The sequence below is a fragment of the Microcaecilia unicolor genome, chromosome 8, assembly GCF_901765095.1.
Source record: "Microcaecilia unicolor chromosome 8, aMicUni1.1, whole genome shotgun sequence".
In the NCBI taxonomy this organism is placed as follows: domain Eukaryota; kingdom Metazoa; phylum Chordata; class Amphibia; order Gymnophiona; family Siphonopidae; genus Microcaecilia; species Microcaecilia unicolor.
The window spans coordinates 241,978,545-242,050,633 of NC_044038.1; positions in this window are offsets into that span (position 1 = coordinate 241,978,545).

Below are 72,089 nucleotides of genomic sequence, written 5' to 3' on the forward strand. Positions count from 1 at the left end.
AGTCAGCCAAGTGCTCGTCAGGGACGCCCTTCTTTTTTCCATTATTGGCCGAGGACGCCCATGTGTTAAGCACGCCCCCGTCCCGCCTTCGCTATGCTTCCGACACGCCCCTGTGAACTTTGGTTGTCCCCGCAATGGAAAGCAATTGAGGATGCCCAAAATCAGCTTTTGATTATGCCGATTTGGGCGACCCTGGGAGAAGGATGCCCATCTCCCGATTTGTGTCGAAAGATGGGTGCCCTTCTCTTTAAAAAATAAGCCTGCTAGTGTTCCAAGTCAAAATCCAAGTGTATTCTATAGCAGCGTGCATAGCTTAATTGGCTTAACAAGTTAATCAGTGTTGATATAACAGGTCTTATGTCCACTAATTGGCGGTAATTAGAATATACATGCATTAGTCGCTAAGTGTATTCTGTAATGTAGAGCGCCTAAATTCTAATGCATACAGCCAAAAAAGGGGTGTGGTTATGGGTGAGGAAATGGGCGTTTCGTGGGCATTCCAAAATTTACACGCACTGTTATAGAATATGACCCTGTGCGTCTAAATCTACTTGCTGGAATTGACACCACATTTACCTTGGTGTAATTGGAAGCGTGTAGTTTTAAATACTGTCATATCAACTAAGCATATTCTATATACCAGGCCTAAATATAGGCCCTGCTTACAGCATTCGCTTAGGCAGGAATTGATTCTGTGCGGAGTTTTCAGGTGCTATATATAGAATCCTTAGGAGGCAGTAAGGGCTCCCAAGCTAATTTTTTTTAATGTACATGTGCTAATGCCGCCACCCAATCTCCGCTAAGCTTCTGAGGATCCATTCCTTCTACATTCCTCCCCGGGAACTCCGTTCACTGGGTAAATCTCTCTTCTCTGCATCCTTCTCCTCCACCACTAACTCCAGACTCTGTTCCTTTTATCTTGCTACACCTTATGCCTGGAATAGACTTCCTGAGCCGGTACGTCAAGCTCCATCTCTGGCCGTCTTCAAATCTAAGCTAAAAGCCCACCTTTTTGATGCTGCTTTTAACTCCTAACCCTTGTTCACTTGTTCAGAACCCTTATTTTATCACTTTAATATTCCCTTATCTCTTGTTTGTTCTGTTTGTCTGTCCTAATCAGATTGTAAGCTCTGTCGAGCAGGGACTGTCTCTTCATGTTCAAGTGTACAGCAGGGGCGTATCTGGACTCCGGCGGTAGGGGGGGCCAGAGCCAGAGGGAGGGGGCACATTTTAGCCCCCCCCCCGCCGCCGAGCCCCCACCGCCGAGCCCCCACCGCCACCAATGACTCTCTCTACCCCCCTCCCGCAGCCAACCCTCCCCCGCTGCCGTTCTTACTTTTGCTGGCGGGGGACCCCAACCCCCCGCCAGCCGAGGTCTGCTTCCACCTGCCGCTGCCGTAAAACTTCTTCTTCAGCCGGCGGGGGACCCCAAACCCCCGCCAGCCGCCCCGCGGTGTTTAAAATTCATCTTCGGCCTCCGTGGCCGTGCTGCTGTGATAGGCGCTGTTGAAATCCACTTCGGAGTCTGACGTCGCAGCACGTACAACGTACAACGACGTCAGACTCCGAAGTGGATTCAACAACGCTTATCAACAGCAGCACGGCCACGGAGGCCGAAGATGAATTTCAAACACCGCGGGGCGGCTGGCGGGGGTTTGGGGTCCCCCGCCAGCAAAAGTAAGAACGGCAGCGGGGGAGGGTTGATGGCGGTAGGGGGGTCCAGGGCAAAATCTGCGGGGGCCCAGGCCCCTGAGGCCCCACGCAGATACGCCCCTGGTGTACAGCACTGCGTACGTCTAGTAGTGCTAAAGAAATGATAAGTAGTAGTAGTAGTAAACAGAATCCCTTTATGTTTATCCCACGCATCACATATGTTCAAAACCACGTACACCCCATTTTCAAAAGGACTGCTGCCTTCTACTCTGACTCTGGCAACTGACTGGAAGTGCCAGCACATATCATCAATAATCAACAGTTGTCAAGCATAAAATCTGCCATACAATATGAAAATAAGATATACAAGGTATCCAGAAAAAATGGGACTCCAACATTTTTCCAAATAACTGAAAAGCAAATGTACTATTATTTAAAAATTATTACCATTACTAACAAGTGTTACTGCAAGATGCTGTGAAAAACGGGATGATCCCTGTTTTCAAGATGACGTCATTCAAGAAATGACCACTAAGATCCACTTTAGCAAAATGGTGTTTAGTGAAGTCAATAAAGTTGCAACAAAATAAGGCCGAGGGCGCAAAGCATTTGCTAAGGCACGTTTCTAATAAAAGTTAGACTATATGTATTTTCAGTGGTCATAAAAATATTTAAACAATTGTAAAAGAATTTTGAAACTATGTAAGGGGTCCCGTTTTTTCCACGTAGAAAGGAGTGACAGTCTGCAGATCATACGAAGTTTGAAAATACAACTTCTAAACATCCTACATATCTGTGGACTGATGGTGAACTTTGAATCCAGCATGTTACCCAAATATCAGATCTCATTATGAATAGGGATCATGTAAGCAATTAACACACACGCAGTCTGGAATCTGCAAAGCTGTGGAGCGATTTCACTACCAACACTTCTGATTCATGTAAATTAAGTGATAAATGCTTTGCTGAAATCCAATTTGAAACATTGTTTATGCAAATGACAAGAATTTCCATTTGCTTAGTCAAACATTCGCTTAAATAAATTCAGGATGTTGTCTGATTAATCCTATAGGACACTGCATGTTTCTTTAACAGGGTGGAAAGTGAAAGCGAGTAAATGATAAACAGAGGCTTTGATGCAATAATATTTTCATTAGCCTTCAGTTATCGAAATCTGTCCTCTAGAAATGATTGAAACCAGGCAAGGAATGACTGATCAGTCAACCAACAAATTAATATTTTATGAACAAGGATGTCAAAGGTTGATGACGTCCAAAGTTACCATCAAGGAAGCTCCCATTTTTGGTCCAAACTGTCCCTGGGATTCTATATATCGCGCTGAGATTTCTGTGTGGAAATCAAAGCGTATTCTATAACTATGCACATAACTTAATTAGTTAACAAGCTAATCAGCGCTGATAATTGGATGACAACCAATTATCAGTACTAATTGGCAAGACTGGTGGTTGGGAGGTGGGGATAGTGCTGGGCAGACTTATATGGTCTGTGCCCTGAAGAGCACAGGTACAAATCAAAGTAGGGTACACACAAAAAGTAGCACATATGAGTTGTCTTGTTGGGCAGACTGGATGGACCCTGCAGGTTTTTTTCTGCCGTCATCTACTATGTTACTATGTTACTTGATAATCATGTTCTGTAATGTGGTGTGTGCAAATATAAGTCGCATAGTTCAAAAGTAGGCATGGTTATGGGGGTGTGGAATGGGTGGGTCATGGGGTTTTCTAAAATCTAGAATACACTCAGTCCGTGCCTCATTTAGGAGTTGGGATTTACACCAGGTTTTATTTGGTGTAATTGACCATGACTAAATTTAGTCAAGTGGACTGACGCTCAGTGTATTCTATAAAGTACGCCTAAATTAAAGTGTACTTTATACAATATACTTTGATTTCTGCACGGAAATGTTGACGCGATATATAGAATCTAGTCCTGTGTGTCTAACATAGACTGAACAACGTTTCAGTTCTTCATAAGTACATAAGTACATAAGTAGTGCCATACTGGGAAAGACCAAAGGTCCATCTAGCCCAGCATCCTGTCACCGACAGTGGCCAATCCAGGTCAAGGGCACCTGGCACGCTCCCCAAACGTAAAAACATTCCAGACAAGTTATACCTAAAAATGCGGAATTTTTCCAAGTCCATTTAATAGCGGTCTATGGACTTGTCCTTTAGGAATCTATCTAACCCCTTTTTAAACTCCGTCAAGCTAACCGCCCGTACCACGTTCTCCGGCAATGAATTCCAGAGTCTAATTACACGTTGGGTGAAGAAAAATTTTCTCCGATTCGTTTTAAATTTACCACACTGTAGCTTCAACTCATGCCCTCTAGTCCTAGTATTTTTGGATAGCGTGAACAGTCGCTTCACATCCACCCGATCCATTCCACTCATTATTTTATACACTTCTATCATATCTCCCCTCAGCCGTCTCTTCTCCAAGCTGAAAAGCCCTAGCCTTCTCAGCCTCTCTTCATAGGAAAGTCGTCCCATCCCCACTATCATTTTCGTCGCCCTTCGCTGTACCTTTTCCAATTCTACTATATCTTTTTTGAGATACGGAGACCAGTACTGAACACAATACTCCAGGTGCGGTCGCACCATGGAGCGATACAACGGCATTATAACATCCGCACACCTGGACTCCATACCCTTCCTAATAACACCCAACATTCTATTCGCTTTCCTAGCCGCAGCAGCACACTGAGCAGAAGGTTTCAGCGTATCATCGACGACGACACCCAGATCCCTTTCTTGATCCGTAACTCCTAACGCGGAACCTTGCAAGACGTAGCTATAATTCGGGTTCCTCTTACCCACATGCATCACTTTGCACTTGTCAACATTCGTACAGTTCTAAACCCAAACTTATGTGAATCTAATACAGTGGGAGGAGCTTTTTCTTGAGGCGTTTTTCCTCCTTTTTTTGAATGATTTCTGCTTACACATTCCGATCTGACGAAGAAGGGCAACCTTCGAAAGCTAATCAAGAAATGTATTAAGTTATGTCCAATAAAAAAGGTATCACCTTATTTTCTTTTCCATGTTTTATTTTGTTTGATTTCTATTGATAACCTTTAAGAGTGGACTAACACGGCTACCACACCTCTCTGCTAACACATTTATAACTGAGTTCTGTAATTATATATGAGAATCTAATACAACTACCATCATTCAGATAGTTCTGCAACTGAATCAAGACAACCTGCTCCAGCACTTTGATAGACAATGGTAAAGTTAAAATAGGTTAGTAACCATCTTGGCCGCATTTATTAACCACCGGACATAAACTAGCTTATAGCAGGGATCAGACTCTGAAGCAGCAACACCTCTACAGCTCTTGAAAATAAGGTCCTAAAGATTCTCAAGTTGCCTTGTGACATTTATATCCCACATTATCCCAAACAAGCTTGAGTTCAATGTAGCTTACAATAAACAGTATAGGATACATTATAACAAAGAATAATGCAACAACTTTATTCTTCTGTCTTTAATGAATTTCCGTATTACTGAATCATATTGTCGTGGACTAACCTGCAATCCAAATACCATGAGTTCAGTCTTTGCAAGATTCAAAACCAACTTATTTGCTGACATCCAACTCTGTATAGTCTCCATAGATCCTAAGCTCGACATTCAAATCACTTAACATCCTGCATCAATTGAACAACATTGCCGATATGGCTGAACCTGAGCTTTCCCCTCCCAAACTTCAAGTCATGATAGGCCCCCCCTGGGAGTACCTAAACTCCCTGGTGGCCCAGCAGGGCACTGGGGGGCAGAAGGAAATCTCATTTACTCCTGCCCCTATCAGGTGGCTCAACAAGATGGCTTCCATGACCTCTCACAACAGCCTTGCAATACTATTGAAATACTGCGAGGCTGTTACATGAGGTCATGGGCAGCCATTTTGTAGAGGTAGCCACTAGGCCTGACTGGGGGAGAGAGCTGGGAGGAGGTCTGGACCCGTGTGTGTGTGTGGGGGGGGGGGGGGGGGGGGAAGTGCTGTAAAGGGGGTCTTGCTTTGTGAAGGGGGTGAGAAGGGGTCTGGTCTTTGCTGATGACGGAAGTCTGGGCCTTGCTGTGGGTGGGGAAATGGAGGGGCTGAGGCACCTCTGTTATGCGGGTTCCAGCAGATATTCAGCCGGGGCCTGTAAAACTATCTTATGCAGGACCTGCATAAGTTTTAATGGCCACTGAAGTCTCAATTAACCTCAGACATTCAGCATCGGGTTTCTGGACATGGCCTGGCACTGAGTATCCAGGGCTAATTACTACTACTACTACTATTTAGCATTTCTATAGCGCTGCAAGGCGTACGCAGCGCTGCACAAACATAGAAGAAAGACAGTCCCTGCTCAAAGAGCTTACAATCTAATAGACAAAAAAAAGTAAGCAAATCAAATCAATTAATGTGTATAGGAAGGAGGAGAGGAGGGTAGGTGGAGGCGAGTGGTTACGAGTCAAAAGCAATGTTAAAGAGGTGGGCTTTCAGTCTAGATTTAAAGGTGGCCAAGGATGGGGCAAGACGTAGGGGCTCAGGAAGTTTATTCCAGGAGTAGGGTGCAGCGAGACAGAAGGCGCGAAGTATGGAGTTGGCAGTAGTGGAGAAGGAAACAGATAAGAAGGATTTATCCATGGAGCGGAGTGCACGGGAAGGGGTGTAGGGAAGGACGAGTGTGGAGAGATACTGGGGAGCAGCAGAGTGAGTACATTCTGCCTGTGGTGTTAGGATGATACTCCTCTACTAAAGGTTGGAATTTTTTATTCAGTGCTACTATTGTGTGTTATTTTCTTTTAATAAAGACCCAAATCAGCTCAATTTAAACTCAGTTATATATGAGGAACCTGCACTTTACCTTTCCCAGGGCAGGATTCATGTATACTGTGGACCCTAAGCTGTAATATTTAAGAGGTTGTAAAGACAGAAACAATGAGGGAATTCAGGAACGCATGGGACACAGAGGATCCCTATGTAGAAACGGGATGGAATCCAATTAAAACTTAAATGATCTCATAACTGGAGTGAGCTTTCATCCAGCTTCAGAGGTTGGGAAGTAAGACCAATGTTGGGCAGACTTCTACAGTCTGTGCCCCAAAATCGGCAGGGAAAGAGGTTAATTATGACCGCGTTTAATCATGAGAAAGTGGAACCTTTGCAGAGTGCCAGATTCAAATCTGGCCACTTGTTGGGCAGACTGGATGGACCTGTTACTAAGGGGTCCTTGATATTTCAAGCGGACGAGCCAGAGAAACTTATTGACTTCACGGTAAACCTGGAGGACGTAATGGGGCAGTTCAGCAAACTGAAGAGTAGCAAATCTCCTGGACCGGATGGTATTCATCCTAGAGTACTGATAGAACTGAAAAATGAGCTTGCGGAACTACTGCTAGTGATATGCAATTTATCCTTAAAATTGAGCGTGGTACCGGAAGATTGGAGAGTGGCCAATGTAATGCTGATGTTTAAAAAGAAGGTTCCAGGGGAGATCCGGGAAATTATAGACCGGTGAATCAGACGTTGGTGCCGGGGAAAATGGTAGAGGCTATTATCAGAAACAGACTTACAGAGCACATCCAAGGGCATGGATTACTGAGACCAAGTCAGCACGGCTTTTGTGTGGGGAAATCTTGCCTGACCAATTTACTTCAATTCTTTGAAGGAGTAAACAAACATGTGGACAAAGGGGAGCCGGTTGATATTGTGTATCTGGATTTTCAAAAGGCGTTTGACAAGGTACCTCATGAAAGACTACAGAGGAAATTGGAGGGTCATGGGATAGGAGGAAATGTCCTATTGTGGATTAAAAACTGGTTGAAGGATAGGAAACAGAGAGTGGGGTTAAATGGGCAGTATTCACAATGGAGAAGGGTAGTTAGTGGGGTTCCTCAGGGGTCTGTGCTAGGACCTCTGCTTTTTAATATATTTATAAATGATTTAGAGATGGGAGTAACTAGCGAGGTAATTACATTTGCTTATGACACAAAGTTATTCAAAGTTGTTAACTCGTGACAGGATTGTGAAAAATTACAGAAGGACCTTACGAGATTAGGAGACTGAGCGGCTAGATGGCGGATGACGTTTAATGTGAGCAAGTGCAAGGTGATGCATGTGGGAAAAAAGAACCCGAATTATAGCTACGTCATGCAAGGTTCTACGTTAGGAGTTACGGACCAAGAAAGGGATCTGGGTGTCGTCGTCGGTAATACACTGAAACCTTCTGCTCAGTGTGCTGCTGCGGCTCGGAAAGCGAATAGAATGTTGGGTATTATTAGGAAAGGTATGGAAAACAGGTGTCAGGATGTTATAATGCCGTTATATCGCTCCATGGTGGGACCGCACCTTGAGTATTGTGTTCAATTCTGGTCGCCGCATATCAAGAAAGATATAGTGGAATTGGAAAAGGTGCAGCGAAGGGCGACTAAAATGATATCGGGGATGGGACGGCTTCCCTATGAAGAAAGACTAAGGAGGCTAGGGCTTTTCAGCTTGGAGAAGAGACGGCTGAGGGGAGACATGATAGAGGTATATAAAATAATGAGTGGGGTGGAACAGGTGGATGTGAAGCGTCTGTTCACGCTTTCCAAAAATACTAGGACTAGGGGGCATGCGATGAAACTACAGTGTAGTAAATTTAAAACAAATCGGTGAAAATGTTTCTTCACCCAACATGTATTTAAACTCTGGAATACGTTGCTGGAGAACGTGATGAAGGCGGTTAGTTTGGCAGAGTTTAAAAAGGGGTTAGATGGTTTCCTAAAGGACAAGTCCATAAACCGCTACTAAATGGACTTGGGAAAAATGCACAATTCCAGGAATAACATATAAAGAATGTTTGTACGTTTGGGAAGCTTGCCAGGTGCCCTTGGCCTGGATTGGCCGCTGTCGTGAACAGGATGCTGGGCTCGTTGGACCCTTGGTCTTTTCCCAGTGTGGCATTACTTATGTACTTATGTACTTATTTTCATTTTGCCGCACATCCATTTTCGGCAAAAAAAGGCCTTTTTCACAGGCGCGCTGAAAGATGGATCAGTGCATGCCGAAAACCCGCACCTACACTACCGCAAGCCATTTTTCAGCGTTGTAAAAGGACCCCTAAGTTAAGAGACTGTCCGTGATTAAGTAGGAAGTACATTTTAGGCTTAATAAATGCTAGTGAAGTGTGAGACCCCTTGTGGGGCATTTTCGAACGGTGCTGGTCATCTCTGGAGCCAGCTCCGCAAGTGGGCAGGGCCAACTGTATTTTCGAAAAAGATGGCCGGCCATCTTTTTTTTTTCAATAATACTGTTGGGGCCGCCCAAATGTCAGAGATGGCCGGGTTTGAGATGGCCGGCCTCTGTTTTTGCCCATAATGGAAACCGAATCCGGCCATCTCAAACCCGGCCAAATCCAAGGCATTTGGTCATGGGAGGGGCCAGGATTTGTAGTGCACTGATCCCCCTCACATGCCAGGACACTATCCGGGCACCCTAGGGGGCACTTCTAAAAAGTTTAAAAAAAAAATTTAAATAGCTCCGAGGTGCATAGCTCTCTTACCTTGGGTGCTGAGCCCCCCAAAACCCACTACCCACAATTATACACCACTACCATAGCCCTAAGGGGTGAAGGGGAGCACCTACATGTGGGTACAGTGGGTTTTGGGGTTTTTTGGAGGGCTTAACATTTACCACACAAGTGTAACAGGTAGCGGGGGATGGGCATGGGTCCGCCTGCCTGAAGTGCATTGCACCCACTAAAACTGCTCCAGGGACCTGTATACTGCTGCGATGGACCTGAGTATGACATTTGAGGTTGGCATAGAGGCTGGCACAAAAAGTTTTTAAAGTTGTTTTTTTTGAGGGTGGGAGGGGGTTAGTGACCACTGGGGGAGTCAGGGGAGGTGATCCTTGATTCGCTCCGGTGGTCATCTGGTGAGTTCGGGCACTTTTTTGGGACTTGGACCTGAAAAAAAAGGGACCAAATAAAGCGGACCAAACTCTCGCCAGGGACGCCCTTCTTTTTTCCATTATCGGGCGAAGCCGGCCATCTCAAAGCACGCCCTCGTTCCGCCCCGTCCCGCCTTCGCTATGCTACTGATACGCCCCTTTGATGTTTGGCCGCCTCCGCGATGGAAAGCAGTTGAAGCCGTCCAAAATCGGCTTTCGATTATACCAATTTGGCCGACTTCAGGAGATCGCCGGCCATCCCCCGATTTATGTCGGAAGATGGCCGGCGATCTCCTTTGAAAATGAGCTGGAGAGTAACCTGAGGCTCTAAGTGGTAACTTGACTAGTTTATACGTAAATCCGGTCCTGAGAAAAGAGGAAGGACAGTGCTCAAGTGGCTGGACGAAACTGCTTTCAGATCAGTAATTGTTTAGCTGAGTTCTGTAAAACGGGGCCTCCGTGATTTGCATTATTTTATTAAACAAAGAAATCCATTCACAATAAGCTCCTGTAAAAAAACATTCTTTCCATCTTCATGGGATCTTTATGTACTAAGGCAGACAGCAATAGCTCCATATGCATCATTTATTCAGGATCTCTGTAACAATAAATGAATAGAAAAGCAATTATAATAATTTACTATTCATTGAGAAGAATAAACGAATAGGAACTTTTTAGTGAAGCATCTAATTACAGAGCTTGTGCGTTACAGTGTAATACTTCTTGCTTTTAACAATTTGGTTGTACAATGACTTAATTTCACTTTCCATTATTACTTGGGCCGTCAGCAGAGATGTAAATTCTTTTTAACATAATGGAAGTGCAGTGGCCAGGTAGCCTGCTACAAATCACCACCAAGGCTTCCTTCCAGTTTCCCCGCAATTCCACAGCTGCTACAATTGCCACGTAATACACTTTGCTATGAACTTCTAAGAAACAACCTGGTTTTCTCTTTCTTGGTTCTGCTGTTTCAGAACCCTTGTTGCCTCTTGTGTCGTATGACTAAGTGTGCTGTGAGGCGTGCAACACTAGGGATAACTCATGTATTCACAGCATTGCCACAGGCACAGCACACTTCACAGCAAACAGGAGAATCTGAATATATATTGACAGAGAGGAGGCAGAAAACAGGAGAATCTGAACATACATCGACATGGAATTCGTTGCCAAAGAATGTGGTAAAAGCAGTTAGCATAGCGGGGTTTAAAAAAGGTCTGGATGGCTTCCTAAAGGAAAAGTCCATAGACCATTATTAAATTGACTTGGGGAAAATCCACTGCTTATTTCTGGGATAAACAGCATAAAATGTATTGAACTTTTTAGGGATCTTGCTAGGTATTTGTGACCTAGATTGGCCACTGGAAAGAGGATGCTGGGCTTGATGGACCTTTGGTCCATAAGTACTTATGAGAGGAAACAGAAAACAGACAGGATGCTCTGAGCAGACATCAACAGAGAGGAAACAGGAAAGAGGAGAATCTGAGCATACAACAACAGAAAGGAAACAGTAAACAGACCGGACAGTCTTCAAGAGTTGGTGATTTTATGGCCCAAGATAAAAGTCACTTGCAACTTGTACAAATCTCGACTGTGTGGTTCCTGATGAACTCTCGCAGGCATGACCATGTCACACCCCTTCTCTATAATGAACACAGGCTGCCTTCTATTTATTTTACAACCACCAACTCCAAGATTTTTGATGTAATTGGCCCCCAGCTCTGGAATTCCCTTCCACTCCCACTGTGTTTAGAAACTGACCTTGATAAATTCAAGGTTGGACTTAAGACATTCCTATTTATTTATTTATTATCTCATTTACAACCCACATTTTCCCAACAGCGTCAGGCTCAATGTGGCTTACAGCGCACCGCAGAGGCAGACTCCAGTGCAGTAAAATCTAGCTAATACAACAGAAAACCTACATAAGAAATAATGGGGAGGATGGGGAAGGGATGGAAGGAGCAGGGAAACCAGGGGAGAGGAGGGAAGGGTGGATGTGTCCAAAATTGTCACTAGATTGATGTGTATCAAGCAGAGGACACACATGCTGAGTCCTTGGGATATGCTTGTCCAAATAGCATGGTCTTAAGTGATTTCCTGAACTTTAGATGGTTGTGGATGGCTTTTATAGTTTTTGGCAAACAATTCTATTTAAGGCTGCTCTTGGGTCTGGGCCCTCTTGAGTCCCAACGAATGCTATCGAGTTCTTGCACTCTCTTGACCTTTGCCTTTGCGTTGGCTTGGCTTGGGAGATTGTGTGTTTGTGACTGCCCTTGTTGATACTGCAATGCAACACTTTCTCATACAAGTTCTCCTCCTTCTCAGGCAGGCCTATTATTATCATTGTAGTTTCTTTCTATCTTTATTGATTGTAAACCTTCACACGGTACATTCTTATGATGCGGTATATCAAGAATAAACAACTTGAAGTTGAACTTACTCTATTTTCCTTCATTTTCAGGTGTACGCTATAAAAAGCTATTAGAGAACCCATTTGTCCTGTCTGGATGTTTCAACGCCACCTGAAATTAAATATGACCAAAACCGAGCTTCTCATTTTCCCCCCCCAAACCCACCTCCCCGCTCCCCCCGTTTTCTATTTCTGTTGATGGCTCTCTCATTCTCCCTGTCTCCTCAGCTCGAAACCTTGGGGTCATCTTTGACTCTTCTCTCTTCTTTTCTGCTCATATCCAGCAGATTGCCAAGACCTGTTGTTTCTTTCTTTACAACATCCGTAAAATCCGCCCCTTTCTTTCCGAGCACTCTACCAAAACCCTCATCCACACCCTTGTCACCTCTCGTTTAGACTACTGCAATCTGCTTTTTGCTGGCCTCCCACTTAGTCACCTCTCCCCTCTCCAGTCGGTTCAAAACTCTGCTGCCCGTCTCATCTTCCGCCAGGGTCGCTTTACTCATACTACCCCTCTCCTCAAGACCCTTCACTGGCTCCCTATCCGTTTTCGCATCCTGTTCAAACTTCTTCTACTAACCTATAAATGTACTCACTCTGCTGCTCCCCAGTATCTCTCCACACTCGTCCTTCCCTACACCCCTTCCCGTGCACTCCGCTCCATGGATAAATCCTTCTTATCTGTTCCCTTCTCCGCTACTGCCAACTCCAGACTTCGCACCTTCTGTCTCGCTGCACCCTACGCCTGGAATAAACTTCCTGAGCTCCTACGTGTTGCCCCATCCTTGGCCACCTTTAAATCTAGACTGAAAGCCCACCTCTTTAACATTGCTTTTGACTCGTAACCACTTGTAACCACTCGCCTCCACCTACCCTCCTCTCTTCCTTCCCGTTCACATTAATTGATTTGATTTGCTTACTTTATTTATTCTTTGTCTATTAGATTGTAAGCTCTTTGAGCAGGGACTGTCTTTCTTCTATGTTTGAGCAGCGCTGCGTACGCCTTGTAGCGCTATAGAAATGCTAAATAGTAGTAGTAGTAGTCTCTTGTAATCAGAGGTGATATTGTGATGTCATAATGCCTCAGTCCACCAATAAGAGCCAACCTCATCAGTGATGTCACAATGGCTTGATTGTCCTATACTTGGCTCACTTTTATTACATAGCTCTTTGAGCAGGGACTGTCTTTCTTCTATGTTTGTGCAGCGCTGCGTACGCCTTGTAGCGCTATAGAAATGCTAAATAGTAGTAGTAGTAGTCTCTTGTAACCAGAGCTAATATTGTGATGTCATAATGCCTCAGGCCACCAATAAGAGCCAACCTCATCAGTGATGTCACAATGGCTTGATTGTGCTATACTTGGCTCACTTTTATTACATAGCTCTTTGAGCAGGGACTGTCTTTCTTCTATGTTTGTGCAGCGCTGCGTACGCCTTGTAGCGCTATAGAAATGCTAAATAGTAGTAGTAGTAGTAGTCTCTTGTAACCAGAGCTAATATTGTGATGTCATAATGCCTCAGGCCACCAATAAGAGCCAACCTCATCAGTGATGTCACAATGGCTTGATTGTGCTATACTTGGCTCACTTTTATTACATAGCTCTTTGAGCAGGGACTGTCTTTCTTCTATGTTTGTGCAGCGCTGCGTACGCCTTGTAGCGCTATAGAAATGCTAAATAGTAGTAGTAGTAGTAGTCTCTTGTAACCAGAGCTAATATTGTGATGTCATAATGCCTCAGGCCACCAATAAGAGCCAACCTCATCAGTGATGTCACAATGGCTTGATTGTCCTATACTTGGCTCACTTTTATTACATAGCTCTTTGAGCAGGGACTGTCTTTCTTCTATGTTTGTGCAGCGCTGAGTATGCCTTGTAGCGCTATAGAAATGCTAAATAGTAGTAGTAGTAGTAGTCCTATCAGGCTGTTCAAACTTAGATTTCCTTACCGAAAGATTTGAGAACTGTGAATTCCTATTATTCTTTTCAAAAATACTTGAAAAATATTTGTTGTAATTTTTGTTCTGAATATATTTTCTGTACTTGGTATGTAGCTTCGTTATCCACCTTCAACCTTATTAGGAGTTGGTGGAATACAGGTGCCATGCTATACTACATTAGATTATTTATATTATTTTTTTTGTAGAACCTTGTCGCTCTTTGGGGCCAATGCAATGGAGTGCGCTAGGCTTTATTATTATTATAAACATTTATTGCCCGGCATTGAATATCCAGGAATAATGGCAGAGGTGGTTGGCAAAATGCTCACTGCTGCCAGCTGAATATTTACACCCTACATTTTTGCTCTACTTTCAGCCAGATTTAGGAGCATAACTTCTCAGCTGAAAATTCATCTTAATTTAGAAGGTTAAAAATTGTGCTCATAAATTCACACCTGCCATTCATTTGCCTAGATTTATGAGCCCTAGTGCTGAAAATCAGTGCTCAAACTTGTTTTCCCTGCCCTAAATCTGCCCCTGTTACCCACCTACTTTTATGCTCCTAAATTTAAGAGTTTAGTGAAATTTTGAGTAAACATTTATGAACTCAGCCCTAGTAAATTTCCAAAGAGGCCAATTTATGAGCATAATTATCAAAGTTAGGAGCATAAATCCTTTGAATATGGGGCCCAAAACTTTTAACTTCTTCTGAAATGTTTCATGATCCTTTTCCAAATGCAATTGAACCATAATCTATTCCAATGAACAGGACCTACAATGAAAAATACCCTTGACCTAGTATAGGTAAATTGTGCTATCCTACAGGTAGCTTATCAACATTTAATTCCTTATCTTCCGAATGCAGCATCTGAACCCAATGTAAAAAGGAGTTTTGCACATGAGCTAATTGCACACAAAGTCTTAGGCAGACATCCGTACACAGCGCAGTTAAATGCCACGCTAATGAAGATGTAGAGAAGTGCACCGAAGTCCAGAAGGTTGAGCGCAATGCAAGAGTAGAGTTGACTTGTTGTTCTGGGGCCATTGCTGATGTTGGGGGAGGGCAGGCCGCTGAGAGGGGAGAGGGCAAGATTCCCTGGGCCTGGCCTCCAAGGAAGGTCCGGTGCTGGGATCTCTTTCCTGCTCCTGTCTGTTAGGACCCAGGCGATTGTGTTAACGCGATAACTCGGATCCCGGCATACAGGAGAAGAAGGGTGACAGACCATGGGAAGAGCAGATGCAGGAAGGTAAGGGGGGTGGTGGTGGCAGCCTGAGTTGGGGGGGAGGCGGATTCGGCGGCCCTGCCACAGGCCTGGCTCTGTCTCTTAGCGGCCCTGGGAGAGGGGGCAGAATTTGTGCTGGTTTCTTCTCTTTGCTGCAAGTACACAGGACCCCTAACTTTTGCTGGCTTTGTTGGAGAGGAGGGGGAGGTGTGCTGGAACAAAGAAATGATGGACCCTTGATAAAATTGATCAGGTCAATATCCAAAGTGATGTAGCCAGGCAGGAATGACTCCTCGTTCGGGGCTAACTGGTCATTTTCAGCTTGACCTGGTGCTTAACTTGTAGTTCTGTTTTAATGAGTATTTTAAAGTATGCTTTCGAGGTCAGAATTCTAGTTCTTTTTTTTCTTCTGTTCTGTTTTTTGTTAGAATTTTGTAAACCGCTTTGATTTTACTGTGAAAGGTGATATATCAACAGAAACATATCTGAAAACCAGCTAGTTTGTGTGTGTGTTCCAGGGATGGAGCCAGTGGTGTTCCTAGGGTGGCTGACACTCGGGACGGATCGCCGATGTGCCCCACCCGGGTGCAGCGCCCCCCACCCCTGGCAAAAGGCCACATGCCCCCCGCGAAAGGACACACCTCCCCCCAACGACGAAAGGACACCCCCCCGGGTGCATTTTTACCTGCTGGGGGGGGGGGGGGGGTGCCGCCGCGTGCCTGTATGCTTCGCTCGTTCCATGCGCCCTCTGCCTCGGAACAGGAAGTAACCTGTTCCGGGGCAGAGGGAGCACGTAACGAGTGGAGCAGACAGGCGCGGCACCCCCCCAGCGGCGTGCACCCGGGGCGGACCGCACCCACCGCCCTCCCCCTAGGAACGCCACTGGATGGAGCCAGTACTTCACTGGTGAAGTGTCGACATTCAGACCCAGATGCACTAAACCTAACAAGTTAGCAACGTGGTTTTAAACTAGTTCTAGCAGGTTTAGTGAGCAAGTAGTAAAATGAGATATGCACAAAAGGGTTCTCCGAGTCATTTTCCTGTCACGGTAGCAGATAACGAAAACGGAATGCAAAGCTATTATAATGAGCTAATTACTATTATAATGTGCATGCAAGGCGATGCACAGCCGTTTTCCCAGCCGATGCACAGAAGCAGTCCCTAGCTTTACCGTGGATAACTTAACGACATTTGCACTTTATATTGAGAGTGAGTTGAGCAGTGACATAAATAGTTAAATAAAGGAAAGAATAATTAACTAAATATTTTATTTATTTATTTTTTGTTACATTTGTACCCTGTGCTTTCCCACTCATGGCAGGCTCAATGTGGCTTATGTATTGTATACAGGTACTTATTTGTACCTGGGGCAATGGAGGGTTAAGTGACTTGCCCAGAGTCACAAGGAGCTGCCTGTGCCTGAAGTGGGAATTGAACTCAGTTCCCCAGGACCAAAGTCCACCACCCTAACCACTAGGCCACTCCTCTCCTCCACTGTTGCTACTATTTGAGATTCCACTAGCAACATTCCATGTAGAAGTCAGCCCTTGCAGATCACCAATGTGGCCGCGCAGGCTTCTGCTTCTGTGAGTCTGACGTCCTGCACGTATGTGCAGGACGTCAGACTCACAGAAACAGAAGCCAGCGTAGCCTTCTACATGGAATGTTGCTAGTGGAATAGCAACATTCCATGTAGAATCTCCAATAGTAGCAACATTCCGTATAGAATCTCCAATAGTATCTATTTTATTTTTGTTACATTTGTACCCCACGCTTTCCCACTCATGGCAGGCTCAATGCAACTTACATGGGGCAATGGAGGGTTAAGTGACTTGCCCAGAGTCACAAGGAGCTGCCTGTGCCTGAAGTGGGAATTGAACTCAGTTCCCCAGGACCAAAGTCCACCACCCTAACCACTAGGCCACTCCTCCTCTGTGAATTCTGCACTGCTAAGTTTCTAATGTTATCTATGATCTGATTTTTCCATTTGAAGAGTGAGTTATCAGATGTGTCAAGCAGAAGAAAACTTCACTATGTCAGGAATTTGATAAAGATGTGACACAAAAAGAGAACATTTTATACACTGTGTCACTTTAAGAAACAAACTTGTTCATCAGAAGGACATTTTCGAGACTTACGTCTTGCTAGAATTGAATACATAATGTTCTCATCTTTGCAGTGGTTCCTACCAGCTTCCCTGCATTTTCTATATTCTCTTGTGCCTAATACTTAAGGTGAACAACTTTCCAGGTCTGGAGGGTTCAGCGGTGAAGGTGGAGTTGTAAGGGCTGGATGAGTCTCTCAGCACGTAAGTCAGGGGCCATAATGGCAAATAAACTTCAGAGAGAAAGCCAAGATCATAGCTGGACAAAATGGATGGTACATGGGTAGTGATGGCAGCCGTCCTAAGGGGTTGCTCTTCCGATATAGTGGGCCTGGCTGCTCAGGCAAATTCTGAGTAATTTCTGTATCTAAATTAAATTCTAACCCCCTACAAATGTTCTTTTTTCGCTTGCAAATTCTTTATCCCTGTTCCCCACCAGTCAGCCTTCATCATCCAATCTCCACTTGCAACTCCTTCAAGCTGACTCTACCACCCCACTCCCACCTCCCAGTTTTTAAATCCTCAGTGTCACCTCTGGAACAGCTGTTCTCTTCGGGCATCATGTTTGAGATGCTCAATCTCCCACACTGCTGTCTCAGTATTATCAGAACGGTGAAGGAGTTTAGGGAATGACAGGGGCGTAGCCAGACAGCCAATTTTGGGTGGGCCTGAGTGCAAGGTGGGTGGGCATGCATGAAAACTAAGCATGTGAAGAGGGGCTGGTGTTGGTTTGAAAGAGCGCTGGCTGCCTGAGAAGGAGGAAATCTTCAGCTGACGGGGTTTGAGGACCTCTGCAAGCCGTAGCAACAGTGCACAATTTTGGGTGGGCCAGAGTCCAAATAGGGTGGGCCCTGGCCCACCCATGGCTACGCCACTGGGGAACGCATGGCTCAACTTACAGAGAGCTGAACAGAACAACTGATACGGATGTAGTGCTGGTAGCGAGACTGTAGTGGCTCCCAAATAGAAAGGAGCAATCTACGCTTTACAAGGGAGGTCTTACAAACATCAAGAAAAGTGGAAACTTTACAACCCCCCTCCAAATTAGTATCCCTGCACTTAAAAGGAACATCATTGTCCGGTACTTATCTGGTTCAAGAGCAGGCTCCACATTTCTAGTTTTTTATCAAGAACTTGCACACACAGAACCCTGGTGAATGGTCACGTAACTAACTTTAAAACTAGTATTCTTGATTCATTTATATATTATTATTTTATGGAGGCCAGTTCGATACATTTTACATAGAAGATTGAGACATCAATTGGGATGTTCAGTTTGCCCAGGATTTTACAAAAGGCTGTGTGAAGTCTTTTGCAAATTCTGTTGACACCAGCAAATACACGCGTTTGCCGGCATATACAGTGGGAACATCAGGGTAGACAGTCAAAGCAATTTTAAAAGGCTAGAAACTGCGTCTGGCCAGAGCTAACTGGGCATATTCAGTGGCAATTAGCCAGACACCGCTCTGACTTTTTCGAAGAAAGGGCGGTATTATCAAGTCTTGATTAAAGATTAAATTGTAATTGGTGTAAAATGCTGATTTCTTTTGTCTCTGAAATATGATTAAACCGCTGTAAAATATTTCTCGCCTTTGCTTTCTCTAAATCTCAGGATCTCATTGAAATTAATCATCACAGTTCCCCTGCATGAATGAAATGGCAGGCATGATCAGCTGTTCTGGAAAGTACTGTGCTTTTTATCTAAATCAGATCCAATCTACCTTGGATGTAATTAAGCTCTGGAGCTCCTTCTGCCATATGGATTCCTGGGGTTTTACCATCTGCTCCCTTCTTCTCACAAAGCTATTAGAGCCTCAGCTTCTATTTTCAGGACAGACTTGCATGCTGACAGACCTGATGCTGCTTTCAGTACCATGAATTAGAAAGATCTTCTGCTCAGCTATGCTCTAATGAATTCCTATGCGCTTCCTTCTTTCCTCAGTTCCCAGTTTTCATGCAATGTATTTCTTTATAGAAGAGTAAACCCTATTGTGTCCTTTCTTCTGCGTACTCCCTACAGAATATGAGATCACTTAGTTTCAGATCCCATAAATTTTCATGCCGACTAATACCTGCTCCCCTCCTGTCTTTTTCTAGACCTCTCAGCCTGTTCCCACTATTTCCCCACTATATTAGTCCAAAGAAAATTTAAATTGCATTGCAATTCTGGTGTCTACCATCTCTACCATTACTCTAGGCCTTGCTGTCACGTTTGTGGCCGTGACCCCTCTCAGACTCACCTTATTTCCGGCGGTCAGCTTCTGAGCTGGCTCCTGTCTGTTCTTCCTGAGTTAGTTTTGTCTCTGTCTCTGTGTGCTGGCTGCATTGGATTGTCTGTGTGCTGTTTCCCGTTCCAGACTTAAGCCCAGTCCAGACCGGATCTTCCGGCCTGCCAGACTTGCTTGGCTTGTTTGAGCCTGCACAGCACCCGTAGTTGCCTTGTGATTGCTGCAGCTGAATGTCAGCTGCTGCTGGGCTTATTAGCCATTTGGAAACTCTCTGCTTTGCCTTTGCATCGCTTAAGGCCCTGGTATGTTGGGGTGCTGCTGCACTTCTGCCTAGTCCAGATTATAGTCTGTAATTCTTGCCTGATTCTAGTTTAGTTTTTGTGTAGCTTCTTGTACTGTATTGCTTGTTTCCCAGTCTTGTTTCTTGTTTGTATGTCTTTGTCTATGTCGCGTCTCTCGCGCTTGCTGCGCTCTCGGGGACCTTGGCATCCTTTCAGGCTTCTTCCCCGGGAGCACGGGGTTTGTGAGTCCATAGGCCACTACCGTGGAGCGGCAGTGGCAGGCAAGATCACCTTCCAGGTGGAGATGAGACAACCCTGGACCGGAACCCCGGACTGGAGTTCTACACAGGAATACTCGGAACTGGAACGCACCGGACGGGTGCGCACTGGAGTGGGGCCCACTAGCCTGGACACACTGGAGTGGCCCCACTGGACTGGAACATACAGGAGTGAAACCCGCTGGACTGGAACACACTGGACCTAGGCTTCACCCACACTTGACCGCCTTTCCCAGAGGGTTGAGCCCTCAGGTTCTGGCAGCCGGTAGGACTTACAGGAAAACCCGGAACTGGAACTTGCAAGCAGGAACAGCAGGAATGAAGATCCAGGAGTGCCCCCTGGCACCTAGGCGGAGGCAAGGCAGACAGGCAGGGACTGTCCGGGTTCTGGCAGTCGGCAGGTTTCACACAATGACTAGTAAACTGTACCCAGGCTGATAGGAACGCTATACCCAGGCAAACCAGTCATACACAAGAAACATACACAGAGCAAACTCAGGAGACTTAGGAAGCTATACACCAGCTAACCACAAAGCTGTGCCCAAGCTAACAAGTCATGCACTGGAAACATACACAGAACACTAGCAAAGCTATACACAGGCTACAAGCCACACGGTGCCTAAGCTGGCTAGTCAAGTATTAGGAACAAACACAGGAAACTAGCAAAGCTAAGCACAGGCTAAAAGCCAGACGGTGCCTAAGGTGGCTAGTCTACACTAGGAACAATCACAGTCTTGGGATAGTGGCTAGCAAGGGAGGCTAGTCTAACACTAGGAACAAACACAGAGAACTAGCAGAGCTATGCACAGGCTACAAGCCAGACGGTGCCTAAGCTAACTAGTCATGCACTGGAAGCAAACACAGAGAACTAGCAGAGCTATGCACAGGCTACAAGCCAGACGGTGCCTAAGCTAACTAGTCTAAACAAACATAGAACACTAGCAAAGCTATACACAGGCTACAAGCCACACAGTGCCTAAGCTAGCTAGTCTAACAAACATAGAAACTCACACAGAGCAAACACTGAAACTGTGTACAGAGCACTCTATACACCAGGACCTTTAGATGAGATGCAAAGGCCAGGACTGTAGTCTCCAAGTGACTAATAAAGCCCTTCAACACCAGAGCCACAGCTGCAGCAATCACCTTGCAACCAAACAGAGGCTTGACACACAGAGCAGTCAGCCCATAGGAAGGAACAGCGGGAGCCATCTTGGATACTGGCAAAGAGGAGGAGGCGGCAGCCATCTTGGAAGAGGCATAGCCCACACAGGTGAGGTTCAGTAGGGCAATCAGCACACAGAGCCAGAGAGAACCTAAGACAGACACAGAGACAAGCAGAAGCCAGCACAGACACTGACTCCCAGAAACAGGGTAAGTCTGAGGGTTGTCACGGCCACAGACGGGACAGTCTAGTTCTAGGTTGTCTGTGTTTCTGGTTCAGTGGCTGCTTGGCAGCTTTCAGTTCTGTCTCTTAGTTATCAGTGTTTTTTTCCCTGTTTCAGTGGCTGCTTGCAGCTTTCAGTGCTGTCTCTTGTCTACCAGTGTTTGTTCCCTGTTTCAGTGGCTGCTTGCGGCTTTCAGTTCTGTTCCTTGTCTGTCTGAGAGTCCTAGTCTAGTATTCTGCCTAGCCTCCCTGAGTGTTCTAGTCCCTGTGTGTATCCTGCTGGTATCCAGATCCGGCCCTGTCCGGTAAGTCCTGCTGGCCACCTGCATTCAGGGGCTCAACTCCTGAGGAACGGTGGTCAAGCGCAGGTGAAGTCTAGCTGGCCCTGTCAGAGTTCTGCCTTATCCCTGTGTGGGGTGGGGTTGCCTGCCACTGCCGCTCCTCGGCAGTGGTCCAAGGGCTCACAATCCTAGTTCCTGCTTTTGGAAAGTGTGACACTTGCCTTTTTCCTTCTTGGCCCTTACATGGCCTGGATGGAAAACAACAGAGCAGATCAGTGGAAAATCAACATGAATTTATTAATAAAACATTGAAAAGCCAGACACAGGCCGTGTTTCGCCCAATAGGGCTGCGTCAGGGGCTACTCACAGATCCTTATTGCCAATATTGGAAACTGTATAACCCAGTTGTCATAAATGTATGGGAGACAACGATTATATCCTTTTAAGCGCTAGGCAAAAAAACAGCTGATGCTGGGCTCTTTAATGTTTTATTAATAAATTCATGTTGATTTTCCACTGATCTGCTCTGTTGTTTTCCATCTTGGAGTTGGCGGATCGTCTGCCTTGCTGTTTTCTTGGACCTTACATGGCCTGTACTTAATCCAACTCTCAGGGCTACTCCCAAACCTTACCATCAAGTTTTGCAATAGCCCAGACAAAGCCACCACATGCCTCATGCTTGTTGATGTTAGGTTTATAGCAAACCCCTCTGTGCAAGTTACCCCAACATTCTTGGTAACCCGATGCAGCCAGAACTGTGGTGTTAAAATTGTGACCATGACCCCTTTGAGGAGTTGACCCCAGCCTTTTTGTAAGTCTAGCATGATGGATGTTATTGTTGTAGCCATGGCTGCTTCTTGTGGGCTACCCCAGAATTCTTGATGTAGCCATGCGACCACTTTCTGTCTATGGGCTTGTATTCTCCCATCTTTGGCCCTCTTAAGTTTCATATGATTGAATTTAATTTAACCTGGCATCTGTAGCCTGTTTCTATCCAAAGAATGGTTCAAGGTGGATTATAAACATGAAATATCTTTTGCAGGATTCTACACTCCATCCTCGATCTATGAGAGATGTCAGTACCCTGTTTCACTTCACAACATCAGCCAAACATTTTGAGAACCATCTGAGTATATTTCTTCAAATCCTCAGTCCAACATGTCTCAATAGGAGAAGCTTGTGATCAATCAGGTCAAAGGCAGAAGAAAAGTTGATTATGAATCAACAGGTTGACGAAAACCTTATCCCTCTGAAATCCTCCGATAGTGCCACTGCTACTGTTCCTGTGCGATGTTGAGATTGGAATCCAGTGAGTCATCTAATAAGGCAAAACTATCCAAAAACAAGTGCAGTTGGCCAGCCACCACTCAAAAAAGGTAAATCCACTACTCGGAAATAGTCTTATCGGAGGGCATATTAAAACCTGGCATAAACTTACAAGATAGCCCATCCAACACAACAAAATTCTCCATCTACCCAATCATTGAGTAAACAAGGAAGGACAAGGATCAAGTTCAAATGCCTCCATATTAAAATTTCTCAGTCTGACTAATTAGTCTGGACACTGACTTAAATTTTGTTTACTGACAATCTCCTCTAACCTCCTTTATAAGGCATGGCTAGAAAGCGTAGTTTCTTAAGCCCCATTCATCACCTTATTCATACGTGATTACTCATACTTTCTGCTTTCTGAGATGCTTTAATTGTAACCTTCTCACAGAAGTTATTTATTTTTGTTTCAAAAAAATCAAGCCAACTGATCCATGATATGCCCAATACTGTCTTCACTGGACAAACTTTCAAGCTTGATCCCTCGTTTCTTCTACCTATTACCATCTGGGGTGATCCTCTTCTTCAACCACAGTAAGACCATCATTTCCTAATTTATTTGTTTTAATGTGTAGCTTGCAGGATCTAAAAATGTAAGGATAAATATTGAGCTGGTGGCAGTCAGCATGTTTTTGATCACCTTTGGGGTTATACCCATTTATTCAATGCTGGGTCATATCCGAACTCCAGCATTAAATATTCGAGTTTGTGCGGTTGGCTGTCCATTATCTGGTTAAGTCTGATATTCAGCACTTAGGGGTCCCTTTTACTAAGCCATAGTGTGGGTGCTTGTTTTTGGCGCTCGCTGGGCCATTTTTTTACCGAGCTTGGGAAAAAGGACATTTTTTTAATGGGCCAGGAAATGGGTGTGTGTGCTACAATTAAAACTAGTGTCTGCCTATTTACAGCCTGAGCCCTTACTGCCTAGCAGTAAAAGCTGACGTGCCGGAACACGTGTGCACCAAATCCAAAATTAGCACCAGGGGGGAGGGTGCACTAGCCTGGTGGTAGTCTAATTTTGGCAACACTACATGTGTATACTGCCTATCCCACCTTTGTAAAAGGGTCCTACTACTACTACTACTATTTAGCATTTCTATAGCGCTACAAGGCATACGCAGCGCTGCACAAACATAGAAGAAAGACAGTCCCTGCTCAAACAGCTTACAATCTAATAGACAAAAAATAAATAAAGTAAGCAAATCAAATCGATTAATGTGAACGGGAAGGAAGAGAGGAGGGTAGGTGGAGGCGAGAGGTTTCAAGTGCTTACGAGTCAAAAGCAATGTTAAAGAGGTGGGCTTTCAGTCTAGATTTAAAGGTGGCCAAGGATGGGGCAAGACGTAGGGGCTCAGGAAGTTTATTCCAGGCGTAGGGTGCAGCGAGACAGAAGGCGCGAAGTCTGGAGTTGGCAGTACTGGAGAAGGGAACAGATAAGAAGGATTTATCCATGGAGCGGAGTGCACGGGAAGGGGTGTAGGGAAGGACGAGTGTGGAGAGATACTGGGGAGCAGCAGAGTGAGTACATTTATAGGTTAGTAGAAGAAGTTTGAACAGGATGCGAAAACGGATAGGGAGCCAGTGAAGGGTCTTGAAACCAGACAAAGATAGGACTGAGTTTGATGTGGTTCAGTTAATTTAGCTGGTTATGTGCACAACCGTTTAAGTGCTGAATCCACCCAAAACGTCATTGGCTAGGACTTAGTGATTAGTATTGTTATTTAGCAGAACTAATTGGTTGGCCCCACATGAGTCTTTCCTGCCCAGTTAAATCGCTTTGAATATTGATCCCTACGGTGGTTGCAACTAACATACAAAAAACAAATTTAGATGTGAGAAACACATAAAACAATCATAACCACAAAATATAAAACAAGATATAATGTTTCTTCTGTACTATTATCTTTCTCAACACTTCTATGCAAGACAAATAATGCCAGATAAAAGTGCCACTTAAATTGTCTCATGATCTGTTCTCAAGAATACGATGGAAAGCCTGTCTTCATACCAGAAGAGACATCATCCATTGCAACTATGTTATTAACGTTCAATAGGGCAATGTTGTAATTCTTTGTAGGGTCAAGGGGTTATAGTTGATCAATATGTACAGTATATGACCAAGATGTTGGGAGAAGGGAGACAAGTCACCTTGGTCAATAAGTTAAAATGCTTTGACTATATATACGGATACCAGGTGGTAGGGAGGTGCATTTTTGTTTTGTTCAGTATCATTTCATTTTAGAATACAATAAAGAAAATAAAAAAGAAACAACCAAAACATAATAAAATAACAAAAAAACGTCTCCTCCAGATACTCAGTTGAGCGTGGAGATTCATAACTGCCTAGTTGTCTCTTCCTTTATTTCTATGAATAATAAATACAACAATATGCTTGAAAATAAAACTTGCAGTCACTCATTAGCAATGATGAACCTCCAGCCTCTCTTGCAAGAAAACCCACAGGAAGGAGCAAGAGCTGGTTTTCTGCTTCAACAAGACTCTTTGCCTTCTGTCCCCAGTCAGACATTAGCTCTTTTCCTTATTTTGGGTGATGTACGACGTTGGAGGATGCTCATATATCCAGTGGGCAGGTTCATTTATACAGTGCTTGAAAAATAGATGGTATATGAAGTATAATTTTGTGTTTTAGCTGAGTTCTGTCCTCCTTGGGGTGTCAGGGCATTTGATTAAAGCCCCTTTATGAGAAAATCAATACCATGCTCATTACAACTTTCATTCTCCAACCTTAAAACACCGATGAGCTTGCAAGAGAGTCGCACCACAGAAGTCCATCCATTAAGAGAATTAATCACACTATTATTTTTAATTCTAATTCATAATTAGAGAAAAAACTGAGTAAACAGTGCAAGAATCATACCACTAATGGAAAGGTAATAGGATATAATGCATACACATTAAAGATCACTTATTATTAGATTAAATTCATTCTACAGCCCACATAAACTAGTTCATAATTAATCCCTCTCTAGATTAAAAGATAGCTTGATTTTTACAAACACTGGTAAAACAGGGTAAAGCTTGGGCAACACATAACTCTCCTGCAGAGATCTGTAAAATTTGCTTTCAACTTCTTCACTTTGATATGCAGATTTCCTAGATCTACTGGTCATGCATCTCTAAGGGTAAGAGAATCACACGTTACGTAGCACATCATGGATTTACACAGTGGTAAATCCATGATCTGACGAAGAAGGGCAACCTTCGAAAGCTAATCAAGAAATGTATTAAGTTATGTCCAATAAAAAAGGTATCATCTTATTTTCTTTTCCATGTTTTATTTTGTTTGATTTCTATAGATTCTACATGGAATGTTGCTATTCCACTAGCAACATTCCATGTAGAAGTCGGCCCTTGTAGATCACCAATGTGGCCGCGCAGGCTTCTGTTTCTGTGAGTCTGACGTCCTGCACATACGTGCAGGACGTCAGACTCACAGAAACAGAAGCCTGCGCAGGAATGTTGCTAGTGGAATAGCAACATTCAATGTAGAATCTCCAATAGTAGCAACATTCCATGTAGAATCTCCAATAGTATCTATTTTACTGTCATAGTAATGCTTGAATGTTTTCACTTATATACACTGTCAGCTAGCACATTTGCTTATTTCCGATCTGAGGAAGAAGGGCGACCTTTGAAAGCTAATCAAGAAATGTATTAAGTTATGTCCAATAAAAAAGGTATCATCTTATTTTCTTTTCCATGTTTTATTTTGTTTGATTTCTATAGATTCTACATGGAATGTTGCCACTATTGGAGATTCTACATGGAATGTTGCTATTCCACTAGCAACATTCCTGCGCAGGCTTCTGCTTCTGTGAGTCTGACGTCCTGCACGTACGTGCAGGACGTCAGACTCACAGAAACAGAAGCCTGCGCAGGAATGTTGCTAGTGGAATAGCAACATTCCATGTAGAATCTCCAATAGTGGCAACATTCCATGTAGAATCTCCAATGGTATCTATTTTACTGTCATAGTAATGCTTGAATGTTTTCACTTATATACACTGTCAGCTAGCACATTTGCTTATTTCCGATCTGAGGAAGAAGGGCAACCTTCGAAAGCTAATCAAGAAATGTATTAAGTTATGTCCAATAAAAAAGGTATCATCTTATTTTCTTTTCCATGTTTTATTTTGTTTGATTTCTATAGATTCTACATGGAATGTTGCTATTCCACTAGCAACATTCCATGTAGAAGTCGGCCCTTGCAGATCACCAATGTGGCCGCGCAGGCTTCTGCTTCTGTGAGTCTGACGTCCTGCACGTACGTGCAGGACGTCAGACTCACAGAAACAGAAGCCTGTGCAGGAATGTTGCTAGTGGAATAGCAACATTCCATGTAGAATCTCCAATAGTGGCAACATTCCATGCAGAATCTCCAATAGTAGCAACATTCCATGCAGAATCTCCAATAGTAGCAACATTCCATGTAGAATCTCCAATGGTATCTATTTTACTGTCATAGTAATGCTTGAATGTTTTCACTTATATACACTGTCAGCTAGCACATTTGCTTATTTCCCATCTGACGAAGAAGAGCAACCTTCGAAAGCTAATCAAGAAATGTATTAAGTTATGTCCAATAAAAAAAGGTATCATCTTATTCTCTTTTCCATGTTTTATTTTGTTTGATTTCTATTGATAACCTTACCTATCCACACCCATCCTGTTAGAATATCAATGATATGCTTTGATGTCCCCATGCATACCTCCGACCCACCCCCATCCTCCCACCCTGTCAGACTGTCATAGTAATGCTTGAATGTTTTCACTTATATACACTGTCAGCTAGCACATTTGCTTATTTCCGATCTGACGAAGAAGGGCAACCTTCGAAAGCTAATCAAGAAATGTATTAAGTTATGTCCAATAAAAAAGGTGTCATCTTATTTTCTTTTCCATGTTTTATTTGGTTTGATTTCTATAGATTCTACATGGAATGTTGCTATTCCACTAGCAACATTCCATGTAGAAGTCGGCCCTTGTAGATCACCAATGTGGCCGCGCAGGCTTCTGCTTCTGTGAGTCTGACGTCCTGCACGTACGTGCAGGACGTCAGACTCACAGAAACAGAAGCCTGCGCAGGAATGTTGCTAGTGGAATAGCAACATTCCATGTAGAATCTCCAATAGTGGCAACATTCCATGCAGAATCTCCAATAGTAGCAACATTCCATGCAGAATCTCCAATAGTAGCAACATTCCATGCAGAATCTCCAATAGTAGCAACATTCCATGTAGAATCTCCAATGGTATCTATTTTACTGTCATAGTAATGCTTGAATGTTTTCACTTATATACACTGTCAGCTAGCACATTTGCTTATTTCCCATCTGACGAAGAAGAGCAACCTTCGAAAGCTAATCAAGAAATGTATTAAGTTATGTCCAATAAAAAAGGTATCATCTTATTTTCTTTTCCATGTTTTATTTTGTTTGATTTCTATTGATAACCATCATGTAGAAAAGGGCCTAGTAGTTATAGCAGCAGGCCAAAAACCATGGACACCAGGAGATAAAACACTACTTCTATGATACTCCGTGTGACCTTGGGAAAATCACTTCACCGTCCATTGCCTCATGTGCAAACAGTCCAGAAGCCATCTTAGACAGGGAAATATCGACTGCCCTTGATTGTAATTAAAGCCCAAGATCCACTGTGTTTGATGTCATTTCTCACACCCTTTCCAATATGGCTGCTCTCAGAACTGCTAACAGAATGCCAAAATCCAAACAACAGCCCAAGATTTATCCCAGCAGCTATTCTGCAGGAGGAAAAGACCCCAGTAGTCAGGGGCATACGTTGCATAAAATCACAATATAGAATATATGTGATCAATCATGCTGCTGCCATTTGGACTCCCATATCATTCATCAGTCTAAAAAAAAAAATCATGTTTTTCTTTTTTACATTTTAATTGTCGAGACAACCTCTGTGCACAATATTAAAAATATGGCCCAACGAGCACTTATCTTAATCTGAACAGACCCCATGTTTTCCTGTACACTTTGACAAATGTTCCTAAAATGTTGTAAATGTCTAATCCTGTTTTGGGGAATGCTATTTTTTGTGGGGTGGGGATGGTCGCTGGGTTATTTCTTTTGCCCTTACCTCTTGTGAGGGGGAGGGGGGTTAAGTGGAGTTTATTGTATTCATTCAATTTAGTACGAATAAGCTCTATTTGGATGTCTGAAAACCAGCATTTAGACCTCCAAATTGAATGGACATCCAAATATGGCAGGTGCAGTGGTCTGGGCATTGTTTTTGGGGGGGGGGACTAGGAAGGGAAAAGAACATCCTTGATCAAAAAGATATAGTGGAATTAGATAAGGTACAGAGAAGGGCGTTGAAAATGATAAAGGGGATGGGACGACTTCCCTATGAGGAAAGGGTAAAGCGGCAAGGGCTCTTCAGCTGGGAGAAAAGACGGCTGAGGGGATGATATGAAAGAGGTCTATAAAATAATGAGTGGAGTTGAACGGGTAGACATAAATTGTTTGTTTACTCTTTCCAAAAATACTAGGACTAGGGGGCATGTGATAAAGCTACAAAGTAGTAAATTAAATATGAATTGGAGAAAATTTTTCTTCACTCGATGTGTAATTAAACCCTGGAGTTCATTGCCAGGGAATGTGGTAAAGGCAATTAGCTTAGCGGGGTTTTAAAAAGGTCTGGACGGCTTCCTAAAAGAAAAGTCCATAGACCATTATTAAATTGACTTGGGGAAAATTGTATATATTAAAACTGACAAAATGGAGTCGCAAATATAAAATGGACTCCAGAAGTGCAGCTGGAATAGCTGACACTGAAAATCTGACATTATAATAACCTTAATAAAAGAATGTACTGAGAACCCTGAGTAAAAAGGGAGTAGAGGCACGGATGTCTCCAGCATGACCATGAGATGAAAGTAAGAACAGAGGTTGGCAAGACATGTGAAACAGGTGTCTGATAGTGCAGCATGAGGGAAAAAAAGGGGAGAGAAAGTTAGACACCAGAAGGTTTGAGATAAACTAGTAACGAGCTAAATGAAATGCAAGGAATGTGTGATGATGCCAGAATTATGTGTATATATGAAAGGAGACATTTGTATATGCAAGCAACTTCTTCTTAACAGGCAACTTCATCTCTGTATTTGATGAGATTGTTCCTAACTTGCTTCCTATGTAATATTCTTGCATAGCCCTGTCATCCAAATGGCAGTTGAATAAAAAGAAAAATTATACAGCATTTTTGCTTTTATTTCTTTATTTTATTCTTTATTCTTTTTTGGTGAAGATACTCAGTAAACAAGTTTAGACGAGGAGGTTTAAACAATTGGCGACCTGCGCGGCAGGACCGTGCACGCACAGCCAATATTTTTTTGGTTCGATTTTTGCATTAAGGTGTCCCGATCTTACGATACTGGCCAGCTCGTGAGAGGTCCACTGCAATTTTCCGATACCTACGGATGTTGATTGATCACCGGTGCATCGGTCTTACGATACTGATCAGCTCGTGAGAGGTGCTCTGCAATCTTCTGATTCCAACGGATGGTGAGTATAAAATATTGACGTCATTCTTAACTCTTTTCTTCACGTTTTAACGCTGCTTTCTTTCTTCCCGCTTTTTTGTTTATATTTTCTTTTATTGTTTATTATTGGATATTATTTACAATATTATTGTACCTGCTGTAAAATGGCTAACATTAACATTGACATAGAAGTACCTGCACAGGATTCTGAATCTAAATATACTTTGTTTGTAGATAGTTCTAGCACATTTACTCCTTTGCAACATGTTATAGCTGCTTTTCCTTTTGATGAAAAACGCATTAAAGATTTACATAAAAAATGGCTAACATATAGCAAGAATAATTCATTTCTGGGTTGGCCTGAGCACGGCTCTTTTGAGAAATCAGTGTTATGGCAGTTGTTGAAATATATTCAGGACAATAAGACAAAGGATTCCTTGAAAAAACATTTGCATGTCTGGAATCTTTTTACTGTTACCGCTGATATGTGGCGGTATGATAAACAACAATGTCAGGATAAAGCTTTTGTAGCTGAGCGGCAGAAAGCCAGGCAGGATAATACATCACACTGTCTCACACCAAGTGCACCACCGTCTTATGAACATAGTACTGCTCCTGGAATATATCCCAATTTAAAAAGTTTAAAAGAAATACAAAAAGAGGCAGAAGAATCAGATAAAACGGCTGCAGGATATGAGCCTTGGGATAGTAAGATTGTCCCGAAGCCGCCAGCAAAGCCAAAGCCACGCGCAGTACCCGTGTGTTCATCACATACTGATACTGACTCTGATCGTCAAACTGAAGATGAAGTTTGTTCTAAATCTGAGTCAGACTTAAGAAAGAAAAAGAAATCTGTAAGTAGAAGAGGGAGGGAGCAGGTTGACATTGAATTAAAAGGTGTTTTTACAATGAAAGGAGAAATGATACAACAAAAGAACCCCTTGACAGATGATTTGCAAGATCCTGTTGTAAGACCAAAAGATAAGGGAGGAAAAGATGCAGGGAGACGGGATGATACAGAAGGAAATGTCCCAGATAAGGAAGACTTTTTTAAAGGACTAATGTCCTTACTCCCAGTGGATTTTGTACACAAATATGGCCATAAGTTTTGGGATGAAGTGGTCCGGACATATTTAGATAATGATGTTCGTTTGCCTATTGATTCACGGGGTCCGAGTTGCATGGGAGATATCGATAAATTGATAGAAAAAATACGCAGAAGAGGGACAGAATGGTCAAATCAGATACATATTTTGGAAGGTTTAAACCTATGGAAAGGGTTGTTGCAAAATCAGATGTTGGAAACTTTGGAACACAGTAAGAGTTCTGTAGCTACGAATAGTCAATTTCCCATATTTACACGCACAGGGCCATTTGGACAAAGACAGGAAGTATATAAACCTTATAGTCCAGTTGATATTAGTACGTTAGTCAATAAGTTGCCAAATATTCAAAAGGGTGCGCGTATTTGGCTAGAACAGATGGATGCTTTAACAGCGGGAACACAGTTGGCAGTAGGAGATTTTAAAGCCTTTTGTACTGCTGCAGGAGTTAGTCTTGCACAACTTGCGGTGCAGTCTCAGAATCCGGCAATGTTAAACCATACGCGAGATGGTGCGGCATTTGTGGGTAATGCTAGGCGACAACTTACAGGTGCCTTACAGATTATGTATCCAACTGAAATAGATTTTTCTGCTATAACGACCTCTAAATGGAATACAAAAGATGACTTTGCTACACATTTAATGAAGTGTATGCAGATATATAAAGCTCAGACTGGGGATGACCCAGATGTTGCTCCTGCCTCTGCTATATTTTTACATCTATTTTTAGTTACATTACCTATGAACATGAGAAAGAATTTGGATAATGTAGTGGCATTGGCAACTAAACCATGGCCTGAAATCCGTGCTACATTGTTGCATTTTAGTGCCATTCATATTAAAATGCTTGAGACACCCGGAAAAGAGCAGCAGAAATTGTCAGATAAATTAGTGGCCATGCAGATTAAAGAAATTGAGGATAAAAAGGTACAGAAAATTAGTAAAGAGCAACGACAGCCTGTTTATTATATGACGCCAGGACAAAATGATAATCAAAGTTATCCTAGGCCTTATCAGCAATACCAGTATCAACAGGGTTATCAACAACCTTATAATCAGAATAATCGTGGTAGAGGTATGGGACGCGGAAGAGGGAATAGAGGAAGGGGTTTTAGTCAACCCTCTCCCAACAGACGAGCAAACGTTCAATGTTGGGTATGTCAAAATTGGGGACATTATGCGAATGAATGTCCAGCAAGACAGCCAGCATTTCCAATAGTGCCAAATCCTATTAGTCAGCCTCAGCAGTTAACACAGATGCCCCAGAACTTAGGGCAAATGATAGGGTCTAACAATCCATTTGTACAGACACAGAATGCGATTCCAGAAACTCAGAATCAGCAGAATATACCACTCCAACAATTCCCTTTATGGGAACAGGAGAAAGATGAGGAAGATGTTTACTGACTAACCGAAGAGGGAAATGATGATTTTACTTTTTCTTTGTCCAACCAAGAACCCTTTATCACATTGTTTGTAGGGCCTGAAAAGATTCCTATGTCCTTTTTAATTGACACCGGAGCCACTAGATCAGTATTGAGTACTAGAGTTAGGGGTGTACCCTTAAGTAAAAAGATAGATACATTAGTAGGATTTGAAGGAAAAAAGCAGGATAAGCGTGTTACTGTACCTACTGAAGTAATTTTAAAAGCATCTGGACCAAATATGAGGGAAATGAACAGGAAGGGAATTATTGATTTTGTGTTGGCAGAAAATTGCCCGGTAAATTTATGTGGCCGAGATTTACTCTCACAGTTAGGACTTACTTTAAAATTTCCCAGATGTAAACAAAGTTTGCTGATTTCAGTTGTACAAGATATGTTTTATGTTGACGAGGATGATGAGGGTATGCAGGTGATGCAAAGATTACCAGCAGATTTATGGAGCACACCTGATGATCCCTATGGATTGGCTGAAATGGAACCTTATGTAATCCGTCTTAAACATGAGGGAGATGGTCCTATTTGGCCACCGTACCCTATAAGGCCGCAATTATTATCCAAAACTTTGCAGCATATTGATAAATTGTTGAAACATAATATCATAGAACCATCAAATTCACCGTATAATACACCTCTTTTTCCAGTTCCTAAACCACATGGTGACGTAAGAATTGTTCATGATTTACGAGGTTTGAATGATTTGGTAAAAGCTCAGTTTCCAGTATGTCCAAATCCTTTGACATTATTACAATCACAGCCTATCTATGCATTTAATTCGGTTATAGACTTGTCCAATGCTTTCTTTGCCATTCCTTTAGCAGAGGAATCACGAGATTTAACCTCATTTACCTTAGACAATAAAGCGTATCGTTGGACAAGAATGCCACAGGGATATACCGAAAGTCCATCTGTTTTCTTTAAGCAGATAACAGAAGACTTGAAATCATTTAAACAATTGTTGCCTGACACTGTGTCTCTGTTTGTGTATGTGGATGATATTTTATTATCTGCATCCACAAGGGAGGAATGTCTTTCATGGACAGTAGCGCTGTTTTATCAATTACTATCAAAGGGTTATAAGTGTAATCGCAATAAGTGCTTTGTGTGCAGGGAAGAAGTTACCTTCCTAGGGCAAACAGTTTCAAGTAAAGCTAAGGTTATAACACGAGAAGCCCTGACAGAAATTTTGAAATCCCCATTACCAAAAACACTTACTCAATTGAGAGGATTGCTGGGCTCTCTTAATTATTGTAGACAATGGATCCCTAATTATTCTCAATTAGTTAGCCCACTATATCGACACTTGCGTGTACCGGCTGGCACACCGCATAAGACTCATATTCAGCTTACCCAGAGTGATATTGTTATTATACAATTGTTAGTAAAACATTTAGTATCATATAATCCATTAACCACAGTAGACCCCAAAGAAGAGATACATTTGTGGATTAAAGATATGGGTACTACGTGGGCAGCAATGGTAAATCAACAAGACACCTTTGTGTCACCTGTATCATTTTTATCAGGAACCTTTAGTCCAGTAGAAAGGGGAATGGAGACCATTCCTCGTTTCCTGGTAGCCGCAGTTGCGGCCGTTGAGAAATGGAGAGCAGTTATGCCTTTCGGTCCTATTATCATCCATTCTGACCATACAATTCATAATTTATTATCTACTAGTCTGGTTGCATTAACTAATACAAGATTTGGAAAATACCAGGCCATATTAATAGGACAAGATGTTCGTACCCAGCCATTGACTAAAGAAAATACTAAACGAATGGATGCATTATTTAAATTAGAACAAGAGACTCAGGAACATCTAGATGGGTTGAAAGACATCCCAGTCTTTCGATTACTCATATTTGAGCCCCTTAGTGGAAAGGGAGACATTTGGTTTACTGATGGAGCACAAACAGGCGAGCATGCTTCATTTTCAGCACTTAAGATTCAATCAAATCAAGGAAACACTGAAATTTGTAAAAAGATTCAAAAACGACTACCAGTAGGCACAACAGCTCAAGAAGCAGAACTAACAGCAGTACTAGAAGCTGTAAAACAATTAGGGACAGAAAAGAAAGGGACTATATATACTGATAGTTCATATGTAGTTAGTTCATTGCAATATCATTTGTTAAAATGGAAAAGAAGGGGATTTTTAACAGCAGATGGAAAGCCCCTGAAACATGAAAGTTTGTGGGAACAATTGTTAAACTGTTTGAGTGATAGAGAAGGAAGAGGATTACATACAGCCATTGTTTGGGTTCCTGCCCATACAGGAGAACAGACATTTGAAGCAAAAGGGAATGATCTAGCTGATAAGGCAGCTAAAGAGGTACTTTCTACCATGGTAATTACCCGTGCTCATATACAGTGTACTGAGACACCATATCCACCAGATGTCTCACAACCCCGAGAAAAACCAACTGAAATTGAAAAATTGAAATGGCAGAATTTGGATTGTACAACACACCCTGACAAAAGTAAATGGATACATCCTAGTGGAAAAATATGCATGTCTACTTCAGAATTAATTAATAATTTCTATAATTGGCATGTTACATTACATTTGTCTGCTTCTGACATGAGTAAAGCAATGGAAGCTTCATTTTGGCATCCTAATATGCTTTCTTATGCCACAAGAGTTGTACTAAATTGTTTAGTTTGTTCCAAAAATATAGTACACAGGGGACCAGTTATTTCTCCCGGATCCATTCCAATTCCCACCGGACCCGGAGTAGAATGGCATGTGGATTTCACAGATATGGTAATACCGGTAAAAGGTAAAAGGTATCTCTTGGTCTGGGTGGACGCTTTTACAAAATGGGTAGAAGCATTCCCCTGTAAAAAGGAAAATGCACAAGTAGTAATTGAAACTTTTTTGCAGAGAATATTGCCAGCACATGGTTGTCCTCAGAAACTTGTTACAGATAATGGTAGTCATTTTGTCAACGCTTTGGTCAAAGATATGACTGAATTGTGTGGGATACTGCACCGAAGGGTGGCAGTGTATAGGCCCACTTCCAATGGCCTAGTAGAACGATACAATGGTCTTTTAAAGACTAGATTACGTGTGCTCTTGCAAGCACTAGCAGGAAAGGAAAAGAAATATACATGGATGGATGTGTTACCATTGGCGATATTTCAATTAAGATCCCATCCTAGCACAAAGCTACAGATTTCACCCTTCCAGTTGCATACAGGACGAGACCCCAGAGGGGTACCTGTCGAAGAAATTAATAACGATAATGAAGGAGTGACTAACTATTGGAAACAAATAAATCCAATAATAAATTTGACAAGAGATATGGCAATAGCCAAATCTAAAGAAGTTCCTAACATGACTTTTTGTTCATCTTTTTCTGTAGGTCAGAAAGTACTTCGGAAGAATTTCACACACAAAACCTGGAAAGATCCTATCTACGTAGGACCATTTGAGATCAAGGAATTAACTCATACATCAGCAAGATTATCAGACCATACCACTTGGGTACATTTATCTGATATACGTAAGGTTCATGATCTAGGACTACCTGAGGAAATAGAAACCACTATTGCACCTCCAGAGAGTAGAGAACATTGATTAACAACATTACCAGTGAAAAAGGATTATGAAGGCTTTTGTAATCTGTTTGCTGGTAGGACTTACTTATGGACTCAATACATATGTTGAGAGAATTCAACATGCCTCAAAGACTCTTAATCTGACTAACTGTATTGTTTGCACTCCACTTGTTACTTCTGTACTTACCATTCCAGCACATGTTCATCCTTACTCTATGATTAAGTTACAAGGTATTCATAACTGTTTCAGTAATGGTACCTGCTATTTGGGTCGGGGTCATGAACACAGACAATATTGGACCAATGTTACTGCTCAACGTCTGCCTTCTTTGTTTGCTCATACCATTCCTGCACTAAACTATTGGTGTCTGATAAACTCTAGTTCACTCCAGGGTATGATGCCTAATGTTTTATGTAATTATACTTATGACATACAATCTCGAAATTGGACTGTGTTACAAGGATCCTATGTCATAAATCAGACTGCAACATCTATAGCTTGTGCTAACAAAATGTTCTGTAACCGAACGTTCACAACTTCTTATGTGACTTCTACTAACCTTACTCTTACAAATTTGACTTTCTTCTTTTCATTATGTCAATTTAATGCCTCTTCTATACAAGCCATTACTGCTATGCCTACTGCGTGTTCTTCACTTAAGGCACTAAATAATCCTATTTTTCCTTTTTCTCAAACATATGCTTTATATCATAACCTAACTTCTCTACAGTCTTTACGGTTGGGAGATTATTTGTTATGTGATAATATCCTGTACACCTATCTTCCATCATGTTATAAGTTCTGCACTCTTGTTCAACTAAATTTATTTGATTTGATTATTCCATTAAATGACACATCACATAGTTCTAATAGTCAGAGACGACGTAAAAGAGATGTTTCTAGTACCTCCTTTAGTGCTTTGACAGGAGATGACCAAGCTTTACAATTAGCATTAGATTATATTAACAGTACCTATCCTATGACTAAGACACGTTTAGATGCTTTGTCAGCCACTGGATGGCTTCCATTTGCAGGATCTGCTATTGCAGCTGAAATGGGTATGTCAATCAGACGCTTACAATCACTATTACATGTTGTAACACATGAATTAGATATAGCTATAACAGCACTTCAAGAGGAAATTGATGATACAGCGAGATATGCAATGCACACACGCATGGCGGTTGACTTTATGTTAGCCCAATCTGGAGGAGTGTGCAGCATAGTGAATGATACATCGTGTTGTTCACTTATTAGAAATCAATCAATAATTGTTAAAAATGCAATGCAGCGCATTCTTTCACTGGCAAGAATTGAAGTGAGTGATTATAGGGGAATTTTAGACACATCTTGGTGGGATTCAATAACCGGATGGTTTGGATCCCTGAGCCCATGGTTAAAGGGTCTTGTTTCAGTCACAATGGTCTTCATAGTTGTAATACTGTTGTTGCTTTGTCTTATCCCATGCTGTATGAAACTATGTGGGAACATGATGACAAAGATAACAAATACTACTATGATAACACATAGGGAACATGTTAACATATATCCAGGACATGGACAGACAAAGGAAAGAATGGCATGTAATAAAATCTATTCAAAGATTAATCATGAATAACACTTGACAGAAACTGTATGCTAGCTATGACGGCCTCTAGAAAGGGAGTAATGAGAAATACTATATCCCCATAGAGCTCAAACATGCTAGACATACTATAGTGTTTGCCAAAAAAATTGTGAACGCTGCATACAGCGTTCAAGGGAGGATTGTATATATTAAAACTGACAAAATGGAGTCGCAAATATAAAATGGACTCCAGAAGTGCAGCTGGAATAGCTGACACTGAAAATCTGACATTATAATAACCTTAATAAAAGAATGTACTGAGAACCCTGAGTAAAAAGGGAGTAGAGGCACGGATGTCTCCAGCATGACCATGAGATGAAAGTAAGAACAGAGGTTGGCAAGACATGTGAAACAGGTGTCTGATAGTGCAGCATGAGGGAAAAAAAGGGGAGAGAAAGTTAGACACCAGAAGGTTTGAGATAAACTAGTAACGAGCTAAATGAAATGCAAGGAATGTGTGATGATGCCAGAATTATGTGTATATATGAAAGGAGACATTTGTATATGCAAGCAACTTCTTCTTAACAGGCAACTTCATCTCTGTATTTGATGAGATTGTTCCTAACTTGCTTCCTATGTAATATTCTTGCATAGCCCTGTCATCCAAATGGCAGTTGAATAAAAAGAAAAATTATACAGCATTTTTGCTTTTATTTCTTTATTTTATTCTTTATTCTTTTTTGGTGAAGATACTCAGTAAACAAGTTTAGACGAGGAGGTTTAAACAAAATCCACTGCTTATTTCTGGGATAAGCAGCATAAAATATATTGAACTTTTTGGGATCTTGCCAGGTATTTGTGATCTGCATTGGACACTGTTGGAAACAGGATGCTGGGCTTGATGGACCTTTGGTCTGTCCCAGTGTGGCAACACTTATATACTTGGGATTCTGAATGGAATCTTGCTAGTCTTTGGGAATGTTGCTACACTTTGAAATTCTGTGTGGAATCTAGTTATTCTTCAGAATTCTAGAATCTTGCTACTCTTTGGGGTTCTACATGGAATGCTTCTACTATTTGGGATCTTGCCAGGTATTTGTGATCTGGATTGGACACTGTTGGAAACAGGATGCTGGACTTGATGGACCTTTGGTCTGTCCCAGTGTGTCAATACTTATGTACTTAAGATGGACATCCATATTTAGACCTGGTTCTTGGCACATTCAGATTATAGAAAGGTGCTGTGATTGAGCTGTTCTCCACTGAAGGAAGTAATGAAGTCACAGTGGAGTGGGTATTTTCCTATCCCGGAGGACTCAAAATTTAAAACATGTAAAAGAAACAAATTTACGGAAAGCTGCAGTGGTTCTTAGCTGGCTGCTGTAAGCATTAGGCTACTCCTTCACATGGCTGTCTGCATGGACATGTTATAATACGGATGTTCCACTGCGGCCATACAGACGTCCATGTCCCTTGTTTTGTCCTGTTCACAGTTTGTACTTTTCAGTTTGTAAAATGGTGTTCATGCTGGACGTAGCCAGCACTTGGATGTCCATTTCTCATGCGTTACAGAACAGGGCATATGTCGACAGATCCTGTTCTAAAACACATGAGAAATCGATGCTCATATCTGACATTCAGGCTCTGACGTCCGTATTCCGAGCTAAAATTCTGCTTTATGCTATTGTAAATCGCTCTGATTACTTTTGGGAGGAAGGCTCCACATAAATAGAAACTATAGCAGACTGCAGTATATGGTATAGTAAAAAGTGCTACTGGATATACCTTTTATGGACTAAGAGCTTTACCCGTGATAAATCTGCTTCAGAGATAAGAGTGACACTCCGTCTCCTAATCCACTCAGCCTTGTACAGTCTTAACACTCATAGCAGGAAGAGGCTACTCCGGAAATTGTCTGATACCACTGGCAAATTACACTATCCCCCCCCCCCCCCCACTCTCCGAATCAGATTCTCAACAGATAATAACTTGGAGAAATGAAGGTTTACTTTCAGATGTTTTTCTGGCTCTTTTTGCAGGGATAATAATTTAAGCAGATGACCCGAATCTCTTCCTCTATATGAACAACCATTTCTTCACTTGCTTTCCTCTTCTCTTTGTTCAGTACTGACCAGTGACTCATGGGAGTTTTTAAAAATATATTCTAGATAACATTGCATACGGTAGGTTTGCTTTGCTTCAATCTGCTGATACCTGCAGAATTTTCTCTCTTTGTTTTTTGAAGATCTGTTAAAAGCTGTTCTAATTAATCATTTAGAGATTACGAAGAAAATAGGGGGGAAAGTGTGTATTTTGCAATGCTCCAGACAGATACATTTTTTTTTAATGCTGCTGTAGCTGCAGCCTTGAAGAGCTTTGCAGCTTGAGGCATGAGAAAAGCTTCTTTCTCTAGGTATACAGTTCCCCTTACTCCTGACCCTTTATCCTCACATAACCACTCACATCCTCACTTGAACAATGCCAGAAAGACAAGACTTTAGCAAACCTCATTTCCGAGACATAAAGAAAAGTAATTGATTTGCAAGAACTGTCCTTTTTTTCATTGAAGATCAAGATATTACGATACTTTTGACTCGGACAAAAAAATCCTTTCAAGTTTGAATGTATTGGATTTTTTTGGCTGGCCTAACAAAAAGCCTGACAGTAATTACAACTCTTCTGTACTGGCATAATCATTCAAGAGCAAGTCAGAAGAAGCCCGGGTAGAATGACTGTCTTACCTTTTAAATACTTCTTCTCTGGCTAAAAACACACACAAAGTAAAACTCAGGTTGAAGAGCAGCAGCTGGTTCCTGCAGTCTGTTCTTCACACCTCAGTGTTGAGTGATCTGCAAATTAACTGCAGAAAACAAAGAGAAAAACATTCAGAACAGATACTGTACTGCACTGAAAAAAAACCAAAAGCATATGCTGGTATTTCAAACAACTCCCTAGGGCACTAATGACTATTGTGATGCAGATTTTGAACGGGGAGGTTGGGCATCCTGAACATTTCACTTATCTTCCTCATGCTAAGTACACTGCTTGGCAAAGCTGATCAAGGGGCCTGGAATCTTTTGCTTAGAGATCTGTCCTTCCTGCCCATTGCTCATGGTATCTACCACGCTAGGAAATTTAGACTTTCCCTCCGGCTTGAGCTTGGTGGGTGGAGAGGGGTATGGCGATGGTGCATAATGTGATCAAGGAGGATGAACCTTGCAAGTTATCTTCTGAGGCTCTTAGAAAAACTTATAGCTTACAATCTTTGGACTGGTATTCCTTTGGCCAACTACATAACTACCTTCACAAACTATTTTGAACCTCTCAAGTGGCCTTTTCAGAACCCACTTTTGATGAGAAATGGCCCTTGCCAGGAGTCACCAAAGGATTATTGGGCCGTTATGAAACACTGAAAAAACTGCTGGGCTCCTCCTCACTGGGTAGCAGCTATTTGGACCCTATTCTGTCTTCAGAAAAGCATGAAGGAAAGTTCTCATCTGGCGGAGAGTGCGCAATTCTAGGAATTATAAGTTTCTCATGTGTATGTACATTCGCCCTTCGAGAGCAAAGAAGATGTCCTTTCCCATCTCATCAGGATGTTTCTTATAACCTTTGCATTTGGGACTGTACGCTTATTCGTCAGTTTTGGATGGCTCTGTGGTCCCATTTGGGACATATGTACAACAAACAATGGGCAGGCAACTCCACATAACAGACTCTTGTACTCTACATTCCTCTTGTACTCAATAAGTTCATTGATGTCAGAAGCTTATTCTGAACCAAAAAGGTTTTCTTAAATTTGGATTCTTCAGGTAAAACGTTGAGACAAATTCTCAGCATCAGTTATATGCAGGCAGAATTAGAAAAACATAATTTCCAACCCAGTCTTTAGTAGGTTTCAATATAGACTCTCTCCTTGATGGAGGTTCCTGATACAAGTCCTTTTTATAGCTGTTCTCTCTGTAACTTAATTAGTTATAAGGAACAACTAATTAAGAAACTTCAGGCCGCCCAGAACACAGCAGCAAGACTTATCTTTGGCAAATCAAAATTTGAATCTGCCAGGCCCCTTCGTGAAAAATTACACTGGCTCCCCATCAAGGAACGTATTGCCTTTAAGGTTTGCACCTTGGTTCATAGGATTGTTTACGGAGACGTTCCAGGATACGTGTTAAATTTAATAGATTTACCACCTAGAAACAGTTCCAGTTCTTCCGATCCTATTTAAACTTACATTACCCAGATTGCTATGGCCTAAAATACAAGTCTACTTATGCATCCAGCTTCTCCTTCATTGGCACACAGCTATGGAATGCATTGCCCAAATTCTTAAAATCAACTCTACTCAGAACCATCTAAATTTCAGGAAATTACTCAAGACATCCTTATTCCAGAAGGCTTATCCTCCAGACTCAACTTAAGTTACTGCTTTTTTGTCACAGCAAAATTTTTTGGACCTTATTGATCTTTTATTATCTTTGTTGTTTTATACGATACCTATACGATCACTACCTTACTTTACATTGTTTAACTGTATTTTACTGAACTGTAGTCTGCCCTACGGTATTGTGTAAGCCACATTGAGCCTGCGACTAGTGGGAAAATGTGGGGTATAAATGTGTTAAATAAATAAATAACTTTCTTCAGGGTTCTCCAAGCCCTTGATGGGAACTCACAAACATAAATGGAAACATTGAATATGATGGAAAAGATCACTTGACCTCTCTAGTCTGCTCATTTTCCATTTCTGGGTATATGTTCCAGTATAAGGGGCAGGGGAGCCAGCCGGATTGTTTGTCCCCTTTCCCTGACATCAGACACCCGCTGGTTCAGTTCCACGTTCTTAAACGCCGCTCTAGTGGTTACGCCATCACTGTTGCAATGATGAAGCTGAGCAACAAATGAGCAGGCTCCCTAGTGCCTACCTTCACGTGGGAGTGAGGCAGACTAGTATTTTCTTGTGTTTATTGTCTGAATATGCTCTCCTTATGAAGAGACTAGAGAGTTGGTATTTATTTATCCTCAGCAGTTAGTTCTCTTTGCATCGCTTATGGAGGCATTGTGCTTAACTATACTTCTATGGCAGTTTCAGTTGCTTATTCGTATTGGATTGTTTGTTTAATAAATCAGCTTTACAAACGTTACTGCATTCACTTCATATTTCATGAATTGATTATAACAGTTGTATATACTTAGGTTTACCAGGGCACAGTTGAAAAATGCTGCAAACATTGCAGAATGCAGCAATCAGATTATTGGGTAACAGAAATAAATTTGATCATGTCACTCCATTGTTCCTGCAATTAAATATAGAATTTATTTTAAGGTGCTGGTCTTGGCTCATAAAACCTATTATAAAATGCAATCACTATATGAAAACATTTTAATAATACCCTACTCACCAGGAAGGGTTTTACGATCAGTACAGGACTGTAGACTTGTAGCCTCTACTTTAAGTAAGGTTAGATGGGAAGGAACTAGAGAAACAGCCTTCGACTGTCTGGCTTCAAATCTTTGGAACAGGCTACCAACGGAACTAAGAGCAGAGGCTAACCTAAAAAGATTTAAAATCTTGCTTAAAACCAGGGGCGTAGCCAGACACCCAAGTTTGGGTGGGCCTGGACCCAAGGTGGGTGGGCAGAACTCCGTCTTGTCCTACAAGTGATTTGGTTTCTCCCTCTCTCGCCTGCATGCCATATGGTCTTTCAAACATCCCCTCTCCCCCGTATACCTTTTAAATAGCAGATTTTCACCGGCAGCAAACAGTTATTGGGAGTTTTTGGCTGGTGGGGCTTGGGGTCCCTGCTAGCCACATTATAGGTGTGCTGCTACTTGGTGGGCCTGAACCTAAAGTGGGTGGGCCTGGGCCCACCCCAGCCCACCCTTGGCTACGCCACTGCTTACAACTCATTTCTTTTGCCAAGCATTTAATTTATTTGAGGAAAGGCTGAGAGGATTTACTACTACTACTACTATTTAGCATTTCTATAGCGCTACAAGGCATACGCAGCGCTGCACAAACATAGAAGAAAGACAGTCCCTGCTCAAAGAGCTTACAATCTAATAGACAAGAAATAAAGTAAGCAAATCAAATCAATTAATGTGTACAGGAAGGAGGAGAGGAGGGTAGGTGGAGGCGAGTGGTTACAAGTGGTTACGAGTCAAAAGCAATGTTAAAGAGGTGGGCTTTCAGTCTAGATTTAAAGGTGGCCAAGGATGGGGCAAGACGTAGGGGCTCAGGAAGTTTATTCCAGGCGTAGGGTGCAGCGAGACAGAAGGCGCGAAGTCTGGAGTTGGCAGTAGTGGAGAAGGGAACAGATAAGAAGGATTTACGGAGAGAACTGCAATTTAAGAAGGTTTAACTACGAGTGTATGTCTGATTATCTTGAGAGAACGGATAGGTCTTTCCTGTAAATTTATGGCATTCTTCTTCTTGAGGTATCTATTACTGATATTTGTAAGATTTTTATAACTGTGACTCAACTAGATTTGGGAAAGTAATAAACAGAAACAAACATCCCTCTAGCAATACTTACCCGCCTAACACTTTCCTTTTTTCTTCCCATACTTAATCTCTGTACATTACTAATTGTATCTGATATCCTGGAATGACAATGTCATAACAAAACTCTGTAAGCCACGTTGAGCCTGCAAATAGGTGGGAAAATGTGGGATACAAATGCAATAAATAAAATAAAATAAGCCAAAAGCTGGGGTTATTTTATAGTGCCGGGTACATCGGGCCTCAAAACCATGGCCCAATGCTCCAGAGCTGCTAGAATATTACTGCTTGTGGAGTTGCCTCACAAGCAGAGTTATTCTTATACCAGGGGATTCAGCAACTGGAGGTGCTGAGATACTGCAGGTTGCTGAATCCAATGGTAAATCAAGTTTATTTATTTATTTATTTGTTGCATTTGTATCCCACATTTTCCCACCTATTTGCAGGCTCAGAGTAAAACATACATAGTAACATAGTAAATGACAGCAGAAAAAGACCTGCATGGTCCATCCAGTCTGCCCAACAAGACAAACTCATATGTGCTACTTTTTGTGTATACCCTACTTTGATTTGTACCTGTGCTCTTCAGGGCACAGACCGTATAAGTCTGCCCAGCACTATCCCCGCCTCCCAACCACCAGCCCCTCCTCCCACCACCGGTTCTGGCACAGACCGTATAAGTCTGCCCAGCACTATCCCCGCCTCCCAACCACCAGCCCCGCCTCCCACCACCGGCTCTGGCACAGACCGTATAAGTCTGCCCAGCACTATCCCCGCCTCCCAACCACCGGCTCTGGCATAGACCGTACTAGTCTGCCCAGCACTATCCCCGTCTCCCAACCACCAGTCCCGCTTCCCACCACCGGCTCTGGCACAGACCGTATAAGTCTGCCCAGCACTATCCCCTCCTCCCAACCACCGGCTCTGGCATAGACCGTACTAGTCTGCCCAGCACTATCCCCGCCTCCCAACCACCAGCCCCGCCTCCCACCACCGGCTCTGGAACAGACCGTATAAGCCTGCCAAGCACTATCCCTGCCTCCTAACCACCAGCCCCGCCTCCCAACCACTGGCTCTGGCACAGACCATATAAGTCTGCCAAGCACTATCCCCGCCTCCCAACCACCAGCCCCGCCTCCCACCACCAGCTCTGGCACAGACCGTATAAGTCTGCCCAGATACAATTGGTATTACATAAAGAACATGGATAACATAATAAAATTAAGCAATCAAGTATAGAGAGAAAACATTCAGAGTATCAGGTAAGTGGTGATGCGTTGCAGTTCCTATTATGGATCATTGTGGTATGCCTTGTTGAAGAGATAAGCTTTACTTTTACCACACCTTAAAAACGTGTCCCCTCAATCCGATGTTGATGGCCATTACAATTCAATAGGAGGGCGAATAGAATTAACCCATTGTAAAAAAAAAAAAAATACTAGTAAAGAACACTCCAGAAAATATGAAACAGTTCCAGAGTCCATTACTGTGGAGAATCGCATTAAGGGCTAAGTAAATGTTCATTTAAAAAAATTGGAGGAAAAAGCCTCAGAAGAGAGCACTTGGAAGAATAGTTTGCTCCAAGATGACAAATGTCAACACAGCACATTTTATCCCCTTGACAAAGCTACGGGCGAAACGGGACCCCGTCGGCAGATAAAAGATAAGTGTGTCTTTTCTTACTGAATGTTAAGCAAATATATATATATGTGAATGGAGCCTTCTGCAAAGATGAATTTTGGTTTATGAAGAAATAAAAAGTTCAAGTTGGATTTGGAGGTTTTTTTCAGCCTGTGATGAGTAATGTCTTACTGAAAACTATATTAGATACAATTCCTATAAGTACTGGAGACTGTTCTGAGGCTTTTCCTCCAATTTTTAATATTAAAATTTACTTACAACGTAATGTGATTCTCCACAGTACTAGACTCTGGAACTGCAAAAGGTTCATCCATTGTTTCTGGCATCAAGAAGCATTTCCAATACTTAATTGACACATGGAGGGGCATAATCGAACGGGGCGCCCAGGTTTTCCTGAGGGCGTCCTCGCAGGACGTCCTGGCGAACAAGCGGGAAAACCCATATTATTGAAACAAGATGGGTGGCCATCTTTCATTTCGATAATGCGGTTGGGGACGCCCAAATCTCAACATTTAGGTCGACCTTAGAGATGGTCATCCCCGATTTTCGGCGATAATGGAAACCGAGGACGCCTATCCCAGAAATGACCAAATCCAAGCCATTTGGTTGTGGGAGGAGCCAGCATTCGTAGTGCACTGGTCCCCCTGACATGCCAGAACATCAACTGGGCACCCTAGGGGGCACTGCAGTGGGCTTCATAAATTGCTTCCAGGTGCATAGCTCCCTTACCTTCAGTGCTGAGCCCCCAACCCCCCCCCAAAACCCACTCCCCACAACTGTACACCACTACCATAGCCCTTAGGGATGAAGGGGGACACATAGATGTGGGTACAGTGGGTTTTGGGTGGGTTTTGGAGGGCTCACATTTACCACCACAAGTTTAACAAGTAGGGAGGGATGGGCCTGGGTCCGCCTGCCTGAAGTGCATGGCAGTACCCACTAAAACTGCTCCAGGGACCTGCATACTGCTGTCCTGGAGCTGGGTATGATATTTGAGGTTGGCATAGAGGCTGGAAAAAATATTTAAAAAATTTGTTTTTAGGGTAGGAGGGTGTTAGTGACCACTGGGGGAGTAAGGGGAGGTCAACCCCGATTCCCTCTGGTGGTCATCTGGTCATTTAGGGCACATTTTTGTGGCTTAGTCATAAAAAAAGGACCATGTAGAGTCGGCCAAGTGTTCTTCAGGGACGCCCTTTCTTTTCCATTATCAGTCGAGGTCGCCCATGTGTTAAGCACGCCCCAGTCCCTCCTTTGCTATGCTTCTGATACGCCCCCGTGAACTTTGGTCGTCCCCGCGACAGAAAGCAGTTGAAGGCGCCCAAAATCGGCTTTCGATTATGCCGATTTGGGCGACCCTGGGGGAAGGACACCCATCTCCCGATTTGTGTCGAAAGATGGGCGCCCTTCTCTATCAAAAATGAGCCCATTAGGGGCCCTTTTACTAAGGCGTGCCGAAAAGTGGCCTGCGCTGGTGTAGGCAAGTGTTTTGGATACACACAGGTCCATTTTTCAGCATGCCTGGAAAAAAGGGCTTTTTTTGTGGCTGAAAATGGACATGCGGCAAAATTAAAACCAGCGGGCGTCCATTTTGGGCCTGAGACCTTACCGCCACCCATTGACTTAGCAGTAAGGTCTCACACTCTAACCAGGCTGTAAGTGTCAGTGCACGTAAACTGCCGATTACTGCCGGGTAAGTACTACTCGGTAGAAAATATTTTCTTCTGCGTGTTTTGGATGTACGTCAAAAATGGAATTATCGCCCTGGGCATGAGGTAGCCAGGTGGTAGTATGCATGTTGGATGTGTGTAGACACCTACACGCCTTAGTGAAAGGGCCCCTTATTTTCCTGTTCGTCCACTACACAGTGTTGGTTCTCTTCTACACCCATGACTGAAAGGCAATCCAATTATCTTCCCAGATAATGTGAAAACACAGGCAACCGAATCTTTGAGAAGGTTGTACTAAAACCAGATTGAAAAAGGAAGGCTGGAGTCCATCAACATCAAGTTTTCTGAGTGGCTTTTATGGAACAATGCCTCCTTTGAAGGCTATTGCTAATGAATTGGACAGTTATTTATGTTTGAGAGATGCAGACGCCAATGTTTTGATTTTTTTTTTTTTATAAAACAGGCAAAAGTGCTGGCCAAAAGTGGCAATAGAATGGGGGAGTCCTGTGCATTCCTTGCTATCAGCACATCTTTTGAGAGGCCATTTTGTAATGCAGGAAGGACTGTGGAAGACAGGGGAGTTAGACTGAATCCTGAGATTGTTGATGACTTCTTATTCATCCACAGATAACAGGATACTGAGCTAGATAGACCTTTGCAGGGCCGGTCTTAGCAAGTGCGGGGCCCTATGCAGACCAATTTGATGGGGCCCCATCCTAGCCCCGCCCCAGCTCCGCCCCCACCCTAGCTCCAGGGCCAGCCACCCCTCCCTCTGAGCTCCAGGGCGGCCACTCCTCCCTCCGAGCTCCAGGGCCATCCCCTCCGAGGGCGGGACCAGAGCTGAGAGAGGGAAAGGAAGGCTCCCGAAGCGCTGAGCAGCTCGCACGCTTTTCACTGCTGCTGCTACCTGCCGGCCGCTGTAACCCGACGTCGATGAGGTAAACTTTTCAAATTCAGAGGGAGGGGGAACTGGAGCTTGGGCGGTTGGGGCGGGACGAGTTCAGGCACGCCGTGCGGGGCCCCCTTGAGCGCGAGGCCCTATGCGCTCGCCTCGGTCACCTCGCCCTAAGACCGGCCCTGGACCTTTGGTTTGACCCAGTATGGCTACTCTTATGTTCTAAATCATAACAGTGTTTCATACAGGGCATAAAGTCTGGGTTGTATTTTGTCCTCCTGGGTGGATTAGGGTTCCTTGGGGTAGTAGAAGTCAGATATTGTTGGGGTTGGAAAGGTAGAGGGTGGTGGGGTTATTTCAGTTGCTCGTTATTATTGTTTTCTATATGTGATTTATAATCAACAGTTGTACAGAATAGTATTTCTTTTTTATACTTTAATAAAAAAGGTTTAAACATAAAATCATAACTGTCATCGGTAATTAAATTCGCTGATGACACAAAATTATTCAGGGTCGTCAAGTCGCAGGAGGAATGTGAACGATTACAGGAGGACCTTGCGAGACTGGGAGAATGGGCGTGCAAGTGGCAGATGAAGTTCAATGTTGACAAGTGCAAAGTGATGCATGTGGGTAAGAGGAACCCGAATTATAGCTACGTCTTGCAAGGTTCCGCGTTAGGAGTTACGGATCAAGAAAGGGATCTGGGTGTCGTCGTCGATGATACGCTGAAACCTTCTGCTCAGTGTGCTGCTGCGGCTAGGAAAGCGAATAGAATGTTGGGTGTTATTAGGAAGGGTATGGAGTCCAGGTGTGCGGATGTTATAATGCCATTGTATCGCTCCATGGTGCGACCGCACCTGGAGTATTGTGTTCAGTACTGGTCTCCGTATCTCAAAAAAGATATAGTAGAATTGGAAAAGGTACAGCGAAGGGCGACGAAAATGATAGTGGGGATGGGACGACTTTCCTATGAAGAGAGGCTGAGAAGGCTAGGGCTTTTTAGCTTGGAGAAGAGACGGCTGAGGGGAGATATGATAGAAGTGTATAAAATAATGAGTGGAATGGATCGGGTGGATGTGAAGCGACTGTTCACGCTATCCAAAAATACTAGGACTAGAGGGCATGAGTTGAAGCTACAGTGTGGTAAATTTAAAACGAATCGGAGAAAATTTTTCTTCACCCAACGTGTAATTAGACTCTGGAATTCGTTGCCGGAGAACGTGGTACGGGCGGTTAGCTTGACGGAGTTTAAAAAGGGGTTAAATAGATTCCTAAAGGACAAGTCCATAGACCGCTATTAAATGGACTTGGAAAAATTCCGCATTTTTAGGTATAACTTGTCTGGAATGTTTTTACGTTTGGGGAGCGTGCCAGGTGCCCTTGACCTGGATTGGCCACTGTCGGTGACAGGATGCTGGGCTAGATGGACCTTTGGTCTTTCCCAGTATGGCACTACTTATGTACTTATGTACTTATGACAGAGCCCGCGGGGATGAGCGCAAACTTTGTCCCCATGTCATTCTCTAATTTAGGGCTTTGAAAGGAGTCCTAGCGCCAGGCCGAGGACCGCTGCTGGCGTGAGGAGTATAAAGAGGGGACGTCCCCTAAGTGGTTCTGAACGAAGGAAGCAGGAGGAAGCCTGCTGGTCCAAAATAAAATGTTAATAAAAGAAAACCAGACATTGCTGTTCGGTGACATTTGGTCTATGGAAACTCGAGGTAACTTCAATTACGCTTTGAGCCTTGAGCTTTCAACCTCAAAAGCCCCTTGACAGAATCCCTGTGTGGTTTTCATGTTGGACCAACAAAAGGTACCAAAATCTGGAAAGAATCTCAAAAGCTTTGCCGAGCTCCAACCGTCATCTGCTCTCAGATCTTTCAGATATTTTCCTTAAATGAACAATAGAACAAGAAAACATTTTTTCCATTCTCATTTTCTTTTCAGTCTGGGCTTTTTTTCCCCCCCTCTGCTTCTAATTTTTTTTTAAATATTAAAAGATGAAAATATAAAACAAACTGTGACTAGGAAGCCGCGAGGAACTTGCCCCGTGCTGAAAGGTCCTTTTATAACCGTAAGCGGTGTGAGGCCGGCAAGACAGACAAAACACGGACATTATTTAAACATGCTAAGCAATTATATAGAACAATTTTTATTCTGGCTATAAATCACAACCTACAGTAAATGAATGAAGGGATAAGAGTGGACTGTGCTGTGCTTTAGTAATACCACAGTTTAATGAATCTTTCCTTTCCTATTCCTGCAACACTTCAAAGGAAATGTTCCCAAGGACATATTTTGAATCTGAATTACATTTAAATATTCAGCCAAGAAGACTTTGTAAAGAATTACCTGCAGTATTTGAGGGTGTTTTCTGCACATTTCTTTGCACTCCTATCTGTACCCTTCTCCACCACCGCTGACTCCAGACTTCGCCCATTCTGCCTCGCATCACCTTATGCCTGGAACAGCCTTCCCGAGCCCATACGTCATGCGCCCTCCCTGCCCATCTTCAAGTCCTTACTCAAAACCCATCTCTTCTCCCTTGCTTTTGGCGCATAACCACCTTCCCCACTCATGATACCTACACTGACTACATAGTTTGTAACCTTTAGATTGTAAGCTCTCTTGAGCAGGGACTGTCCTTCCCCGTGTTTAAACTTGTACAGCGCTGCGTAACCCTGGCAGCGCTATAGAAATGCTAAGTAGTAGTAGTAGTGGTGAACTGTAGTAAAACAAAATGGCCTTAGAGAACCATTGCTATAAAAATGTCCTTTTTCTGTATTAATGGCCATGGCTAAGACACTTCTTCTGTCTCTCCCTCCCCAGTGTTCCCTCCTTTACTCTATGACCTTTCTGTGTCTCTCCATCCCCTCTCCCTTTTCCTTCTGTGTGCTTCTTCCTCCCCCCCTCCTCCTGTAACATCTACCTCTGTCTCTCTCCTTTTCTCCACTTTCCTCCTGCTCTCTCCCCCATGGCACAACTGCACTCTGCACCCAGTACACAGCCAAAGATGGTGTGTAAGTGAGTGGCCTAATTAATGATGGAGGTTTGTGCTGTGCCCCAAGTCCTCCCCCAGGATCTCCAGTCAGAACACGGGAGACACAGCAAAGCTCCCTGTTAAAAGTACCTCACCCTTCTCTTTCTAACTCAGAAGCCTGTTGGACAGCAGAACCCGATGCAGTGAGTCTGCTGTACAAACTAGATATTCACCACCAGCAGTGGGTTAGCAAGGGCGGGGCGGTGGGTGCGGTCAGCCCCGGGTGCATGCTGCTGGAGTGGTGCAGAGAGCGGCCACGCACCTGTCAGCTTCGCTGGTTCCCTGCTCCTTCTGCTCCGGAACAGGTTACTTCCTGTTCCGGAGCAGAGGGAGGCAGCGGAGCCGACAGCCGCGTGGCTGCTCTCTGCAGCTAAGAATGCACCGGGGGGGGGGGGGGGTGTCATCGCGCCGGGGGAGGTGTCGTGCTGCACCCTGGGGGGATAGATGCCGCTGCACTTGGGGGGGGGGTGCGCAGCTGCAATCTACCCCGGGTGGCAGCCGACCTAGGAACGCCACTGACCACCAGATCTATAAATTGTGCACAACGTTAGGCATCCAGTTATGGAATAAGTTACACATGCATTTATAGAATAAATTAGGCATGCAGTTATGCAGACCGCTATATTTGGCCACCAGAATAGGTAGAATAACTTTGGCCAGTTTGACTTTAACCAGGCCAGCACTGAATGTCAGCTTGGTGGCGAAAGTCAGATCGGCCAAAATTAACCAGATACTCACTGCTGGTCACCGGAAAGAGCCCAGCATTGAATATCCAGGTTTAGCATGGACCGTGGGAGACAGCCCAGCTACCTCCCGTGGTCTGAATGTCAGGGCCACTGAAAATGTCTGGTTAGTGTCCAATGCAAAACTGGCTATTTTGGGGAAGTTCCAGGGGCAGAGTCAGCATTTGGCCGGTTAACTGACAATATTCAGCACATAACCGACCAAGGTGACCACATAAATAGGACCCGCATAAGAGTCAGTTCTATTTTTATATGGTTTGCCGTAGCCCAGCGCGATGCGGCTTAGTGGTGCCGTGGCACATCTTGATCTCCCTCCCGCCCAAGTCACGACCCAAACACAGGTTTCATGACTCCGAGCCACAGCTAGGGAAGCTCTGTTTTAAGGGAAAGCTGGAAATGGTTACTCATTTCGTAGCTGGCTGCAAAGTTCTGATGAGAGAACAGCTTTAAGCAGAAAGGCACATCTCCGTCCCTGGAAAGTTTGTAAATATTACAAGGTCGCTGTAGAAGAGCAGTGGGATCATGGCCCTAAGAGAATAATGGAGATTGAGGAGATTATCAGACATTCCCATGTCAACTGATAAATAGCTCAATGTGAAAAAAGTGGATATAATTTGGTAAAGGATACCAAGATCAGAACAGCGTTGCGACCTGAGGTTTCAGTCCAACGTGATTATCGAGAGAGAGGAGATCCTCAAGTGTCAAGAAATGCATTTGGAGAGCAAAAAGACACAGAAATATTTCTGATCATGTTGGGTGCTGCAGACAAAGGCAATGGGAAGTGTGTGTGTGTGTGTGTGTGGGGGGGGGGGGGGGGGGGGGCAAAGGTGTTACGGCCCTACCAACTTTTTGTTCCACGTGGCATTAACAACGAAGGAGATGGGGGTGGGGGCAGGGACAGAACTTGGTTAGTTGGCCTTCTAAACAGAAAGAGGTTCTGCTGCTCCTGGAGGCCACAGGCCTGATTAAAAGAAATTTCCAAGTTGTTCTTGATAGGTTGCCTATAAGTATTACATCTGATGTACTCAAAAGCACTACAGTAATTATTATCAGTGAATCTGAGAGACAGGTTATACTCCAGGTACTTTGGATAAGGAGTCAAGTTCATTACTGTCATTGTATAAGCAGAAAATAACTATACCTTAAAAGCTATAAAACTTACCCCCAAAAAGCAATACCATAATTCCCCAAAAACATAAGCAAAAGCTTGCTGAAAATGAAGAGGCTGATATACAGTATACAGACAGCTGCTGGCACTGAATATCTGGGAATCAGCACTGACTGGCAGCCAGGGCCATCTGCCGGATTCTATATTTTATTTTGGAATTGGATTTTTCCTCACACCTTTTTTTTAGTAGTAGCTCAAGGTGAGTTCCATTCAGGTACTCTGGATATTTCTCTGTCCCAGGAGGGCTCACAATCTAAGTTTGTACCTGAGGCAATGGGGGGGGGGGGGGGGGGGGGGAGGGGGGTTAAGCAACTTGCAGAAAATCACAAGGAGTAGAAAGTGGGATTTGAACTGGCCACCTCTGGATGTCAGGACTGCTGTTCTAACATTTAAGCCGTTCCGTGACTAAATCTAAGCCTATTCCATAACAATGCGCGATTAACTTAATTGGCTTAACAAGCCAATCAGCGTTATTAACAGCACTTAACAAGCAATAAGAAGCACTAATTGGCAACAATTGGAATTTACGCACATAACCCGCTAAATATATGCTGTAACCTATATTCCAAAGCACACACTCCAAAATGGGGCGTGGTTTGGGTCAGGGAAATGGGCGCTTCATGGACGTTCCTAAATTTACGTGCGCTGTTATAGAATATGGCCCAGTGCATGTAGATCTATGCGCAGGGATTTACATCATGTTTTTGTTGGTGTCAATGGATGCGCACAGTTTTAGGCGTTGGGATATCAACTAAAGCGTATTCTATGTACCGCGCTTAAATCTTATAGAATACTCTTCGGCAAAAATGATTTTCCCCCCTAGATTTTCTAGGCGCCATAAACAGAATCTCCCCCTATACGGTTAGCGTTGATATTCAGGCTGTTAACCGGATAAAGCTAAGCATTGCCTTTTTGCCTTTCTTTCTTCCTTATTTATTTGTACCCCGCGCTTTCCCACATACGGCAGGTTCAATGCGGCTTACATAGTAAAGAAAAAGCATTACAGAGTCCTGTAAGGAGAATATTACAAACTACAGTAACATAATAATAGTAAGGTTTGAAGAATATATGGGTTGGATATGGGAAGGTAATCAAGGATAGATAGGTAAAAGGAGAGGAGATTGGGAGGGGGATGGGATAGGAAGATTTATTTATTTATTTATTTATTGCATTTGTATCCCACATTTTCCCACCTTTTTGCAGGCTCAACGTGGTTTACAATGTGTCATTCTTGGTGATATATAGATTATAACTTAATCACTTATTGTTACATAGAGATTTTTGAGTGTCAAAGTAGAAGTTTAAAATGAGAATATGTTATACAAACAGTTCTGAATATAGGTATGTGAGAAGGAACGATTGGAGGATGAGTATAAGGAGTATTAGGAGACAAGGTTAAAGGTATAATCGGTGTCAGAGGCAGTGCCATTGTCAGAGCGGAGTAGAATCAGTGGGCTGATAGGATTAAGTTTGATCTGCTTAACTATCTTGTTTGTGGTCTGATATTGGATCGTGATTGAATTTCCCATCTCCAGGTTTACCTCATTGGTTGTATTTCTGCTTATGTCTGATTATTTCACTCTTGGTACGTTGTAAGTTTTATGCCGAGCTGTATCCGCTGTGCACTGCCTTGGGCGAATCTCTTTATAAAGACATTAAATAAATAAATAAACGAGCAGGGCGAGGGGCTGAAAATACGACTTAGGAAAAAAAAAATGACAGACTCTGCTGAGCTCTGTGAAACCCCCGGACTGCACTGGAACCCGATCTGACTGCGTATCATTCGTCATGACAGACACTCAGCAAAGCTGAAACCAACACAGGCCCAAGGCCTGAAGATGAACAAGCGATACAAAATAGATGTGTCATCATCATTCAGGAATAACGAAATTAGTAGCGGATTCATGTCTGCCATTTATCCATGTGGCACCACAGAGCCCATTAAGGAGACAAGAAAACTCTCAGTTCCAACCACACTGCAAAGGATCGAATACAGAATTATCTTCAAGACAATCAGTCAGTGAGTGCAAAATGGGGGGGGGGGGGGGGGGGGGGTTCATCATTTTAATCAATGTGGGGAAGTGTGGTAGCCGTGTTAGTCCACTCTTAAGGTTATCGATAGAAATCAAACAAAATAAAACATGGAAAAGAAAATAAGATGATACCTTTTTTATTGGACATAACTTAATACATTTCTTGATTAGCTTTCGAAGGTCGCCCTTCTTCCTCAGATCGGAAATAAGCAAATGTGCTAGCTGACAGTGTATATAAGTGAAAGAACAGCAGAGAGCGCTACGAGAAGTGATGTGTATAGACTGTTGGGAATTCAAGCGGGCCATTCTAACCCGAGTCCCTGATGAAAGCAGTGAAACCCGCGGCGTCGGGCGCAATTTAGGGGAAGCCTAAGTGGACTCCAACAGTAAGAAATACGAAGTGGCATTTAAGATGTTTTTCATTTCATTTATTTTTCATTAGAGCACGTATATATTTGAGCACCTTGTAGTGAGTGTTTGCAACAGCATTTATAAATAGTCATATAAAAGGATGACCCAATGAAGAGAGACTATGCCACTAGGCATAAAACAATGAAGTTGCCTTAAAGTGGTTTCTTCCGAGGGCTCCTAAAAAATACATATATATATATATAAAAAAACCATAAACTAAATATATAATACAATCATTTCTTAGACAAGCTGTTTGCACACACACATAGTTCTTATCTTTGGATTTGTGAAGAGCGTGATTATATTTACCAAAGATTTTGTGGTGTGGAGATTTAAGTGGTTTCAGCTATTCCACTAGCAACATTCCATGTAGAAGGCTGCGCAGGCTTCTGTTTCTGTGAGTCTGACGTCCTGCAAGTACGTGCAGGACGTCAGACTCACAGAAGCAGAAGCCTGCGCGGCCACATTGGTGATCTGCAAGGGCCGACTTCTACATGGAATGTTGCTAGTGGAATAGCAACATTCCATGTAGAATCTATAGAAATCAAACAAAATAGAACATGGAAAAGAAAATAAGATGATACCTTTTTTATTGGACATAACTTAATACATTTCTTGATTAGCTTTCAAAGGTTGCCCTTCTTCCTCAGATCGGAAATAAGCAAATGTGCTAGCTGACAGTGTATATAAGTGAAAACATTCAAGCATTACTATGACAGTCTGACAGGGTGGGAGGATGGGGGTGGGTCGGAGGTATGCATGGGGACATCAAAGCATATCATTGATATTCTAACAGGATGGGTGTGGATAGGTGAGGGGTGGGGTGATCAACAGAGACATAGAGCTTTATGGTTTATAATGGGCTAGGAACCCCAGATCCTTGTTAAGTCCTTTCTGTTGGGTGTTAAAATATTCAATCATTCTGACTTCAAAGGTCTTACGTTCTTGTATGGTTTTAAAGTTACCTTTCAGGATTCTCACTGTGAAGTCACTGGTACAGTGTCCTGGTCCTGTAAAATGTTGACCAACAGGGGTGGGAGCCCTACTGGCACCAGTATTGTTCATATGATGTCAATGTGGGCAAATTAGAAATAGCCCTAGAAATAGCAGAATGGGTTTGAAGAAAACATCTGTAAAAGCTTTTTTTTTTCCTTCCACCCTCCTTTCTCTCTCTCCTAAGATTGCCACTTTATCCCAGGTCAACCAAATAGGCTGATCACATTTTGGATTTGCCCTATTTGTAAGCATATGTGGTATTTATTATTCAATGTAAAAAATGTGACGACAGGTACTATATCGGAGAAACAAGCCAGATGCTAAAGAAGAGATTGAATTTACGTAAACATGATATGAAAAATGCCAGTGGGGCAGCACTTTATGAAACCAGAACACTGTATCAATGATTTTATGGTGACAATACTAAAAGGAAACTTTAAGACAATCCAGGAAGGTAAGACCTTTGAAGTCAGAATGATTAAATATTTTGACACCCACCAGACAGGACTTAATGAAGGTCTGGGTTTTCTGGCCCATTATAAACCATAAAATTCTACTGCTTTGTCACCCTCTTATCTACCATCAGTCTCTCCCTGTCTCTCATCCACCTGGCTCTCCCCTAACCCACCCCACCCTCATCCTGTGCTTTGAAGTTTCACTTACATATACTGTTATTTATCAACATTTGTTTATTTCGGATCTGATGAAGAAGGATTACTTTCCAAAGCTAATCAAAAAACGTACTACGTTAGTCCAATAAAAAAGGTATTTTCTTTTCTATGTTTTATTTTATTTCTATTGATTACCTGTAGAGAGTAAGAAATTTCACCCGATTAACAGCTGTAGGCATGAGGGGCTATGTAGTAGGTGAGAAAATGTTCTGAGGGCTTCTCCTAAAAAAATTTAAAAAGTTTTCAAAACAATTTTTATTCGTATCATTGAGAGAAGTTTATGGTAACACTAATCTCCTTGGTTCTGTGATACTGATTTTTGTACCATTGCTTTTCGGATTTGTTATATATAATTTTTTTATTCTGTGTGAAATGGAGTTCCACAGTCCACACTTCCCTGAACGCTCTTTTTAACTGCAGCAAAAACTGTGCTAAGAGAAATTCATTGCAAACTTAGGTAATTTTTTTCTGTTTTTTTTTTTTTTGCATCAACTGATCTGTCTGATTTCTCTAACAGAAGGGATTTTTAAATTGTAATTTTATACTTTATATACTGCCTACATAGGAGTAACATCAGGAAATACTTTTTCACAGAGAGGGTAGTAGATACCTTTAACACCCTTCCAGAGGTGGTAGAGTAAAAAAAAAGTGAGCCAATTCAAAAATGAGTGGGATAGACACAGGAGATACCTAAATAGAAAGAGGATGGGAATGCAACAAGGCTGTTGAGGTGTTATCTTGGGAGCGGAGGCCGATGCCAGACAGGTATCTACGGTCTGTGTCCTGTAAATGGCAACACAACAAAGCCATAACCTGCAATGAACAAAATATCACTCTTCTTCTCTTGATTCTCTAATGTGTCTGTAACAACATCTCTGTATTTGTTTCATCACCGGAGGTGGCTAACACCTCACGGTACTATGTAAGCCACATTGAGCCTGCAAATAGGTGGGAAAATGTGGGGTACAAATGCAACAAATAAATAAATAAAAGACAGGTGAAGTTTCAGCAACTCCAGTGTTGACGATCACTTTATTGTCATGTGGTGCGAGTGAGGGTGTTGTGCAGCGCAGAGGGGGGGGGGGGGGGGGGGGGAGACAACATGGCTGGTAAGTTGAATACTGCCAGCAACACTTAGTGATGATATGTGGTTATAATTAAGACTCCATCATATTTGGCTGTCTATATGGTTGTCATGCTGGAGACTTGACCACCTTGTTGGGCAGACTGGATGGACCATGTGGGTCTTTACCTGATGTCGTTTACTGTGTTACTGTAATTTTGGAGAGGGAGCACATTCACCAGTTTCCAGTCTTCTGGAAGCACTCCTCAATGTAAAGAAGCAGGAGCCAAATGCAAGGCTGACCAGGGAAACATCACTGACACAACATAAACAAGCCCAGAGGTAGGGAAGAAATGGTCAAGCCTGCCCCGAGCTGAGCCAATCAGGTAACTGTAACTAAGATTACCGGAAATAAAAGAGACAGCTCAGAATGGGCTGGCTATAGCTAGACTCACAAAGTACATAAGTAATGCCATACTGGGAAAAGACCAAGGGTCCATCGAGCCCAGCATCCAGTCCACGACAGTGGCCAATCCAGGCCAAGAGCACCTGGCAAGCCCCCCAAATGCACAAACACTCTACACATGTTATTCCTGGAATTGTGGACTTTTCCCAAGTCCATTCAGTAGTGGTTTATGGACTTGTCCTTTAGGAAACCATCCAATCCCTTTTTAAACTCTGCTAAGCTAACCGCCTTCACCACTTTCTCCAGCAACGAATTCCAGAGTTTAATTATATGTTGGGTGAAGATTTGTTTTAAATTTACTACACTGTAGTTTCATCGCATGCCCCCCCTAGTCCTAGTATTTTTGGAAAGCGTGAACAAACGCTTCACATCCACCTGTTCCACTCCACTCATTATTTTATATACCTCTATCATGTCTCCCCTCAGCCGTCTCTTCTCCAAGCTGAATAGCCCTAGCCTCCTTAATCTTTCTTCATAGGGAAGTCGTCCCATCCCCGCTATCATTTTAGTCGCCCTTCTCTGCACCTTTTCCAATTCTACTATATCTTTCTTGAGATGCGGCGACCAGAATTGAACACAATACTCAAGGTGTGGTCGCACCATGGAGCGATACAACGGCATTATAACATCCTCACACCTGTTTTCCATACCTTTCCTGATAATACCCAAAGGTAGAACTGCTCCTCAAGGCCTTCCAATCCAAGGGTCACATGTTCAAGGCTGGCTTGTTCCTGCTAACTATTAACACTGGAAAAAAAAGTCTGAAACTTAACCACTTAGGTGTTTTGCTATAAAATTTCTCCCAGTTTGATTACACCCAGATACCAAATTACTAAATGCATTGCTTTTCCACTGCCCTTACTACCCTGAATTCTTATTAAGAAAACTCTCAAGCATCTCAAGATATGTGAAAATCACTTTTTATTTCTAGTGTTTAAGCCCATGTCAGAGCTGGCTAATGAGAGAGCGCAAATGTTTACCAGCCTTCTAGTGCGTAGGTGACTGAGGAGACGCAATGCAGCGCAAATAAATGGGGTGTCAAGCTGAGCTCAAGTAAGAATCAATAATTCTTTCTGCTCTTCCTTTCCCCACCCCCCCCCTCCTGTCCAGGAAAGGCCAGTTAGAACATTGCTGCAAAATACAGTTCGTTATATTTTTGTGATGATCTGAACATTTGGTCTATATTTAGCTTTTCCTTCTTTTACTTTTACTCATTCCTCATGTTCTAGGCAGATGGTTCCACTTAGGTTTTTTTTTCTCAACCTGATTTATTTCATTCCTTACATTTTCACAGTTCTTTTGCATCATTTATTGTGGACACACACTCTGGGGCCGACGGTCATCTAGCAACTTCCTAGCCATACGTCTTTGTGCAGGTTTTGAGATCTGTGCAGCTCAATTAAATATGCTGCTTTATTTATTTATTGCATTTGTATCCCACATTTTCCCACCTATTTGCAGGCTCAATGTGGCTTACATTGTTCCGTAATGGCGATCGCCATTTCCGAAGTGAGAGATACAGTGGTATTACAGTAAAGATCTTAATTGATATAGTAGATTGAGCAGTCAGGTATAAGGAGTACATATTCGGAATAAGAGATAGGATGGTATTGCGTTAGAGTTCATTTGTGGTGGAGTGGGCCTTGGTAGTCAAGTATAGAGAGTTAGGTTTTATCCAGTTCAAGCTTGGGTTTCGTTGTTTGGTAATTAGGATGGATCATTGTGGTATGCCTTGTTGAACAAGCTGGTCTTCAGTGATCTCCGAAAGTTAGTTAGGTTGGGTATTCTTTTCACGGCGAGTGGTAAGGCATTCCATAGCTGCGTGCCTATGTAGGAGAAGCTGGATACGTATGTTGTTTGATGTTGTATGATCAGGTACCGCATTCAAGTCAAGCTTCTGCTACTAACCTACAAATGTACTCGATCTGCAGCCCCTCCTTACCTCTCAACCCTCATCTCCCCTTAGGTTCCTACCCGTAACCTCCACTCTCAAGACAAATCCCTCCTTTCAGTACCGTTCTCCACCACCGCCAACTCCAGGCTCCGCCCTTTCTGCCTCGCCTCACTCCACGCGTGGAACAAACTCCCCGAGCCAATACGCCAGGCCCCCTCCCTGCCCATCTTCAAATCTCTGCTTAAAGCCCACCTCTTCAATGTCGCCTTCGGCACCTAACCCACTACACCTCTATTCAGGAAATCTTGACTGCCCCAACTTGACATTTCGTCCTTTAGATTGTAGGCTCCTTTGAGCAGGGACCGTCCTTCTTTGTTTATTTTGTACAGCGCTGCGTAACCCTAGTAGCGCTCTAGAAATGTTAAGTAGTAGTTTTGTATTTTAGTCCTTTGCAGCAGGGGTAGTGGAGATTCAGGAATGTGCGTGTTGATCTTTTAGTGTTCCTGGGTGGTAAGTCTATGAGGTCTGACATGTAGGCCGGGGCCTCTCCGTAAATGATTTTATGAATCAGAGTGCAGATTTTGAATGTAATGCGTTCTTTAAGTGGGAGCCAATGTAGTTTTTCTCTTAGGGGTTTGGCACTTTCATATTTCGTTTTTCCAAATATGAGTCTGGCTGCTGTGTTTTGGGCAGTTTGGAGTTTCTTAATGATTTGTTCTTTGCATCCGGCATAGATTGCGTTGCAGTAATCTAGGTGGCTTAGCACCATTGATTGTACCAGGCTGCGGAATATTTCCCTTGGGAAGAAAGGTTTTATTCTTTTGAGTTTCCACAATCTATACAGATAAGTTATCCGCATAATGTTAGGTTTGATATTTCTACAGTCTCACTTATACAGGCAAGTTGTACGGACTATCACAATGGCCTGCCAATATGCCTCTAATCCCTGCCCTACTAATTGCTCAACCTTTGGGAGCAATGTTTCAAAAAGAGTGAGTTTTGCACATACCATGACAGGAATGAATCTTAAAGCCAGGGCACATGGATCTCGGCCTCTCACATTTGCTGCTAATACTCACTGCAGTACTTGCATCTTGCCAAAGACAGCTTCCTCCTGGAATTCATCAGGTGGAACCCAGACCATGTACCAACTTATATGATCAAAATGTAGAGGGGCGGAAAATTGAAAGAAAAGTAATTATATGCCCAGCAGCTATAAATACTTCTGGAAACTGACCTCTCTGATTTTTTTTGTAAAAATCCCTCTCCCTTCCATTCATTCTTGAATTGTTGCAGTTCTGCTTTATATGTACTGGTACGATAGATTTATTTAAATTTAGCCTATGCATTTTTATTGTTACTCAGCCCAAGATATATTCAGTTATCTCCCTGATTTGAGGCAATGGAGGTGAAGCCACCTGCTCAAGGTCACAAGAAGCATCCGTGGGAGAAGGGGAATTTGAAGTCTGGCTGCTTAACCCACCTCCCCTCCACTCCGCTGCCATATATTTCTCACAAGGATTAATACAGCAGTGCCACAGTGAGGTTTTCCCTTATGATTGGAAAGGGCTACTTTAATCACTTATGGATTGATCAGCAAAGCTCCTTTCATTGTTTACGTATTGATTCACTCCATGTTAGAACAGCAAAAATGTGTCTGAAAGCAATGTCTGATACCTTACAAAGAATATTGTCAGTACATGAATTGTTCCAAGATCTGAGTCCCTTCTTTCAATTTTACAGTATAGTTCTCTTTCTTCAAAATTAATTTTAAAGCAATACTTTAAGAGGTCATCAACTGATCAAGAAAGCCTTGATCGCACGTGTGTGGGCATGAGATCTGTCAAGTGGGCTGATCATGCGAGGGACTTGATCGCTTGCGCGCACCAGCTGTTGACATATCTCGACAGACATCTCATGTGCTCCTGTTTTAACAAGGTATTACACTAAGGGCCTATGATATGGGACCCTGTCATGTGAGAAGCCCAGGGCTGCTGCTGCTTCATAGTAACATAGTAGATGACGACAGAAAAAGACCTGCACGGTCCATCCAGTCTGCCCAACAAGATAAACTCACATGTGTCATTTTTTGTGTATACCTTACCTTGATTTGTACCTGTCTTTTTCAGGGCACAGACCGTATAAGTCTGCCCAGCACTATCCCCGCCTTCCAACCACCAGTCCCGCCTCCCACCACCGGCTCTGGCACAGACCGTATAAGTCTGCCCAGCACCAGCCCCGCCTCCCAACCACCAGTCCCGCCTCCCACCACCAGCTCTGGCACAGACCGTATAAGTCTGCCCAGCACCATCCCCGCCTCCCAACCACCAGTCCCGCCTCCCACCACCGGCTCTGGCACAGACCGTATAAGTCTGCCCAGCACCATCCCCGCCTCCCAACCACCAGTCCCGCCTACCACCACCACCAGCTCTGGCACAGACCGTATAAGTCTGCCCAGCACTATCTCCGCCTCCCAACCACCAGTCCCGCCTACCACCACCAGCTCTGGCACAGACCGTATAAGTCTGCCCAGCACCATCTCCACCTCCCGCCACCGGCTCTGCCACCCAATCTCGGCTAAGCTCCTTAGGATCCATTCCTTCTGAACAGGATTCCTTTATGCTTATCCCACGCATGTTTGAATTCCGTTACCGTTTTCATTTCCACCACCTCCCGCGGGAGGGCATTCCAAGCATCCACTACTCTCTCCGTGAAAAAATACTTCCTGACATTCTTCTTGAGTCTGCCCCCCTTCAATCTCATTTCATGTCCTCTCGTTCTACTGCCTTCGCATCTTCTTTGCCCATAAGAAAAAGCAGCCATGTAACACTCATTTTTAAAGCACTGATCTAAACCAGGGCCAAACCTAGGTCAAGTGCTGTCTCAGGCAGGAAGGGGGGATTCCTCACCAAAGATGTGGGTTTTGATGGCTCCCTTTCACTGCAGCAAGCTAACAGTGCCTCTTCCATCCAGATAGCTCACTCCTTGATCATAGGAGCAACCTCTGTGAATGTGGGGGTATTTGACCCCCCTCAATATTGAGCAAACTCCTTAACCGTGCCCACGGAGGGCTAATTTCCATTGGGTTCAGCACCCCCAATCATTTTGAAAAGTTGGCTCCTATGGTAGCATCCTCTCAGGTAGAGGGTTACTCCTTGACCATGTGACCATCCCTTAAGCAGAGGCATAGCACATCCACCTCTAGGGCTTGTTGTGTTGAGAACATTTACATATAATTCAGCAACATATTCCTACAGTCCTGGAGGCAGCATCTGGGGAAAACTGATTATACTAACAAAACACTGCAGCTCAACAAACCTTCTTTAACTACTTGTTCCTTTGGACTTCATTAAATATGGATCTTTTTTTTCTTGTGCAGCAACAAAATTTGCTGAGTTGGAAGGAAGTGAAAGTGATATTTCACAGTTCTCCAAAACAGCACCATTTTACCTTCCTGAATACACACAACCTGCAATATCTGAGCAACTAACAGATAAGTTTCTTATTTTCCGAGACAAACATAAGGCTCATTTTACAAAGCCGTGCTAGTGATTCTGGTGTGGCAAATAAGTAAAGCCCATAGGAGCTGAACGGACTTCGTTGCATTTGCCCCAGCCACAACTGCTAGTGCGGCTTTTAAAAGGAACCCATAATTTGTAACAGCAGAACGCCAATAGAAAGACCTTTGCTTAATAGAAGATAACAATCTGTGAGCCTTGGAATTTTATAGAGTCAATAACTTTTACGACAAAATGAGCAAAGGTGATTAATTGCAGAGACTTAGCAAACTGCTTGGCATAAATTGTTCCACATTGTTTACATTACATAGAGGGGCATAATCGAACGAGGCGCCCAAGTTTTCATGAGGGCGTCCTTGCAGGATGGCCCCGCGAAGGGGCGGGGAAACCTGTATTATCAAAACAAGATGGGCGTCCATCTTTCGTTTTGATAATACGGTCGGGGACGCCCAAATCTCAACATTTAGGTCGACCTTTGAGATGGTCGACCTAAATGTTGAGATGGTCGTCCCCAGTTTTCAGCCATAATGGAAACTGAGGATGCCCATCTCAAAAACGACCAAATCCAAGCCCTTTGGTCATGGGAGGAGCCAGAATTTGTAGTGCAATGGTCCCCCTGACATGCCAGGACACCAACCGGGCACCCTAGGGGGCACTGCCGTGGACTTCAGAAAATGCTCCCAGGTGCATAGCTCCCTTACCTTGGGTGCTGAGCCCCCCAAACCCCACTCCCCACAACTGTACATCACTACCATAGCCCTAAGGGGTGAAGGGGGGCACCTACATGTGGGTACAGTAGGTTTGTGGTGGGTTTTGGAGGGCTCACATTTACCACCACAAGTTTAACAGGTGGGGGGGGGGGGGGGGATGGTCCTGGGTCCGCCTGCCTGAAGTGTACTGCATTACCCACTAAAACTGCTCCAGGGACCTGCATACTGCTGTCATGGAGCTGGGTATGACATTTGAGGCTGGCATAGAGGCTGGCAAAAAAGTTTTTAAAGTTTTTTTTTTTAGGATGGGAGGGGGTTGGTGACCACTGGGGGAGTAAAGGGAGGTCATCCCCGATTCCCTCCGGTGGTCATCTGGTCAGTTCGGGCACCTTTTTGAGGCTTGGTCGCAAGAAAAAATGGACCAAATAAAATCGGCCAAGTGCTCATCAGGGACGCCCTTCTTTTTTCCATTATTGGCCGAGGACGCCCATCTCTTAATCACACCCCAGTCCTGCCTTCGCTAAGGTGCCGACACGCCCCCGTGAACTTTGGTTATCCCTGCAACGTAAATCAGTTGAGGATGCCCAAAATTGGCTTTCGATTATGCCGATTTGGGTGACCCTGAGAGAAGGATGCCCATCTCCCGATTTGTGTCGGAAGATGGGCGCCCTTCTCTTTTGGAAATAAGCCTGATAGTAACTCAACAGCTGATATCAGAAGATATGTTTGGCTAATGTTTTAGAGATAGCCTGGCAAAAATCAAGATTTAAATGTTACATTTTGTTCAGGTAGTTTGGCTAGAAATAGTGGGGTAGCTGGGAGCGGTGAGTGTATTTTTAGCTGCTGGTGGCATTATTCCTGGATATTCAATGTCAGGACATGTCCAGGCATCGGCATTGAATCTCAGGATTTATGCGGCCGGCTATCTCTTATGCGATTAACTGTCTAAGTGACATCTCACAAAGATAGGGCTGACTTTTATGGTCCAATACGGCCACTTTACTTAGGCAGTTAAGTGCTGAATAATGGCAAGTTATGAGCCTGCCTGTCTGACTTTGCTGCCTGGATGTCTCACCACCATCTATAATGAAACAAGGCCAAGACTGAGCTTCTTATCTTTCCCCCTAAACCTACCTCTCCTCTTCCCCCATTCTCTATCTCTGTGGATAACACTATCATCCTCCCTGTCTCGTCAGCTCATAACCTTGGGGTCATCCTTGACTCCTCTCTCTCTCTTTCTCTGCACAAATCCAACAGACTGCTAAAACCTGTCATTTCTTTCTACTACTACTACTTAACATTTCTAGAGCGCTACTAGGGTTACGCAGCGCTGTACAGTTTAACAAAGAGAGACAGTCCCTGCTCAAAGAGCTTACAATCTAATAGATAAGAGTGAGACAAATATAGGACAATCAAGCCATTGTGACATCACTGATGAGGTTGGCTCTTAGGCATTGGTGGAATGAGGCATTATGACATCACAATCTCAGCTCTGGTTAAATCACTGCTATATGTAATACTACTACTACTACTTAACATTTCTAGAGCGCTACTAGGGTTACGCAGCGCTGTACAATTTAACAAAGAGAGACAGTCCCTGCTCAAAGAGCTTACAATCTAATAGACAAGTGATCGGTCGGTCCGATAGGGGCAGTCAAATTGGGGCAGTCTGGATTCACTGAACGGTAAGGGTTCTCTATAACATCACCAAAATTCATCCCTTCCTTTCTGAGCACACTATCAAAACCCTTACCCACACTCTTATCACCTCTCACTTAGACTACTGCAACTTGCTTCTCACAGGTCTGCCACTAAGCCATCTCTCACCCTTTCAATCTGTTCAAAATTCTGCTGCACAACTTATATTCCACCAGTGTCGTTATGCTCATATTAGCCCTGTCCTCAAGTTGCTTTATTGGCTCCCTATCCATTTCCATATACAGTTCAAAGTCCTCTTATTGACTTACAAGTGCATTCACTCTGCAGCTCCTCAGTAGCTTTCCACTCTTATCTCTCCCTACACTCCACCCCGGGAACTCCGTTCATCAGGTAAATCTCTCTTATCTGTACCCTTCTCCTCCACGGCCAACTCCTGTTCCTTTTATCTTGCTGCATCATATGCCTGGAATAGTCTTCCTGAGTCAGTACGTCAAGCTCCATCTCTGGCCATCTTCAAATCTAGGCTAGGAAGGTGCGGTCTCCAGAGTTTATCCACAGTTCTCTAAGTGAGGTCTCACTAAAAGTAAAGATCTGTGGTGCTCAGATAACTTCCAGGCTCACCCCAGCTCTGCCCATGGACTACCCTGGCACTAACTGGAGAGTCCTGGAGCAGTCAGCGCAGATGTTCAGTGGAACTCTGGAATTAAGAGCTGCTGAATATCTGGTCCTCACTTGGACAACATGGTTTAACTGGGTAGGCATCTTTCCTGGAAGCCAAACAACAGCCAGCATGGTTAAAAGGTGAGGTGAAAGAGGCAATTAGAGTGTTCAAAACAAGGAAAAAGGATCCAAATGAAGGAAGAGGAAGCAGCATGAGCACTGGCAAGTTAGATGAAAAGCATTGATGAAGAAGGCGAAAAGAGAATTTGAAAAGAAGCTTGCTGTAGAGGGAAAACTCATAGTGAAACCTTTTTCACATACATTAGAAGAAGGCCTGTGATGGACTCAGTTGGGTCTATGTATGGTGCTTTGGATTAAAGACTATTTATTCTCCTTACACGTGTGGGGCTGTGTGTCGTCCTGTACCTTTTTTTTTGGATATTCTGTTTGATCTGCAGAGAGGTTTTATTTCCTGTTTCTCTTCATTATATTAGGGAGTCAGTTGGACCATTAGGTAAATAAGAAGTGAAAGGGACACTCAGGGAGGAAGGACAATGGCATAGCAAAGAGACTCCTCACGCAAATCAATGACAATAGAAACGAAAAAGTGAGGACAAGTGTGGATAATCAAATAACGACCCATTGGGTCATTATTTGATTATCAATAAAGCTTCTTGGATTTCCTCCACACTTGTCCTCACTTTTTCGTTTCTATTAGCAAAGAGACTATCCGCTATACTGCATGTTATTTGCCCATAATGCAGGAGATTCTGTATATGGCGCCTAAACAAAATTGGCGTGGAAATCAGTGCCGACTAAGCGTATTCTATAATCAGCACCTAGATTTAGGCGCCGATTAGAGAATACACTTAGTTGATATTTCAGCACCTAAATCTGCGCACATCCATTTACATCAACTAAAACATGGCGTAAATCCCAGCGCATAGATTTAGGCACACTGGGCCATATTCTATAAGTAGGTGTCTAAATTTTGGAATGCCAATGAAATGTCCATTTCCCCGCTCGTAACCACACCCCTTTTTGCCTGCATGCATTAGACGTTCAGTGCACACCATTACAGAATACGCTTAGCGAGTTGTGCGCCTAAATTCTCATCAGTGCCAGTTAGTGCTCATTATTCTTGTTAAGTGCTGATATCAGCGCTCATTAGCTTGTTAAGCCAATTAAGTTGCACATGTGTGTTACAGAATCCGCCATGATTTCGGCACCTAAATCTAAGTGGGGAATGTGTGTTAAATGGCCAGAACGCAGCTGGTTAAGTCACCACAGGGTAAATACTTGGGTGAATGCAGAGCATCTGAAGTCTTTCCTCCGTCAAGAAAGAGAGAATATATCTTGCTACCAGTGCAGGGTGAATGCAATTTCATCAGCAAGTACCATACATTGAATTAATTAGATTACAAAAAGGCAACTAAATATTTTAAAAATCTTGCCATGATCTCTTATAGGCCGAATTAGTTTATTTCGCATTACAATGTTTTCTAAATGTTTGTATGTCATGCAGATGATCCCTGTAAGAGTATTACAAAATCCAAACTTCACTACTACTACTAATTATCATTTCTATGATAAGTAGAAGAAATGATAAGTAGGAGTAGTAGTGGGCAGACTTATATGGTCTGTGCCAGAACCGGTGGTGGGAGGCGGGGCTGGTGGTTGGGAGGTGGGGATAGTGCTGGGCAGACTTATACGGTCTGTGCCAGAACCGGTGGTGGGAGGCGGGGCTGGTGGTTGGGAGGTGGGGATAGTGCTGGGCAGACTTATACGGTCTGTGCCAGAACCGGTGGTGGGAGGCGGGGCTGGTGGTTGGGAGGTGGGGATAGTGCTGGGCAGACTTATACGGTCTGTGCCAGAACCGGTGGTGGGAGGCGGGGCTGGTGGTTGGGAGGTGGGGATAGTGCTGGGCAGACTTATACGGTCTGTGCCAGAACCGGTGGTGGGAGGCGGGGCTGGTGGTTGGGAGGTGGGGATAGTGCTGGGCAGACTTATACGGTCTGTGCCAGAACCGGTGGTGGGAGGCGGGGCTGGTGGTTGGGAGGTGGGGATAGTGCTGGGCAGACTTATACGGTCTGTGCCAGAACCGGTGGTGGGAGGCGGGGCTGGTGGTTGGGAGGTGGGGATAGTGCTGGGCAGACTTATACGGTCTGTGCCAGAACCGGTGGTGGGAGGCGGGGCTGGTGGTTGGGAGGTGGGGATAGTGCTGGGCAGACTTATACGGTCTGTGCCAGAACCGGTGGTGGGAGGCGGGGCTGGTGGTTGGGAGGTGGGGATAGTGCTGGGCAGACTTATACGGTCTGTGCCAGAACCGGTGGTGGGAGGCGGGGCTGGTGGTTGGGAGGTGGGGATAGTGCTGGGCAGACTTATACGGTCTGTGCCAGAACCGGTGGTGGGAGGCGGGGCTGGTGGTTGGGAGGTGGGGATAGTGCTGGGCAGACTTATACGGTCTGTGCCAGAACCGGTGGTGGGAGGCGGGGCTGGTGGTTGGGAGGTGGGGATAGTGCTGGGCAGACTTATACGGTCTGTGCCAGAACCGGTGGTGGGAGGCGGGGCTGGTGGTTGGGAGGTGGGGATAGTGCTGGGCAGACTTATACGGTCTGTGCCAGAACCGGTGGTGGGAAGTGGGGCTGGTGGTTGGGAGGTGGGGATAGTGCTGGGCAGACTTATACGGTCTGTGCCCTGAAAAAGACAGGTACAAATCAAGGTAAGGTATACACATATGAATTTATCTTGTTGGGCAGACTGGATGGACCCTGTGGGTCTTTTTCTGCTGTCATCTACTATGTTACTATGTTACTATATGTTATCATTTCTATAGCGCTACAAAGCATACGCAGCGCTGTACACCATACATTCAGGAAATCACTAAAAACTTCCCTCTTCAAAAAGGCTTACCCCACCGATGCAACGTAAATCCCCACACCCAGCAACACAACACAACCAATGATCGTACTGAACGATATACAATCTTCATTCCTTCCATCCTCATGGTGCCTGATACACACATACCTCATTTCGACCACTATATAACCTGTATTTGTTATCAACCAACTGGCGAACGCCACATTGAGCCTGCAAATAGGTGGGAAAATGTGGGGTACAAATGTAACAAATAAATAAATAAATAAATAAATACTTATGAGATACAAAATATGCTAATATTTGTGAAACAGCTCATCAGTAAGTAACCCCAAAAACTGGCGTTATCTTAATGTCATGGGAGCAACTGGGCCGTAAGGTGATGGCCCGATGCTTCCAGGCCATATCCAAAGGAGCCTCCCAAAGTGCTGATTCCCCCCCCACCCCAGGCACCCACCTCTCCAAGCACAACCACTAGAAGACTTGAGTTCCTCAGAGAACCAATAATGTAGAAAGGGAAATGCATTTGAGATGGGCAAAAGCCTGTTACTCTTTGGTACCCTCACACCTGAAATAGACTCCTTTGTTAACAGCATGGTATGCTGAAGGCATGCTGCGAGCAATTGTGTTATTGTTGTCAGCTCTGCATTGCTATCATTTTTGGCAGAAATTGTTGGCGATAGTCTAGTGAGGGATAAAGATGCTTTGTTAGGAATCTTAACAATACAATCCAGAGAGAACAAAGGGCTTTGCTGCCTAATGGGAAGGAATTAACAGCCAGCGTAACCCCAAGATCACCCTTCAAGTTTTGATTCCTGGATACCAGAAAATTCCACGCACTCCGATTTGGAGAATTCTTGCGCTTTTGGAAATTTAGGGGCTTCTGAGTACTAAAGGACAGGGCAGAATTCAGTACATGGCGTCCAGAGTTAGGTCCCAGGCAGATCTACGCTAAAGTACGAATTTGCAAAGTGCTCTGCGCACAGCGTCCTTTGTTGAATGCTAGCTTAGGGCAGATCTTGTGTCTAACTTTGGGTGCTAGATTTACCCCTGCTAAAACCTGGTGTAATGCTGGGCTCAGAAATTACATTATTCTGTCATTTCCTGCCTGAATTCCAGGAATTCCCCTCCCCTCCCATGGCCACGCCCCCTTTTGGGTTGCACGCCATACAATTTAGGCATGCATGTTATAAAATAAGGTGCAGGGCAGATC